Source organism: Populus trichocarpa, chromosome 10 (assembly GCF_000002775.5).
Source record: "Populus trichocarpa isolate Nisqually-1 chromosome 10, P.trichocarpa_v4.1, whole genome shotgun sequence".
NCBI lineage: Eukaryota > Viridiplantae > Streptophyta > Magnoliopsida > Malpighiales > Salicaceae > Populus > Populus trichocarpa.
The window spans coordinates 13,708,004-13,777,305 of record NC_037294.2 but is presented as its reverse complement, the minus strand read 5'-3'; the positions used below and the strand labels follow the sequence as shown (position 1 = coordinate 13,777,305).

General features: G+C 34.2%; 9 protein-coding genes across 15 annotated transcripts in view; 6 read left to right on the top strand and 3 right to left on the bottom strand.

Moving 5' to 3' along the window:
* The window catches only part of LOC7459816 (putative lipid phosphate phosphatase 3, chloroplastic), a 3,923-nt gene extending 1,659 nt beyond the window's left edge, over window positions 1-2,264 (top strand). For both annotated transcript variants that reach the window (XM_002315881.3, XM_024609666.2), the window contains exons 4-9: window positions 110-197; window positions 312-421; window positions 784-874; window positions 1,286-1,474; window positions 1,565-1,624; window positions 1,943-2,264. In XM_002315881.3, coding sequence (XP_002315917.1) covers window positions 110-197; window positions 312-421; window positions 784-874; window positions 1,286-1,474; window positions 1,565-1,624; window positions 1,943-2,121 — 717 coding nt within the window. In that variant the 3' untranslated portion in view covers window positions 2,122-2,264. The remainder of the gene's footprint in view (window positions 1-109; window positions 198-311; window positions 422-783; window positions 875-1,285; window positions 1,475-1,564; window positions 1,625-1,942) is intronic.
* Window positions 2,265-6,815: 4,551 nt separating this feature from the next.
* On the top strand, window positions 6,816-11,716 carry LOC7459815 (lipid phosphate phosphatase 2). 3 transcript variants are annotated; one of them, XM_002315880.4, is made up of 9 exons: window positions 6,859-6,984; window positions 7,119-7,148; window positions 7,853-8,118; window positions 8,222-8,309; window positions 8,417-8,526; window positions 8,652-8,745; window positions 9,712-9,900; window positions 9,992-10,051; window positions 11,291-11,716. In XM_002315880.4, exons 3-9 carry the CDS (start codon window positions 7,903-7,905, stop codon window positions 11,476-11,478), a joined length of 945 nt encoding a protein of 314 aa, XP_002315916.2. In that variant the 5' UTR covers window positions 6,859-6,984; window positions 7,119-7,148; window positions 7,853-7,902; the 3' UTR covers window positions 11,479-11,716. The 3 variants fall into 3 exon arrangements, with proteins under 3 accessions (XP_024467104.2, XP_024467105.1, XP_002315916.2); XM_024611336.2 differs by lacking the exon at window positions 7,119-7,148 and having other exon boundaries at window positions 6,816-6,984; XM_024611337.2 differs by lacking the exons at window positions 7,119-7,148; window positions 11,291-11,716 and adding an exon at window positions 10,844-11,284 and having other exon boundaries at window positions 6,816-6,984.
* A 705-nt stretch (window positions 11,717-12,421) lies between these two features.
* Window positions 12,422-12,814, top strand: LOC7459814 (uncharacterized). Its single transcript, XM_002315879.4, has one exon. The coding sequence runs from the start codon at window positions 12,422-12,424 to the stop codon at window positions 12,812-12,814; it is 393 nt and encodes a 130-aa protein (XP_002315915.4).
* A 4,227-nt stretch (window positions 12,815-17,041) lies between these two features.
* On the top strand, window positions 17,042-21,194 carry LOC7475560 (amino-acid permease BAT1 homolog). The gene is made up of 8 exons (XM_002315878.4): window positions 17,042-17,375; window positions 17,494-17,754; window positions 18,625-18,643; window positions 18,733-18,952; window positions 19,038-19,219; window positions 19,542-19,831; window positions 19,930-20,059; window positions 20,511-21,194. Exons 1-8 carry the CDS (start codon window positions 17,269-17,271, stop codon window positions 20,856-20,858), a joined length of 1,557 nt encoding a protein of 518 aa, XP_002315914.3. The 5' UTR covers window positions 17,042-17,268; the 3' UTR covers window positions 20,859-21,194.
* A 1,606-nt stretch (window positions 21,195-22,800) lies between these two features.
* On the bottom strand, window positions 22,801-24,602 carry LOC7459813 (uncharacterized). The gene is made up of 5 exons (XM_052456479.1): window positions 24,230-24,602; window positions 24,068-24,144; window positions 23,555-23,609; window positions 23,294-23,390; window positions 22,801-23,188 (listed from the first exon to the last, which is right to left on the bottom strand). Exons 1-5 carry the CDS (start codon window positions 24,600-24,602, stop codon window positions 22,801-22,803), a joined length of 990 nt encoding a protein of 329 aa, XP_052312439.1.
* A 1,914-nt stretch (window positions 24,603-26,516) lies between these two features.
* LOC7459812 (uncharacterized) lies at window positions 26,517-31,138 on the top strand. 4 transcript variants are annotated; one of them, XR_002984017.2, is made up of 7 exons: window positions 26,517-26,679; window positions 26,776-26,845; window positions 26,950-27,029; window positions 27,140-27,267; window positions 29,335-29,536; window positions 29,674-29,836; window positions 30,326-30,473. XR_002984017.2 is itself a non-coding variant. In XM_024609681.2 (7 exons), exons 1-6 carry the CDS (start codon window positions 26,677-26,679, stop codon window positions 30,060-30,062), a joined length of 549 nt encoding a protein of 182 aa, XP_024465449.2. In that variant the 5' UTR covers window positions 26,517-26,676; the 3' UTR covers window positions 30,063-30,067; window positions 30,326-30,473. The 4 variants fall into 4 exon arrangements, 3 of the variants coding, with proteins under 3 accessions (XP_024465449.2, XP_052311991.1, XP_006378465.1); XM_024609681.2 differs by lacking the exon at window positions 29,674-29,836 and adding an exon at window positions 29,997-30,067; XM_052456031.1 differs by lacking the exon at window positions 29,674-29,836 and adding an exon at window positions 30,900-31,138 and having other exon boundaries at window positions 26,518-26,679; window positions 30,326-30,529.
* A 7,937-nt stretch (window positions 31,139-39,075) lies between these two features.
* On the top strand, window positions 39,076-42,015 carry LOC7475559 (zinc finger CCCH domain-containing protein 15). The gene is made up of 2 exons (XM_024610113.2): window positions 39,076-40,178; window positions 41,286-42,015. Exons 1-2 carry the CDS (start codon window positions 39,729-39,731, stop codon window positions 41,634-41,636), a joined length of 801 nt encoding a protein of 266 aa, XP_024465881.2. The 5' UTR covers window positions 39,076-39,728; the 3' UTR covers window positions 41,637-42,015.
* Window positions 42,016-57,311: 15,296 nt separating this feature from the next.
* On the bottom strand, window positions 57,312-59,821 carry LOC7475557 (rust resistance kinase Lr10). Its single transcript, XM_024609669.2, has 3 exons — window positions 59,005-59,821; window positions 58,809-58,865; window positions 57,312-58,718 (listed from the first exon to the last, which is right to left on the bottom strand). The coding sequence occupies exons 1-3, from the start codon at window positions 59,675-59,677 to the stop codon at window positions 57,607-57,609; spliced, it is 1,842 nt and encodes a 613-aa protein (XP_024465437.2). The 5' UTR covers window positions 59,678-59,821; the 3' UTR covers window positions 57,312-57,606.
* A 1,083-nt stretch (window positions 59,822-60,904) lies between these two features.
* On the bottom strand, window positions 60,905-66,343 carry LOC7459809 (alpha-galactosidase). Its single transcript, XM_024609256.2, has 15 exons — window positions 66,093-66,343; window positions 64,183-64,241; window positions 63,987-64,043; window positions 63,838-63,872; window positions 63,369-63,472; window positions 62,875-62,950; window positions 62,655-62,713; window positions 62,499-62,564; window positions 62,316-62,399; window positions 62,130-62,194; window positions 61,941-62,023; window positions 61,764-61,854; window positions 61,624-61,673; window positions 61,251-61,391; window positions 60,905-61,164 (listed from the first exon to the last, which is right to left on the bottom strand). Exons 1-15 carry the CDS (start codon window positions 66,251-66,253, stop codon window positions 61,078-61,080), a joined length of 1,218 nt encoding a protein of 405 aa, XP_024465024.1. The 5' UTR covers window positions 66,254-66,343; the 3' UTR covers window positions 60,905-61,077.
* Window positions 66,344-69,302: the final 2,959 nt, after the last annotated feature.

Sequence of the window (69,302 nt, the reverse complement as noted above, 5' to 3'; positions counted from 1 at the left end):
TGAACATCCCAAGCCAAATTTAGATTGCATAGTTTCTCAATATTTCTGATTGTGTGTTGCGGACAATGAGTATATAATTCATCGGGGTCTTTACCGTTTTGATATTCAGTTGTATGCAGTTTTGTTGCCCGTTGCTGTTTTCCTTTTAGTTTATATTAGAAGAAAAGACGTCTATGATCTGCATCACAGCATCTTAGGTAATTCCATTTGCACTATGCTTTTTGTGTTTGACCTGTACTTTTTTGTTTCTTCCATGTTTGTCATGTTGTATGTTAAATATTAATGAATATTCTCTACGCAATCAAGATCAGGCCTCTTATTTTCTGTGCTGATTACTGCTGTCATCACGGATGCAATAAAAAATGCTGTTGGCAGGCCTCGACCAGACTTCTTTTGGCGTTGCTTTCCTGACGGGAAGGATGTATGTCTCTGTTTTCCCTTCCTTGAACTCTTCGATGCATTTTTTTAACATACAAGTTTTTGGTCGTTGTAATAATTATGTCTAATTATCTTTTTCATAAGAGCTGTACATCCTAACAATTTTCTCTCCCTTTTTTTTTAAAGCAATACCTTGACAGCAGTTGAGCTGGTTTTGACCATTTCAATAAGCCGGCCTTAATTTTTTCTTGAATATTTCTTTTTCCTCGAACTTGATATGTCCCCAGCTAGTGGCTGCATTCTGATATAGACCTTAATATTAATTATCTGTGTCGTGTTTACTTGGCACTGTTTACTATTTTCAATCCTTATAACTTCTTTATTTATTTATTTTGCGTTGTTCAGCTCTATGATAGGTGGGGAAATGTAATATGTCATGGTAAAGGAAGTGACGTTAAGGAAGGACATAAAAGTTTCCCAAGTGGTCATACTTCATGTAAGCTACAGTTCCATCTACATCCTGCAATGCTTATCCGTCTTGTTTTGGCTAATTTGTGCTGTGATCTGTACATCAACCATGAGACGATAATATGATATATAAGTTCAAAATTGTATTTCGATCAACATGACCAATTAACTTTCATGATGCTATTATTTGACCACTTTCCATTTAGCATTTCCTATGTCTGGGGTAATTTTCAAAGACAAACAATTAACTCAACTGTGCAAAATACGAGAAATTAAGTACTTTCAAGTTCTCGCTGAATAAGGCGTAGGTTACATTTCAGGCACAGAATACTTGTTTTTTCATAGCAGCATTCCAAGTAGTAAGTGTTTCGAAGGAGATATTTGAATGTCATGTCAGGACTCATTAATTCGACTGATAAAAATTAGTACTGCAACGCAGGGTCCTTTGCTGGATTAGGTTTTCTCTCACTCTACTTATCTGGAAAAATCAAGGCATTTGATCGGAAAGGGCATGTGGCAAAACTATGCATTGTTTTTCTTCCTCTACTTGCTGCGTCTCTTGTCGCCATCTCTCGAATTGATGATTACTGGCATCATTGGCAAGATGTGTTCGCTGGAGGCCTTCTAGGTCTGTTTTTCTGCTATCAATGACTGGTAGAGAAAGGTAGATAAATATGCATTTCAAAATTTAACTTGATTAGCTTTTATATGGTAGCAGGGCTGGTTGTGGCAACATTCTGCTATGCACAGTTTTTCCCACCCCCTTACACCGATGAAGGTAAGATTTCTATTGCCTTTATTTCCCTAACTCGTTTACTCTTGCGCTTCATGTTTTCTAGGCTTCTGGATAAGATGTTTCATAAAAAGACCAGTAGTATCTTTCACTTAAACATCTTGTCGCGCGCGCAGTACATCTTGAGCCATTGTTAATTATTTCATTAGACATTAGAAGTTCATCCTATCTCAAGCAGTGCTGGATCTTCCTGTTAATGGATTTTTCATGACAAGATCTATCAGAATAAGAGCGACTCTCTGTTTGCACTTTTGTTTCTTTGATGAATTGTTCTAAGCCGTCCCTGTACTTTCTTGACTTCAGGATGGGGACCTTATGCATATTTCCAGGCTTTGGAGGAGTCACGTTCCAATACAAATGCAGGGCAGTCTATGAATGCACTTGATTTGCAGCCCGTGAATGCCCATGTCGTGAGTCAACAAGGCAGGCAAAACGGAGATGACTTTGCCTCCTTGGAGGAATTGGAATCCGGAAGGATGTGAATGTACAGCTTCTGATCTACTTCTGTCCATATTTTGTGTGAGTTGTTTTATTATTATTTTTCTCTTTTTCGGTAAATAGAATGTAGAATGATGATTTACAATTTATTATTGTAGTTAAATGAATGGTAGTGATTTGTTAATAATACCTTCAACGCCATGGATGATCTAAAGATGAAAAGTTTATGAACAAATTTTTTTTTAATATAATTTACGGTTAAATAGTGTCTAAAGTTTTTTGAAATAGTGTCTGTATAGACTAAACTCTTTCTCTCAGGTGAATCTTCTTTGATATTGATCTAAAATTCCAGTCTTAAAATATCAAGTAATGAAGCAAATTTAATCAACCACGAGATCAATTCCTTGAGATTAACCAACTTAACAGGTCCATCCCATCAACGGTAATCAAGTTGACGATATTAGCCAGATATTCTAACAACCCTAAGGGATGATATACATGTTATTTTAGCCCGAGTTTAATCAGCTGTTGGCTTCTGTTTGTAATTCATTTTTACATATAATTGAATCGACGTTCCAATCAGTTATGGGTTTTTAGGATAATTCTCCCCCGTATGCAACCCGATTACAATTCTACGATTGAAGCAGCCACAACTGACAGGTGTCATGGTGATAGATATTATTTTTTAAAATATTTTTAATATTAAAATAATTTAAAAACATAAGAAAACTGATTATGTTTTAAAAAATAATGCAAAACTCTGGTTGAACAGGACAAAACACCCCTTTAGTTTTTTTCTTTACCTTCTCGTCGGACACAAAGAGTTTTTTTTTTTGAGTTTAACGTGGGTGTTCGGACCAGCTTGCGTGCACTTCGACTAATCTCACAGGCCCTGAAGTTAACGACCATGTAAGCCTCCAGTGGCCATCATATGAGCAACCACAGGGCTCGAACCTGAGACCACAGAGGGAGCAAACCTCTTGATCCCAAGCTTTTACCACTGAGCCACCACCTAGATGGTTAAAAAACAGCTTATTATTATTATTATTATTATTATTATTATTATTATTATTACCTTCGGTTATATATTTTATTGGTCATTAACCTCGGAATGGAAGGGAGAAAGCTTCTTTTTTTCTTTAAGTACGTAGGATGAGAAAGTAGTGCCTTGCAAGTATCGTATTTGAGGAACAGATCTTCGTACTCAAATTGATTTTTAAAAGGCAAAGACTCTTAACTGCACTACATGTTATCTTCATGTCACCGTAAAGAAACATCGAGCGTGATTCAACGCCATGGAGGTGGCGTAATTCAACGCCATGGAGTTGTTATCTGGTGGAGTATAGGCATAAAATCATCATGTGTTACGTGTCATGTTGAATTTCAATTATATCAGCTTTTTTATTCAGTTCAATACTTCCACTTTCACCTTTAAGACACGTCGACTCTTCTATGACGGGGCTTCTTTGATTCGACATCATTCTTGACTTATTGGTGATCAATAGGAAGACGATACGTGGTATAAAAATAATTATCTAAATACAAAATAGAAAAAAAATTAATTAGGGATATTTTTAATAAAATTGGGGGGAAATAAAAGGAATTGAAAAAATAAATATTAAAAAGTGTTGAGATTTTCCCCTTAAACAAAATTGAAAGAAAAAGGAAAAAAAAATCCTTTCGATGTTTAAAATATATTTTACAAATATTTTAATGTTGAGATTTGCCTGCCACATGTCATCATCCTATGAGTTAATGTTAAATCTCTTAACGGAATGGAATCGAACCATCGGAGCTCCATCAGAAAAGGGTCAATATGTCAGAAAAGTTGAAGCAAACTAGGTTAAAAACTCAAAATAACTGAAATTCAAGAGTAGAGAGATCGCAGGATGGTTTTCCTTGCCTTGAAGTATATGTGTGTGCATGCATGCATGCATGTATGTATGTATATGCAGTTGATCAACTGTTCTCAAGTCACCTTTGTTTATAAACACTTATTTTTTTTAACCGTCGATGCCATGCGGCCGCCCCGTCTTTTTCTTGGCGGCAGTGAATCTCGAGAGTAAAAGAGGATAGGGTCTTTTATGTCATGGACAAGCAAAGAATACAAGGATAATTGACAAATTATCAGAGCAGGATCTTAATTGAGCTTTGAATAAAGCTCAATTAAGCTTTATAATTCTATTTAATTTATTTTTGACAAAGTTATCTCAATTTTATTATCAAGTTGTAGATTTGATTTGCCAGCTCAGATAAACTCAAGTTATTTTTTTTTTAATTTTATCGTTTGATATTTCATTTTTTTTTTCATTTTGCTTTCCATGTAATGATTATGTTCTTATTATTTTTTTGCTCATCTTAATAAATAAGATCATTTAAATATTTTAAAAATATTGAAAAAAATATATTTTTATGATATTAATAGACATTTCTTTTGCATTAAATCACGATTAATTGTTTTTATCTTTACTTGTTTTTATTATTATTTTTAATTATATTATCAGATTAATTGAGTTTATTAAACTCGGTTGAATTAATTACTTGAATTTTATATTTTTATTAATTTTTTAAAAACTCAGGCATTGCCTTAATATCTTTTTCACGTTAGAATAAAAATAGCGGGTCACCTATCTACTAACTTACTAAATACAAAATACAGGTCCCCTCAGCTTTAAGCTAGATGAAATAAAATATATAGAGAAACCCATTCTCAAAAACCAAGTAAGAAAACCCGTAAAAAGAAACCATAATTGTACGCCAATGTCAATGTCAAAATTGTTTTTTTTGTTTATTTAGTTAAAATTAATTTTATTTTATCAGGCTTTATTTTTTCAACCGAGCTTAATCCTCCGTCGTGGGACTCTGCATGGTACCCCGTACGAGCATTTAACAAAAAAAATAAAAAATAAAAAATAAAAAAATCAACCGACATTTGAAAATACACTCAATCGTCACACTCTAAATAGTGGGAACACTTATTTGAAATCCACACATTAACAAACATGTTACAGTCTATAACCTTATCTTGTCTTGGATTTGATGGATCCAATACAACTTTGAAATTGTTGGAAAACGCAACGGTGGATTATGATTTTAAGGCAAGAAATCCACAAACAAAGCATGCTTTTGAAGCATAATTATCTATTGCAGCTAACGTAAGAAGAAAAAGGCAGCTGGGAAGAAAACTTTAATTGCTGATTTCAGGATTTTTTTTTGTTCAGTCCTTTTCTCCCCTCCTTTTTGTTGCAATTTGTATCAGGGGAAAGTGGCCAAGTCATTTGTTGTACGGGAAGGCACCCAGCAGACTCGATTAATGCACAATGTGTGAGCATCCCCCACATTTGTCACCCACTTAGAGGACCGAAAGTTCGAAATCGATTTGATGATTTAGCCTGCCTGAGGAGTGGGTGCAATGGAAGAGACCTGGACCGCGTGAGCCCGTGGAATTGATTCTCAATTCTTTAATCTCCTGGCAAATCACGAGAAAAAAGTTATTTAAAATAGATTTCACTTACATAATCTTTATTGAAAATCAGAAATAAATTTAACTTTCCTTTGAGGTCCCTGTGCTCTGTCCAAATAAATAGAACGAAGTAATTCTTTCTCTGTGTAAAGTCGTAAATTTACCACGAGCCCGTTTATTTTTTTATATTTTAAGAGTATTTTTTTTAAATTAAAATTATTTTATTTTTTTCTCCACTTGAAATTTTTTTTTGTGTTTTTATTTCATAACAAAAAAAAAACACTTAAAAAAAAAAACTATCTAATTTTTAAACCAAGCAGCCAAGCAAGGGCGTTTTTAGAGGTAGAAAAGGAAAAGAAGGGTGAGTAACTATAATTCTTGATAGTTCATCAGAAAAATTGATGTGAGTTGGTGAAAGTTTCTAAATAAGGAAAAAAGGGACAGGTGAGATAAGAAGAGCAGCAAAAGTTCAGTTGCCAGTAAAATAAAAATTTTACTACAAAAGTATGCCCTCCAGCTCACTAATTGATTGTATCAATTTAACTAAGGTTATTTTATCCATGCCCGAAATTTTAATTAATTCTCATTTTTTAAATGCATGGATGATCGATGAATGAAATTAACTAATTTGGATGAAAAATGGATGGAAGGTAGTTCTCTCTCCGTCCCCACAAAAAAATCTTTTTTATATAGACGTCCCCAAATTCATGTCTGGTTAAAAAACTGAGTACTAAGATTTATTACTTTACTTTTTTAAAAAATAAATTGAATTCACTTGTTTTTTATCTATATATATATATTAAAAATATAGTAAATAAATTTGATATACTATTTAAAATATTTTCCTAGTAGGTGTGGAAAGTTCAATATAATTCTCTTCACGAGGTGCGAGAAATATTAAAAATATTAGATAAATTAAATAGTAAATCTACTAGTGCAATCCATTAATGAAGGACAGCATCGGGGAGGTGTTTTTGTAATTAACTAAAAAAAGAAAGAAAGCGAAGTTAGTAACCTGACGGCAGAAATTGTACCAGCTTCATTAATTTGAACGGATACACTCCGGTGGTGGTCCCTAGTATATATATAAAAAAAATCCAAAATTATGACGGGGAATGCGGCTAAATAAGGGAAACGAGAGGATTTTAGGTGAACAGAAACTTTCCCTGTCCATTCCATTCGCACCACTCCACTGCACTGCCGACCGCTGTCTCTGCCCCCTATATATATATTTGTCTCTTTCAAAATTACCCTTTCGTTTCTTTTCTTTTCTTTTTATATGAATTATTATTATAATCAAGCAAGTAGAAGTTAAGACTGCAGCACAAATAAAGTAAAGATTAGATGACAGCGGATACGCGCATTTTCTTTTTCTTTAAAAAGCTCGCCCTTTCTTTCTTCATCTCTCTCTCTTCAACATTCAAAAATTCCGATTCTCTCTCAGGTCAGTTCCATCTTCTAATTAATTTGAATCTGCAACAGCTTTCTTTTATCTCTCTCTCTATTCTCGTTTGCATTTTCCGTTCAACTCAGTAGTGAAGTTGATGCTTGTAATTCCTGTCTCCGTGTTGTTTTCAGCTCTTTGGTTCCTGAGAAACCGAAGGAAAGGTAAGGACAGGACAGGAAAGGAAAGGATATTGTGTTTTGTAGCGTCTGTTTGCTAATAAATAATCGAAGAAAAGGCTAAAGGCTTGACTTGATGACTGTTAGGCTTATTATTATGGACTCTCTCTTTTTTTTTCTTGTATCTTCTTTTATTTTGGAATAAAACTGTTATTTTTCTTTACTTAGCAAACAATCAAACGCAGCGTTTGAGTCAAAAACCTGCTTGAAGAAACACTAGATCGCTTGCTTCGGGTAAATTTGAGCTTAGCCTAAAAATTGCGTGTTAATTTAGCAACTTATGTAAATTTTGAAGGCATTTAGGTCATAACAGAGACAATCCATGATTTGGAGCGGAATTAGCTATGCCTGCTTACAGATTTGTACTTGTTTCAGAGATGTGTTGAGGCCTTTGTGCTGTGGCAATGTAGCTTGAGATTGCTTTACTGCCATGACACTAATAAAAACAATGTTAGGATGAAACTATTCTGTTTCATTTTAGGCCTTCAGATCACTTCGTTTTCTTATGGCATTCATATCTTTAGAAGATTGTGGCACTGTACGGGATGCAGCTCTAGTGACTAATGCTGTTGATTACCATACTATGATTAGTGATCTCTTTCATTAACTGTGTTAATAATTTGTCTCTTACAAAGATAAAATATTTTCCCATTTATTTCCCCTAGTAATGCTTACCATTTTTTCTGTAGTTTGATTTCTCTAGTGGTCTTGGTTCTTGTATCCGGATCAATAGTTGAAAATGCCGGATATCCAGTTGGGTGCTCACACTGTAAAATCCCATGGAATCCAAATTGCGAGGACACATATGCATGACTGGTTAATTCTATTGCTTCTCGTGGTTATTGAGGTCGTTTTGAACGTTATAGAACCATTTCACCGCTTTGTTGGAAAGGATATGCTGACAGACCTGTCATACCCACTGCAGGACAATACTGTTCCTATTTGGGCTGTTCCAGTATGTTTCAGCTTTAACAAATATATTTTACAAAAGAGAAATTATTTTTCGATATTCAGTTATATGACAATTTTGTTAAAGATTGCTCTCCCTCTCATAACAGATTGTTGCAATATTGCTGCCCATGGCTATCATTCTCGTGTATTATTTCATAAGAAGGAATGTCTACGATATGCACCATGCCATTCTGGGTATCTCTTGTTCTCTCTTTGAGTTTTTTCTTTTTGAAAATCTTGCATCTGTTGTTTCTATATTACTATTCTGATTGCCAACACCAGATGGATTAATGAATATCCAGGCCTTCTGTTTTCTGTGCTTATCACTGGAGTTATAACTGATGCAATTAAAGATGCTGTTGGTCGACCTCGTCCAGACTTCTTTTGGCGATGTTTCCCTGATGGAAAAGGGGTATGCTGTCCCATTAATTAACTTGATATTTTTCTTAATATTTTGTTGGTCCAAAGTTTCTGCAAGCAAGTTCTTGCTTTTGTTTGTATTTGTACTCAGTCAACATGCATGTGTTGCATGTCCAGGTGTTTCACCCTGTCACAAGCGATGTTATGTGTACTGGAGTGAAGAGTGTCATCAAGGAAGGTCATAAAAGCTTCCCAAGTGGACATACTTCTTGTAAGTAGGTCCAATACTTTGAGGGCTATGATTTTCAAATTATGGAATCTACCACCTATCCTTTTTGTTCCAAGTCATATGCTCTTGAGAATGGTGTTTTCCTATGATCTCTTTGCTTCCAACTGCGAACACTTCGTGGTGCTGTCTATTCTATTTCTACCGCAACATTTAAACTCCCATGCCTGAGATGTACTGTATAGATTCAAGTGTTGCTTGCGTTTAAATTCCCTATAGGTTAAGGTTCCGTTTAATTTGCTAGCATACAATGATGAATTGATGAATGCACAATAAAGTGTGGAGATTGATATTTAGCCTGCATTCTGTTGTTTGCTAGAAAACTGAGTGAATTTCTACTAAAAACATTTGCTGTCAAAATGAATTATTATTCCGATGTTTGGCTCTGTTCTACAAAATAAGCAGGAAAATGTTTTAGCATTCATCTATTCAAGTTCTTCAACATATTCCTTATTACTGTGTTATCATTTTTTTGGTGGTAGTAATGGTCTGTTCATGTTATGCTGCCAAGTGTTACGCTTGCTTTTACTTCCTCAGGGCTGAAGTACCAATATGTAAGCTTGGGACATGTAAACCACCACCCTTTAAGCTCTGAAAATTATCTTATTTAGTATAACATAGTTATGAAGCAATGTTCTCTGCATTTCATCAAATGAAATTGTTTGGAGACAAAAATACATATTCTTTTGCCTACCATTTTGGGCTGTTTGGAACACAAGTGAAGAATTCCTTATTTGCATGAATTCAGTCCATCAAATGTGTTCCATTATGAATAATTAGGTGCCAACATCTGCTTTTTGGATTATGGGTACATTTATTTTGTGTGTTTGTGCGTACATGCATCTTTATGTTTGGAAGCTACTTGCAAAAATTCTACCGTTTTAAGATAGCAACTGCTTAGCATAACGAAAAATAACTCTGCTAAGGGAAATTTTACCTGTTGATATGCAGGGTCCTTTGCAGGTCTTGGGTTCCTGGCCTTGTACTTGTCTGGGAAAGTCAGAGTGTTTGACCGCAGGGGCCATGTTGCAAAGCTTTGTATTGTTTTCCTTCCATTGCTTGTTGCTGCTTTGGTAGCAGTTTCTCGGGTTGATGACTACTGGCATCATTGGCAAGATGTATTTGCTGGGGCCCTTATAGGTCTGTTCATCTAGGATTTTATTGGTATTGCTTCAATTCCCAACTTGTTATAGTGAAACCTTTATCATTTCTTTGTTACCTTTTTGTGCAGGGCTAACAGTTGCTTCATTTTGCTACTTGCAATTCTTCCCACCCCCATATGATGTCGATGGTATATTATTCTTTATTCCTCTTCACAATGCTTCTTTACAATCTGTTGTCTTCATTCTCTACAACCATTTTCTTTATATATTTGGAGTTACGATTTCATCATTTAAGAATTGACACCCAGCAATGCATTTTATAGACATGCTAAGAACTTGTGGCAAGGTTTGTGCTTTGATTTACTTGAAAAAAAGAGAGTACAGTAACAAGGCTGTTGGGTTCTTAGATGTTGGCTGTGTCCTGTAATTTTGGTCATGGAAATTTGTAATATGCACTATCTAGCCTATAGAGATTAGAATGTTAAGGTCGAGGCTTTCTTTTTGGATGTTTCTGTGTAAGTTGAAGAAAGACATCCAGAGCCTCATAGTTTTAGTAAGAGATCTGAACCTTTTCTTCCCCTATGTTTGGTTAAAATTTTGTTTATAGCAACCAGGCATCATTCCTTGCGTATATATTTAGTGCCTGAGGTCTCTCAACAAATCTGGTCTCTAATTTTCAGGATGTCTGAAATATTAGAGTTTTGTCTGAATTCAAACCAGAAGCAGCAATTGCATTAATTTGTCATGAAACAGATGCTTTATAGGCCTGGATTTATAAAATCCTGAATTCCTAACTATCGTCCTTTCTAAAGGTGTTAGAGAGTCTTTTTCCTTGCTGTATATTAGAGTGGCAGTACCTGCCATGTGCTTTTTTCCCCTTCGATTCGACATCTTGTTTCTTGCGATCTATCACAAAGTATGTGCCTGTGCACATGCATTATGTTGTTTAATAGCAAGATCGTTTCCTCTTTGCTTTCCAGTGCTCTTATTGCGAGATTCAGCTATCAACTCTCATGATGTATTTGGAAGCCCTTGTCCATCTTCAGAGAAATAAAGAGACTTGCTCGTGACTGTACAGTAAAATAAAGAGAAAAACAGGAATACTATTCACTTTTTAATAAGAGGCTGAAATGTTGAAAGCATTCCTTTGTTTCCTGTATCCAGCACAACTTCAAACAACTCACCTGATGAAATCATGATACAAAATCACGTCTGTTTCTCATAACTTTGAATCTGGTTGTACAGTGAAGACTTGCTGGTGGTGACAACACTCATTGTTTAGACTCTTGTTGTCTACTGCCTTACTGGGTCACAGCAAGAGCCTATTTGAATGTTCGCGCAGCATCAAAAGTGCATGCTATACATTTTGTATTAGTAGTTGAAACTGTCTGGCAGGAATTTCTCATGTCATTTATTGAATGTGGCAGGCTGGGGACCTCACGCATATTTCCAGATGTTGGCAGAGTCTCGAAATGGAGCTGAGTCATCCAATAACATCAACTGTTTCAACGCGCAGCAATCAGAACTTGAGAGTGTATATATTGATTCTCAACGTGGAACTGAAACTTCAAGAGTCAATACTCGGGACACTAGGCCAATGCTGGAGGGAGCATAGAGTGAGAGGAGGCACTAGCTTCAGACTTTGATTGTAAAGTAAGTAGGGATAGCACCCGTCCGAAAGAGTGTCAGGTTCAATGTTTCAGTGTTAGAGCTTTGGCTTTCCATATCTTAAACTAGTTTGTTTGATTCTGATTTTGGTTCAACTCTCAGCAACACCCCCTTGTTTCGTTGAACGGCATCGTTTAGATGTACATGGCTTGTGTCATGTTCGGCAAGAGAATTCCTTTATTTTTTCCCTGTCTGTTAGCGTAGCAACTTTTGTGAAGCGTGGGCCTCGTGTTTCTCAAAATAATACTGATATGAGAGAGAGAAACAAGGCATTTATATGAAACGAAAGATGGGTCGTGGAAGCATACAGGAGAAACTGAAATCACCCTGCTAGTTTCTTTCGAGTGCATTAGCGTTTTACATGAGGTGGATGCTAGAGAGAGCGTTCAAGGTCAGCGCGAAGCCCTTGGTCTCATTCTTGGGGGAGGTCAAGAAAAGGAGTCTCGAGCTGAGCCCCCAAACAATGGAATGCAAGGTCAAGAAACATCAATTATATTTTTTGTTTATTAATTTACTAAAAAGATCTCCAACATAATCAAATTAGTAGCATATTAATTAGACCCTAAAAAGAAAGGCATTGAACAAGACAATGCCACGGTGCGTCCAAATTAGGCTAGAATACATTATATTGATCCATATTTCTCTCTTTTTGAAAGAGGAATATATTTGTTTTTTTCATCCTTCAGATTTTGCTAGGTCAGAAATTCTGTATTTGACCAGACATGGAACATAAAGAACGCAGCTCGCATGAACTGTACATCCCTGGCTGCGTTTACTTGGAAAATATAGATAAATAGAAGAAATAAGCCTCTTTATAAAGCCTCTCTCACAATATCTTCCCCTTGCAAATCTCTCTCTCTTTCATTCTTTATCATATAGTAGCAGAAAAAATGGAGATCATTTCTAGTGCATGCTATGAGAACGTGAAGAGGTACTGGAGAAGGAACAGATACCAAAGACTCAATGGTGCAAGTAAAAGAAAGCTGAAAATCGCAAGGCTTGGTTCAGGGCGGCGCTGGAAACTAAGAGCAGTCCCTAAGTTGCACATGGAAATTGCTTCACCAATAAAACTTCTGGAAAAGTTTCATGATGCTTATATCGATATGATGCTTCGGTTGGCAACCAACATAGGCAGCTTGAACAACAAAGGCTTCTTTAGGGGGAAGAAGGTTGCCAAAGATCAACATATTTCAATGGTATCTTCTGGTGATGAAGTTGACAGCAGGCTGCTTCTGGAAATTTACAAGAAATTGGCTGCTTCTCGTGACATGAGTGATTTTTGAAGCAATAAGTTTGCGCCCCTATTTTTTTTTAAAAAAATGTTCTATTTTCCTTGTGTCCACTCGTTATTATATACTTGTAGTTTAATTGTACATATTGATACCTTTACTTTGAAACCCTCATCCCAATTAAGCGAACTAATTCAAAATAAATATCCTTTTACTTTTAGTCTCCCATTTATCCTGATGATTTGGGAGGCAAGAAATTGACAAGATATCATGTGCTTAGAGAATCTCGTATAGTTTAAGAAATTGACAAGATTCTCTAAGCACATGATATCTTGTCAATTTCTTAAACTCTCTCTCTCTCTATATATAGTTTAGCATCTGTTTTCCTGCGACAAGAAAGAGGCAACTTGTTTTGGGGGTTAATTACAGATAGAGTCTTCACTGACCATGTCTCGAACATTGACGTTACAATTATTTCCCTTTTAACATTTGAGTGATGTTTTTATTAATTGGTTGGAGATAACATTTTATTAATTATAAGTTAAAAAAATGGAGGGTGGAAGCACTCCAAGTCTCCAATGCATCGAAGAAACGAGCCCCATGCCACCAGCACCAACCATCCAGGCAAACAAGAGTAAAAACCCATTGTTATTAATTATTAATGATATTTCAATAAAATTAAAGAAATTGTGGTAAAAAATAGGTCGAAGCATTTTGGACGAAATTCTCGATCGAGGAAATCAACTGGTGATGCGCATTTCCTCTACAGAGATGTGAATGCATGAGGCCCGTTTGGACAGAGATTTGACATTTTAAGAAAAGTTCGAAAGGAAAACAGGATACCCACCTGCTTTTTTCTTCCCCCTCACAGCTGGTACAAAATCATGTTTCACATCACGTCATAATGTGGACCGGATATTGTATATTTGTATCTAATATTTTTAAATTCTGGTTTGGACCGGATTGTTTAACATTAGATCGGAGCTGTTTTTTTTTTTCTCTCTCTCTCTAACAATTTGGGTTAAAAGGTAAGCTTTTAAAATGATTTACGGTTCGAACAATTCCAAAATCAATGGAAAAAAGTTACTGTGGCATGCTATGAGTGGACCGTGAAGAAAAAAAGCCGTCTTAACTGGTATGATATTTCGGGGATATTTTGTGGAAAGGTATTTATATATTTTATTGAATTTGAATAAAATTCAATCATTAACACAATTAAAATATTTTAGGGATAACCATTTAGGTGGTGACCCAATGATAAAAGCTTGAGATCAAGATATTTGCTCTCTCTGTGATCTCAGATTCGAACCCTGTGGTTGCTTATATGATAGCCACTGGAGGCTTACATGGTCGTTAACTTCAGGGCCCGTAGAATTAGTCGAGGTGCGCGCAAGCTGATCCGGACACCCACGTTAAACTAAAAAAAAAAATTCGAGTATATTTTGTGGAAAGGTATTCATATGTTTAACTTTAGATAGTCAGTTAAAGACATTTTTATCAAGGGGCTCGTCATATGTGGCCCGTCTTGATTTTTTTTGTAAAAAAATCATCTATGAACATGATCGGCAGACGGTAGGACTCCAACTTGGGATCGCATGCCTCATTTTTGAATTTTCAAGAGTACCGGTCATTACTTATTTTAGATATTTTGTGAAAAAATCTTAAACGTGCAGCTCAAAACTACGACCAACTTGGCCCAAGTTTCCGCTTTGAGCTATCAATATTAATCAACGATTCCTGCCTGACACGTGTCTAAACTTCCTGCTCTTCCATGCCGTCTTAGAATTTTTATCTATAGCGAATACCTGGCCCGTTTTCACATTTTCCCGCTAGCACTGCACTGCCATTTTGTACGATACTTAGAAGTTCCTCGATGATTTTATTTATATAATCTTTTTGACCCATGCGCTGATATGAGTTGTAATTTTTTTTTCCAAAAAAACTCTAGATATAAATGTTATTTTTTTAAAATTAAAGTATAAATAAAAAAATTCAGTAAGTATTTAATCAAATAAATTATATAAATAAATACAAAGAAAGTCGTTAATATAAAAAAAACTAGAAAAACTTATAGATGTAAGTCAATATATTTAATATCGTAATACGGGTTATTTACCCGGCTGTATCTAATGAATTTATTTATAAAAATTAATCCATAACAAAATCGATGCATACATAAATTTTTTTGAAAAAAACTGAAGGAAAATTTTTTTTATATAGAATTGCACATATTAAAAATATTATAAAAAATAAATGTTTTTACTTTTAAAATTAAATTCAATCTATATAAAACATTAAAAAAATTTATAAATAAATCACATTAACCTGGTAACAAAAATTATAACACAAAAAATTATAATTACATGATTGACGATGAGAATCAAGATAAAAAATAAATCAGAGTCTATAAAAAAAAAACATAGTAAATTAAAAAGAAAAAAAATTTAATAAAATGAAAATTTAACAAATTTAACACCCAGAGAATTGGTTTCCGTGGTAACCCATCAGGAGAAGGCTATTTCAATTTTCAGATTAAAATTTTAAATTCAAGTAGCGTTACCGTTTTTTTTAATGAAATGATAAATGTATATGTCCAAATCAGCTCCATCTGTGAATTATTAATTAATGTATCATTAACTTTTAATTTCAATTACCTTTGGATATACAATTATATATCAGAAATGAAAGAGATACTATCTCTTGACATTTGTATATTTAATCTATTTTACTGTCTTTTTTTAAGAAAATAATTAATAAATAAAAAAACATAGTAATCACATGTGTTAACTAAAGATAGATATTTTAGCACAAGTTTGTTTGCAAACGTGCTAAATCTCTTGGCATTGTAGATTTTCTTTTGAGTAAATTTCAATATTTCTTTTTGAACCGGAGTAAATCTTGATTTCTTCCCCTGATATTTGTTTTGTTCAGTTTTTCCCCCGAATTTAGTTTTTATATTAATCCCCCCCTGAATTTTTAAAATTATCTTAATTATATCCTTTATTCAGACTCCTTGGAGAGGAGGGGAGTCGGCAGTTATTTCGTCAATTATTTTAATAGGAGTTGAGAAAAAGAATGTGATTGAGATGTATTTGAATACTTAGGGGTGAAGATCGATACAAAAATTAGTTTCGAAGAAAAAATGTTGAGAAAACATAAATTCGTGGGTGAATAAATAAAATTCACACCTTCAATTTTAAGAAGAATTGAGCACGAGATTTTGCGTGTCGACTAATGGCGCCATTGCAGGATTTCTGGGCACAGTCCAAGGTTCAAGTTCCCACTCTCTCCGTAAATGGCAGACCTTTCAAAGCAAGGGAAACTAAGAAACGAAACTAAGAAAACGACGGTGCCATGCCGCTTCTGACTAATCGAAATACGTTGAAAAAAAATAAAAAAGACAATTCAATTATTATTTTATTTTATTTTTCTGGGTGCATGCACCTAATAAAATCATGGATGATGATGATCTGCTAGACATGAGAAAGTTCATCCATTTGACATCTTAACCTCCGGACAAGGAAAGCCTTGCGAATCAGAATCCAAGATTCACCTCCATTGTTTTTGGCTAAAATGATTCTATTTCTTTAATTAGCACATTTAACAAGCGATGTGTACAAAAACTATACTCAGCATCACGTACATAACACCAATCAAAAGAAGACAGTGAGATGGCGAGGCAAAAAGCGTTGAAACAGAATATTATATTCGGAGAATCTAAACTAGCCCTTAATTTATTAAATTATTACCAGCTAAGTCTCAAACCTCATGATTTAATGAATCTTGTCCAAAGACATCAAAAGAAGACAGTGAGATGACAATGCACATTTACTGTTAGTAATAATTAATAGATCCTATCTAATTTGCACGAGCTCGTTAATTAAATATTTCCATTCACAGCATCGAAATAACTCTAACATGCCTTGAAGCACAATTTTAGCTACAGAGTAAAATTTCCTTCTATAAAGGCTAGTGAAGCGAAGGGGAAAAAACAAGATCTTTTAATGGATGGAGCCATGGAGGGTTGATGACACTCAAATTTAAAAGATATTGTCAATGTTGATTATGTTCGGAGAGAAATTGATAAGTAAAGAAGTTTGGAATCAAACTGATGAGGAGGTAATATGTGAGGGGCTAGATTTAAGTTTGACCGTTAAATTTTGGTGGGAAACGAAAGCCTGGGACGTAACCGTCATTTCCAACTGGGGAGACGTGCTCCAAGTATAGCTGAAAGCTGCGATCCAAAATAGAAGTCATCGGTCTACGATCCAGAATGGTAGTGGAGACACTGATTTTTAGTTTTAACTATATTTAACAATAAAAATATTGCTTGAATCGAAGACAGAGCGAGCAAACATAAAATATAGACACACTGTAGACTCCAAGAAAGGAAGACGGAGAGTTTCTGGGAGTGAGATTGGTCAGTTTGGTTGCAAAACCAATCAATCTCTTCATCTCTCTTCATCCTCCCCCCTCCCCCTCTCTGATCTTTCTTTGCAAGTTTAAATATGGGTCTTCCGACACATACAGCTCAAAACGGCAACGGTTCCCTTGATACAGGCAATGCCCGTCTCAAAGAGCTTGGCTACAAACAAGAGCTTAAGCGTGACCTCTCGTAAATCTCTCAAGAACCCTTTTCGTTTTTCTCGTTTTATGTTTTAAAGCTTTCTTGCCAACCCTGTCCTTCTGATAAACTTATAATGAATCGGTCCGATATGGTTAAAAAATTGCAGGGTGTTTTCGAATTTTGCGTTTTCGTTTTCGATCATATCAGTGTTGACTGGTATAACCACGCTTTACAATACTGGACTCAATTTTGGAGGGCCAGTTTCATTGCAATATGGATGGTTCATAGCTGGTGGGTTCACCATGATTGTTGGGTTATCCATGGCTGAAATTTGCTCTTCTTATCCAACTTCTGGTGGTCTCTACTACTGGAGTGCAAAGCTTGCTGGTCCTAATTGGGCACCCTTTGCATCTTGGATAACAGGCTGGTAATCTTTCTTGTTTACTATTGTTTTTTTGGTTCTTAATTTATCTTGCTAGGTTCAAATTTGATTGTGGTTTGGAATTCTGTGGTTTTGCATTCACAATTTATTTGCCTTTATTTCTCATGACCTTATTGTTGCAATCACCAAGATGGTTAATCCTCTGGGTGTGAAACTTTTTAGGCTGTGCAAAATTCCCTTCAGGGACAGTTTCAGAATCTTTTCTATTTGTAACTGTAGGCACCACATATAGGCTAGTGTTTTTTACATTATAGGCCGCAGAGACGAAGTTTCTTGAAATTGTACGCTGAGCTTCACTCGTTATACTGCAATTTGAATTGGTTTATCAGTCATTGCAGCCTTGGAGTCAGAGTAATATTGTGATGATCCCGAAAGGATCACAATATTATGATGTTCTGAAATATAGTAGATGGCTTCTGAGTGATTGTAATTTGAAAATTTTTTGCCACCGAAGAAAGAAAGAAATGGTAATGAACTAAAATGTAGGTTTCACAATGGCCTTCATCTTGGTGAAAGTAAACGTAAGTAAAACACCTGCAAGATACAAACATACACCACACTTGAAACTTCAGTCAACGAACCGTAGTCAGTGCTCTTATTCTGTCTCGGGCAGATTCTTCAGTAAAGTGTGGAATGAGAAGAATGAGAATTGGATATCTAGAATTCACTTGTTTTCAGTTTTCACCAGCTTATTCTTTTGAGTTCAAAACCTCAAATCACTGATATTATTATGTGACCTGCTTTGGTCTTGTGAGGAAAGTTAGATACGTAGCTTTTACAACCGACCACTTTTACAAAGTTGGTCTTCCCTTAGGACGTGTTCTGATGCAGTAAATTGTCTCTCTTTTTTTTCAGGTTCAACATTGTTGGTCAGGTACAGCTAAGAATTTGCACTCGACTTTGATTGCCTTCAATATCCACTGTTATAAGCTCTAACCACTTAAAGTACACTCTTATTTTCAGTGGGCTGTTACAACCAGTGTAGATTTCTCACTTGCACAGCTGATTCAGGTTATCATTCTCCTTAGCACAGGTGGAAAAAATGGTGGTGGATATCAAGCATCAAAATATGTAGTTATTGCTATACATGGAGGAATTTTACTCCTGCATGCTGCGCTAAATAGTCTTCCCATATCGGTCTTATCTTTCTTCGGGCAGCTGGCTGCTGCCTGGAATCTTGTAGGTACGAAGAATTATGGCTACAGTTTCTCTTTTCCCTCTTAAGCCAACCACTTCTTAAAATTTTTACTGAATCTCTACACTTTTAGGTGTTCTTGTTCTTATGATTCTCATTCCCCTTGTTGCAACGGAGAGGGCTAGTGCCAAGTTTGTGTTTACACACTTCAACACTGATAATACGGATGGAATCAATAGCAAAGCTTACATTTTCGTTCTGGGACTTCTGATGAGTCAGTATACCCTCACTGGGTATGATGCATCTGCTCATATGGTATGTTGCATTGTTCTTTGAATTAGGTGGAGTCTAATTCCTATGAACTACAGTCCTGGAAATTTCAGATTTTACATTACTTCTCCACATATAAGTTTGATTGTTTATAAACGCAACAGTGAAACCATAAACATTCAGTTTGTTGAAATCAATTAACCCCTTTTTCAAAAACATTACGAGTTCACATGATTATTTATTTGCATAATAGCTAGTGCATTGGTTTATTGTCTTCCCTTCTCCCTTTTCTTATGATTTATGGATAATTGGAGGAATGAAACTATATAATCTCTTCTTTTTTTTCCCCTTAAACTGTTATTTCTAGACAGAGGAAACTAAGAATGCTGATAAGAATGGACCAAAAGGAATAATTAGCGCCATCGGGATATCGGTTATATTTGGATGGTTTTACATAATTGGTATCACCTTTGCGGTTACCAACATCTCTTCTCTCTTGAGTGAAGATAATGATGCTGGTGGTTATGCCATTGCTGAAATATTTTACCAAGCTTTTAAGGGAAGATATGGCAATGGGGTTGGGGGCATTATTTGTCTGGGAGTGGTTGCTGTTGCCATATTTTTCTGTGGCATGAGTTCAGTTACAAGCAACTCTAGGTAATCTCACTTGTTTGATATCCCATGTTATCTGAAACTTCTGATGAGTTTACAATTCTTACTTGGTTTCTGACTAATCTTTGAATATTCATTCTCAGGATGGTTTATGCGTTTTCTAGAGATGGAGCCATGCCACTCTCATCACTTTGGCACAAAGTGAACAATCAGGAGGTTCCCATAAATGCCGTTTGGCTCTCTGCGGTCATATCTTTCTGCATGGCATTGACGGTATTCCATTTTCATTATTTTCAGTTTGCTGTATTTGTTGTGCTTTCTAAACTTCATGCCAAAAGATTTCCTCATTGCAATCGTCCTACAGAGTTTGTGCTAGTTCCCAGTAATAATATATCCCTGTTCTGTTTTCTGCAAATTCAATATATCTGGCTTTCCTAATATAAATGTGCCTAAGAAATTTTATTCAAGAGCTGGCATCATATTTGCATTGTACACCACATTTAGGGATGACTGTCTTATTTACTTGCACTTTTAATTGCCAATGAATCTAAGACATTGTTAAATGACAAACTTTTTGGTTGAGTAGAGTTAAGCATGCCAGTTTTGCTGTTTGCCAAGGCACACTTTTGCATTTAGCCCCTAATGTCCACATGCATTCAACTTAACTTCTTTCTATAACTGCTAACTGTGCGCCTCCCCCTTGTTTGCTCTTTATCTTCTGCAGTATCTCGGAAGCGAGGTGGCTTTTCAGGCCATGGTATCTATAGCTACTATTGGACTGTACATTGCTTACGCCCTACCCATATTCTTCCGGGTGACTTTGGCACGCAAGTCCTTTATTCCGGGACCATTCAATTTGGGTCGCTATGGTGTCCTGGTTGGTTGGATTGCAGTCCTTTGGGTAGCAACCATCTCAATCCTCTTCTCATTGCCTGTAACCTACCCCATCACTAACGAGACACTCAATTACACTCCCGTCGCTGTTGGTGGTTTGTTAATCCTTACCATTTCTTCTTGGATCTTGTGGGCTCGTCATTGGTTCAAAGGTCCTATAACCAATGTAGAAAGCTAAATATGCAGAGTGATATTTTCATTTCTTAGAAATATTATTTTTTATCTTGCATGTATATACTACGTGTCAAAGAAAGATACGTTTGAAGGAATGACATTGAACTGGTTCTAACGAGGATACTCATCCTATCATGAAGGAAGAAACCTTGATCAGATTTCCAAGGGAATAAGATTTCGCAGTTGACAGCAGATTAGCAAGTTGATGAAGATTCAGAAAGTCCATTTGAACACTGCTCAAACGAGTTAGAACATGGTTAAATTTACTTCCCATATAATTGTCTGATCAATCCGGTGCACTTACAGAAGAAATCAAGAAATTGTGGCAAACAATTAATAATGTGTTTGTTATTTGTATTCTGCTTCTTTTTTTTTTTTTTTAATGTCAAAGAAAGATGAATACAGTTGTTATAAGATCAAATGTATGGCGATGTATTTAATTGCAAGAGTCTACCATTAGAAAAAAGTAAGGAAATTGAATCAGAAGCAGTTTATTTCTATTCTTGATTGGATTCTAGATTCTAGATAATAAAGAAAGGTTATATTACCCACTGTCAGCTCCACTGCAATGGACTTTCCTGAGCTAAGTGAATGGCTATTGAAAAGAAAACAGGGGAAGCATGAAAAAGGAAAAGGATATATGCACATACACTATAAATTTAATTCGATGACAGGTTGTGTTGGAAGCTATGGTGCCTACAACATCTAAGGTCTACTGATAGAATTATTATTTTTCGCAAAACGTACCTGCATCCATTAGTCCTCCCGTTCTTGGTATCTGATTATGTGTTTGAGAATATGGTTAAGTTCTAAGCTTTAAAACTTCGAGATAATTGTCCAGAGCTGTTTTGATAAGAACAAGCAATAGAATGTTGAATTTTATCCAGAAAAGAGAAAATCAAGTTGTCTGATCATGAAATTTGTTTTGTGTCATCTTCGAGAGTGAAATATATTATAATTGTTTTATATACACTCTCTTTCAAGAAGATTGTCTCTTGATCTAAATTCAAAGTCTCTTCATTGTTTAACATTAGTATATGATCTCCAGGTTCACCCAGGACTAGAATTAGAAAAACAAAGCAAATGATCAAGAAAACGTTTCATGTTTCTCATGTCCTGGCTTAAAGCTGCCAATGTTTAAGCTACATGGATTTTTCTTTTTGATTTTCCGGTAGGTATCTACAGATAATAAACTGACTCATAGCATGCCTTGTTTTTGCTCTAGATTTTTTCAATTTTATGCCACTATTCTCTGCCTCTGGTGGGAACTGCTTCAATTCTTTAGTTTTATGTATTATTGAAGAAGCTACAGGCAGTACAGAAAGTAGACTGGCCTATATTTCAATCATGAAAAAATAGGTTGCACTTGGCTATAGATAGAACTACAATGCGTTCTCTATGCTTATCAGATCACATCATATATGCAGCTTATTCATCCCAAGCATCAGAAGCAAAATATAATACTTGCAAAATATACTCTATAGCAGCACAATTGCTCTTATTTTTTATTTTTAACCTCTTCATAGATAAGCTTTTGAAAGGAAACTTAAAAGGAGTTCAATTATTTTCATACACGAGGACTCCTCAGACTAAGTTGAAACAGGTGTTTAGTCTCGTTGAGACTCCGAGGTCTTTACTACGGAAAGTAAACTGTCTTCTAGCTGCAATAACAGTGAAATTTTCGATATGGTTGGAAGCTTCAAACTATCTTCAACCGCGATTGTTGGCCTTTATCCACTTCCCAATGTTAAGTTCCTACAAGCACTGAATTTGAATTTTTGTGAGTTACGGGATGCATTGTTTGCCAAGAACAAAACAAAAAACCAATAACACCATTTGATGTAAAAGAACATTCATACATGTAAGAAAAATATTTTACTGCTTTCTATCAGTTGTTAGATTGGTCCAGTGAAAAAGTTGTGGTTCACGAATATTTACACATACCCTCATGGTTGTGGGCTGTCGTTCTCAAGTAAAATTTCTGAGAGTGAATCAAGGTAGCGAGCAACCTCATCTGGGCATGGTTCATCAGTTAAACCTTTGGAGTTGACAGGTTCTTCCTCAAGCAAATTCAGCATATCAGTAAAATTTGACGGGGACTGACTTTGATTTAATGAACAGGAAGGAGGACCTGTGACTGCTGTGGCATCCAGCTCTTGAATCACTTCATTCAAGTTTTTCATAAACTCATCCGTATTGATTAGGTTGTCTGGATTGGGATTTGAAACTTTGGGATCCAGATTTCGGTTCTCGTCAGTGGAGATTGTTGGGATTGCATCATGCACATTTCCTGAAGTAGGATTTGGAGGTGTTATACAATCCATCTTTCGATTCCTACCAGTGGAGATAGTTGCTAACTTGATTGATTTGGCAACTTTCTCTATGGTGAAATGTTCTCCCCCATAACCCTGTTTCCCTCCTTTTGATGTTCAAGCAGACATCAGTGGAGCCTTGTTCCTGTTTCCTGAAAGGCGGGAAAAAAAGACATCTTGATTAACACCATCTGGAGGCGCCTTCAAGATCTCAGATTTTTCTCCTGAAATTTAAAGGAAACAGCACATTTAAAATTCTCGTGGTAAGAGAAAAACACTTCGGAGACTATATGCTGCGTTCCATTTTTAATCATGCTGATGGTATGTGAAATCTTCCTGATTTGTTGAATCAATTACACATAATTAACTGCAATATTATCCATATTACCTTCAATTTCGTAGTCAGAACCTTGATTTCGTACTTGACCCCTCACTGGCCCTGTCTTGAGAAGTAAAACTCCAGTTCGGCTATTAAAAGGAAAGGGGATGGTTCGTTCAATGGGGATGAATCGGCGATGGCATGGTCATAAATACGCCGTATTTGAGCTTTGTATTTCCGAAATGAAAAACATGTGAGGCCGACAGCATTATGCTAAAAAGCTGGGAGTGTTGTATATTGAAACATTAAAGGAAAAGGTGCTTATAAGAAAATGAAGCACAGACAAGTTCAGCATTTTTTTCTCATCACATAGATGCTAATCTTTCTAAGTTGTTCCTATAAATTTCATAGATTGCCTTCTCAAAATGAGAAATAATTTCAAACCGAATATTCAACCTGGTGAAAAGAAGTTACGAAGAAAAAACCTCATGAAGAAGATTAATATTACGGAATAACCATTGCAGTCTCAAAAATATGAATCAAGCTTAGTGCTAAAAGTTTAAAAGATACTTATTTAATTACCTGCAGACGGCTGGAAACCTGGCGTTGCGACAAACAGGGCACATCCATCTTCTCTAGTATTTTTTCCGGACGAGCTTCTGTATCCAAAAGCAAAAATGAAATACATGTTAGTGCTTCATGTATGGTGAAGTAGACTAAAATCTATGAGAAGGTAAAATTTACTCTTATCCCCTAAAGCACTGATGGCTGACATAAATTTCAACTGAAGGTCCTGATTCCATATGAGACGGGGTCTTTTTTCTGTGGAGCTGTCAGTATTAATATAGTTCTTGAACCTTTCTGTCCCTTCACCCTTGTTGCCTTCAATTTCTTTTTGTTTCTCCAGATTAATTTTTGTACCACTGGAAATTATTTCTGAGTTAGCTTCAACTCTTCTTTCCTTGTTTCGACGCCCTTCATCACCATCAGTCGGCCTCTTTGATCCACTTTGCTGTTGGCTTCTAGTGATTACTGACTCGTCTTGTTCTTGGATTTCTGCTAGCACTGACATTTCAATGGCCGTACTTTCTGCATCTTTAGTGAAATTTTCCTTCATCACGGCAACTTGTTCACTCCATTTTTCCTCCCTCGTGTCTTCAACTGAGTCATTGGCTGGTTATAGTTATTGATACGATGCAAGACTTGAGCATCAACTTGCTTATCTTTATTATCTTCAGAATTATTAGCATTAGGGATGATCATTTGCTGATCATTAATATTGCCATTCAAGATTATTTCCCCTTCAATTTTCATACCCTTACCCTTAGGATCAGCCTTCATCTGTAGACGACTGGCACCATCTTCCTCGACTTCCACTTCAAGACCAGCAATCGTCTGTTGACGATTGGTGGCATCCAAGTCTTCAAAGCCAACAACTTGACCGTTTCCCTTTGAACTAGGCGCAGTATCGTTTTGATAGCCAGCTGCTCCATCCAAGACAATTCCGTCGGGAACTTCAGTCTCTCCACCTTCATCTTTTACTACTATGCCTTGAGATATCTTTCTAAAATTCACCTTCACTCGACATATCGTTGTCTTCTCAAAAACATATTGCCACAGGTATTTGAGATCATACAAAGATATCGGTTTATCAAGACACAAAGATGCCCCTGCTTTCATCGCCTTGCATGCAGTACTGCTCACACTTCTTTCTGAGGATATTGCTGCATGGCATTAACAAAGTTAGAGAGGAGAAAAAAAAAGCTAATTCATGAGAAGAATATTTAATTTGAGGACTCTAAATAACTAAACGAAAAATGTATTAACAATCTTTTTAAACAATTAATTTTCTTCTCGTGCACGTCTATTATTTAACTATATATTGAATATTTCTCATTATTATTTTATTTTTAAATTTTAGTATGCAAGAATAAACTCAAATATTTATTGAACTAATAAATTAAATATTTGAAATTCGAATTTAAATTATTTTATATAAATTTTGGTAATAATTAAAATAGTTAATTTTCCTATTTTCAAAGTATATAAAATATTTATAATTTTACTAAAATAAAAATTAAGAAAGTGAAACTAAATTGTCATTCAATATATGATAGTTAATATTTATAGGATATAAATCCCATATATATAATTTAATGAGTTTTAATGTAGTTATATATATTTTAAAAATTTTAATGTTTTTTGTTTGATTTGCTAATCTAAAAATATTTTTAGAGTTTTGATTATCAAAATAAAGTGTCAATAAATCCGAATGTTTTAAAAAAATAAAAGAAAAATTAATTTAGTCTAACCCGAATAAAAAACTCATTGATTTATTTGAAAAAAATAGTTAAAATAATGTTGTTTTGATATATATATATATATAAAATTGAAATTCACTCTCACGACCTGTGACTGAGACTTTGTCCTATGTTAACTTTTAAATTGAATTTAAAACTATAATAATAACTATTTTTATTTTTATATGTCTTAGTTGACAAATTTAAAATTTAAAATTTAAAATTTTTCATAAAAATACTTTAAAAGTGAAAAATAATAAGAATTGTATCTAAAGACATATATCATCTCTATAATTTATATTTTAAAAATATAAAAATTTACTTCATAATTATTTAAAAATATATGTATTTTTATATTTTTATCTTAATTGTTTTAATCAAACACATTTTTATCTTCTCTTTTACCTTTTAATATTATAAAAATAACCACACTCTATCTTGTACTTTTAAGAAAAAGAAAAGACTATCAGCAACAATGGAAATCATTTTTTTATTTTAATCGAAAGGAGATGTATAAAGTTGACAATAAAAAAAAAATAGCAGAAAAATATTCTTAACACAAAACAAAAGTAAAGGTGCGTGCATAAAGCAATTATGCTACGGAACGGTTAATGAGTTTTGTTAATGTTGAATGAATATAAATAGGCCAGTCCAATTCTGTTGAGTAGAGCCCATTAAGATTGCAGGCAGCCCGAATTAAATTGACCAAACCCAGCCCAAATTATATCCAGTAAACCGCCTAAGCACGCGGCTGTCACCAAGTCAAATTTCCTTGTCCATCCATCCTCTTCATCGTCACTCCCTGTAAAACCAATCAAATCAAACCAAAACTAAAATCCTAACTTGGCCGTTGGGCAGGAAAGAGCTTTTTGATTTTGAGTATTACTACTAATGGCGCGTCTCTCTCGTTCCAAATTCTGATTTTAAAGCTTAAACGAATAGCTAGGGTTTCTTTAGCTCTAATAATTTTTCATTTGTTTGAAATTGCAGGCTGATTCCGTTGAAGATCTTGATTCTCTATTTGATTACCGTCGCGTGCAGCCTATCGCAATCCTTGACGGTTTCTTCTAAATACTCTCTACCTTCGTTTCTTTCTTTAATTCCCTATTTGGTTGATTAGTGGTAGAAAGAAAGCTGAATTTGGCTTGGGTTTTTCTATGGCAGAGGACGACGACGACGACGAATATGATAAGCCACCAGTTCCTTCTCCTAAAAAAAGGAAGATTTCCAAGCATAACGTGGAGGTTTTTTTCCTTCTCATCTCTTCTTTTTTCCACATTGTTAGTTATGTGTGTTTTGATTAGAGAAATTGAGTGAAGATGGTGTGCCTTTCTATTCTTTATATATATATTAGATTGTTGGCGGTGATCGTGAAGCAAGCCAAGTGACTAATGACGATGAGGATTGGCTACTTCCTCCTCCTAAGGACTCCAGTGAGTCCCCGAAGCAGATTGATGAGGACTCAACTATTAAAGAGCTGAGGTATGAGGTTCATTGTTTATTTAAAGAGTTTGATTTGTTTGTTTAATTTTAAATGTTAAATATATTTCCTTGTTGATTTATAATCTTTCCCGTGTTTGATTTCTGCGCACACTAATGCCACTGTGACTTGTAAAGCGTGTTAAATAGATCCTTCTAATTTAAATAATTCCATGTTTAAGAGTTATGAGTTCTGGTTCATGATTGTTTGTTGTTAGCTATTAAAGGGAAAAAAAATTGCTGAACAATTTATGACAACTCAAGATCATTTAGAGATTAGATCTGGAGAGGCATTTAGTGGCACTGAGTTAGGGAGAGCTCACTTTAATTGATTGGTGAATACGCACATAACATACACACGGGTGCATGATAAGCATGCCGTGAATGCTACTTTGATACCAAGGTTTAGTTCTCAGTGTTTTCTGGTGGCAATGTTATTTCTATCTTCTGAGAGCATACTGCATTTAGATTTACTTAATTTGCATTCACAAGGTATGTGCAATTGACTTTTATGGCATTGTGAGAGAATGCCAAAGAGAATACATTTGCAATGAAGATCAATATTATGAAATTGAGAAAATCGAATCTTGCCTGTTCTTGACTTTTTTCCGGTTTATTAATTTTCAATTAAGTCTTTGTGTAGTTAATTAAGATTTACTACGTGAGAAATTAATGATAAAAATTATTTTTTTTATAGCAATTGCAACTTCTATTGGCATTAAATTTAATCCCTTTGTTCAATCTGTTGGCATGCTATACTATCGTTTATATTAGTTCTGAACTGAGCGTGATCATCTCCTCGATGGAGATGTGCAACAGCATTTTTTTTCATTTATCTGGGTTTGGCCATTCAGTTCATTTCATTCGTTGCTGATGGTTTTTCAGATGAAACTCACTATTTCAATTTTCTAATGTTTAAAACCAAGACAACCAAAATTCATATAAAAAGAAGGAAATAACCATACTGAACTAATTGTTTTTTTTCTTTTTCTTTTTGTTATCTAACATGATTTCCTGGAATGGTGATGACTAATAATAATTCAAATATAATCTCTGGTCTGCAACAGCAACCTTTACTAACAACTAAAATTGAGCTCCTCTTCTCACAGCTTGTAATAGCTCAAATTTTAGGTTATAGAACCAAGTATTCAATTCTCTCTGTTTGTTCTAGTGACAAGGACCTTGTTCATAAGGGTGGGAAAACAAGGAAGATTTTGAAAAACTTACTGTTAGAAAAGGCAATCAATTTCAGCCATTAGCGATGCCAGTTATTAGGCCTCTGACTTCATGTGGAAAAAAAGGCCACTGGTATAGCAGCAGCCCAATTTTAGTGATGCCCTGCTAAACACTTTTGGCTTCCTTTGAGTTCATATTTTTCATGCACTCCTACTACATTATTGATCTCCAACAACTCACGTGAAAGGCTGTCTTTAAATTTTCAGAACATTGTACCATGTACTCATCCTGAGCAATTTGAAACTTCCTCTATTTATTTACACATCACAATTTCAAACTTATTTGTAATGGAATAAGATTTTCATGTATCCTGTCATCTTTTTGTCTTTTTTTTTATGTAACTACAATATTTGAAATCACGCCTTTAGTGGTCTTTAAATTATTCCAATGGCTGTTATTTCAAGCATATCACCTGTTCTTTTATGGAAAGCCCATTCCACAGACAAGTTTTTGCCCTTCCTCTTTTCTTTCATTCTTTTCAAAATTTTACATTTTTCTTAGCTCCCTTATTGGCACCCGCCTCACTTTTCCACCAAATTTGTTGATTTTTATAATTTCACCTAGATCAAGATTGATGCTTGAAATATTTACTTCAAAAGCTAATATCAAGCCATCAAGGCAGTTGTTTTGTGAAGATTTGAGGTAAATATCTCCTCTTTTTTTTTTTACTATTGTGAAATTTAAGCAATACGCAAATTAAGCTTCCTCATGCTCATGGCCCTATAATCTCCTCAGTTGATAACTTGATATGTTGTGAAAGTGTTTTGTTATCTTCTAGTGTTCCCATTTTATATGAACCTTTGGTTTAGAATTTTATTTCAACCATACATGTAGGTTAAGGAAGCAGGAGCTAAAAGCTTTGACAAGTAAAGAGTGTTTGTTTCAATATCTGGAGTCACCAAACAGACAAAGTGATTCAGTGCAGGCTGATCTGGAGTCTGGGGCTGAGCAACCATCAAAGCCTCATCATGAAAGAGCTAAAATAGTTATTTCAATTCAAGACAAGGATGAAGTCAAACAATTTCGTGTGTACAAGGTATATATATCTAAAGTTTAGGCTTTGTTTATAAAAATGATTGTTTCATGTAGCCACGATAAAATTATTCATGTCAACCCCAGAATAAAATGGAGAGTGCATGATAAGATTATTAACTTCTCTAAATTTGATGGTAGGAAATAACAGGAAAAAAAAAACATTTATGGACATCCCCTTGTGGGAAGTTGTCAAGTAAATCTACAGTGCATGACACCTGGAAGATTTAAAGGCAAATATGCAACTAGAGTTGCCATGAACCTCAAAAGAAAACCAGTGATGAACAGCAGTCTCACTGTTCAGGTGAAACATAAGATGCTAGTGTTGGAAGGGGTAAACTTTGTAGCGTATTAGCATTTTCTATTAGTGCCTTGCTTGCTGAGTGTTATATGTGCAAAGTCATCTTTGCTTTGGATATTCCTCTGCCCCGTTTCTAATGAATGGCATTGAATTTCTTTTGTAGCTTGAAGTTTGGGTTAGGATATTGTCATCTCAAACACATTTCTCATGCAAAGACGTTCAATTTTAAATAAGGTTTTTAACAGATCATTTGGAAAGTCATCACTGGTCATTTTACATAGACTTTGTTTTGTGTAAGATGTTGGCCTCAATTATTCATTAATTTAGGAGTGCAAGTGCCCTTGATGATGAAGTCATCTTAATTATCATTCTGGATATTTTAACAAAATCCTTTACTGTGTACTTTGTTATGTATGCCTTTTGCATGTTACAAGTGGTGAAACATATATAATCAACTGTATAAACTATGTTTGAAGTTCACTATTTTGACAGGATGAAAAGTTTGAGCGGCTCTTCAAACGGTATGCTGATAAAGTTAAGCTTGGAATTGAGAGCCTAGTTTTTATGTTTGATGGGGACAAAATCAATCTGACGGCCACCCCTGATAGTCTTGGAATGGACGATGAGGACATTATTGAAGTGCTTGCAAAGAAAAGCTGACTAACATGCCCTCTAATGAAATTTTGATATGTAATTGTGAGTTATCAATACTTTTGTTTGGGTTAAAGCATCGAATTTTTACGTTTGTGAATACCAAAACACTCATTTTTGGGGTTTGTTGGGATGATACAGCAAACTCTACTGTATGCTTGTATTAAAATTGATTAGAACTATTAGAGAGAAAATTGGTGTTTCTAATAGTAGCGAGGCTTGTAACTGCTACAATCGAGGTTGTAAATGACTTGCTAGATTGAGTTTGTAGATGTTCAATGAATGCATGATTGCTTTCCTATGCTCCTTTTCCTCTCTCTCTCTCTCTTAGAATATGGTGCTTTCCTTGCCTGCAGCATATCCTTGCTTGTCTGTGCACTATATTGCAGCTTATTGTTTCTTCGCTTTAATGCAGGCGCGTTACCTTCTGGCAGTTCAATTGTTCAGAATTCTTTCTATAAAATGTTTCAAAGGTTCAGTTTGTTTACGTTGGTTGACTGTGTGTTATGGGTAATAAGCCATAAATTTTTTTTTCTTCTAGTTTTCATAATGCATTGTTTTTTTTTTTGTATTATTCCTTTTCTAAAAAAAAAAAAAGTTAAGTGTGAATGGCATCCATAAATATTTCAGGTGTAAAATACGTGTAATTTAGTCCGAACTATGTTATTTCTCAACCAAAACTACTTTTTTTTTTTTATATATATAAACAAGTTATGTGCTAAACATATCTTGTTATAATTTTATTTTTTATTTAATATTTAAAATTAGTGTGTAATATATTTAAAATTAATATTTAAAAATGAAAAACCACATTCTGAAAAATCCCCGTTCGTCCATAAAAAACTTGACGCAATTCTCTCTCAGTTTTTTTTGTTTCTCTCAGTTTTTTTTTATTTAAGGCTTTGTTTAGCATTAACAATATTTATTTTAAAAAAATTTAGTTTTAAATTATTTTTAAATTTTTTTGATATGTTAATGTTAAAAATAAATTTTAAAAAATAAAAAATATATTATTTTAATATATTTTTAAAACAAAAAATACTTTAAAAACCATCCCTCTTAATTAAGGTTAAATTGAATTTTATGCCTTTTCATTTTGACTGTAATCAAACAAAAACTGTATGCCTAATAAATTCAATAAAATTACTGTCTCCATTCACAATTCAGTGTTTGCGATTCTCTAACTGATTAAAAAAATATAAGAGGGTGTTCACAAATCTTTCATTTAATTTGGTAAAGGAAACAGATGAATAAAACCATAGTTATTAAACCCGGACCGGACTGGTGGGTCGACCCGGGAACCGGCCGACCCGGTGGCTGGACCGGTTCGGGTTAGGAGAAAGACCGGTAAATGCAAAAAAGGCAAGACCCGGTCGACCCGCCATGACCCGGGCAAACCCGGATGAGACCCTGCGTTTGTAATGCATAAACTGCCATTTGTAAAATTAAAACTCAATCCATGAACACCAATCAACCTAACATTTAAATCCCGCAAAAACTAACAGATCTGAGTTAAACTCAGGAACAAAACACATAAAACTTAATATAACGAGCTCTGCAAGTTACTAATGACTCAGGGGAAGAGTGGGAGAGAAGAGAAGGAGGGAAATGAAGGCAAGGAGAGGAAGTGATCGAGCAGTGGTTGCTGAGGACATGGTGATTGCCAGTGAAGGTGAGATCTGATAAAGAGAGCGGTTTTTTTTCCTTTCAGATAGATAGAGAGAGGGGGGGGTTGAAGAGACAGGGAGTGAAGATTCAAGATTGAAGAGACAATAATAGTCGAAGCTACGTTTTTATTTTAATCCATTAAAATAATTATTTTAGTTTTTTTATTTAAAAAAATTATAAATGCATAAAGTTTATTTTACAGTTTATAATAATAAGAAATAAAGTAAACAGAAGAGTTTTTTCACTTTTAATGTAAAAAAGTTATATTTTTTAAATATAAAATAAAAAAAAATTTATTTTAAATACTTTAACTTAAAAAAATAATATAATATTTTTTTTCAATTTGAAACCCTTACATAATATACTTTATGTTTACAAAAAAAAAAATTATGTTTTTTCAATGTGGGATAAATTTTTTTTTTGTTTAAATACTTCAACTTAAAAGCATTATATAATATCTTTTCAATGTATGATAAAAAACTTTTTAAAATATTCTTTTAAATTTTATTATTTACAACATGTATAACATATATTCATATTGATTTTTTTTTTAAAAAAATTTCATATGAAATTTTTAATTTTTTTTAATTTCTCCGGGTTGATCTGAGTTGACCCATAAAACCCGGTACCCGGTACCCGGTCCTTTGACCGGGTCAACTCCAGACCGGTTTCATAACTATGAATAAAACCAAATAAAGAGTTGGGTCAGAGGACAACGAAACCACGTGTCGATTTCCACGTCAGCAAAAAGTTCACCTCTTGTGCTCACACGTCAGCTGAAAAAGGTAACGAAGAACAATAGGGGAAAAGCGAGCTGGACTGGACGAGACTAGTCTCCATTCTTCCAGAGAAACTAGCACGACAGAAAAGCCCCTCCTTCCTCCTTTTTCCCCCCCTCTTATAAGCTTCGATCTTCACCTTTTGCTTGAATGCTGTTTACAGATAATCACCACAATAGCATAGAATTCATGGTGCTTCCTTTTTCAGTAGTTAACAACATTAAAAAGGATGACTACATGTGACTAGAGAAAATGATCCTAGATTGCTGTTCGAAATTAACCTCTTGACTTTTTTGTTAATTAACTTTTGCAGTTGTGGTCTAAAAATATGCAAGACCTTGGGGTTTGTGAAGACTTATTTTCCATGATGATTTTAACATACCGGATGTTGATAAAAGAATTTGCAACTTTGAAGAGCTGTTTGGGGGCGATCTAGATCCAATCGGAGCATTTCTTGATGAGAATGATTTGCCATGCTCTTCTGTTGAGAAGGATATGCCTCTCGAGAAATCCAACAACAGAGATGGAAGAGCAAGGAAGGTATGGTTTTGACACTTTGATTTATGAGAAGAAAATCCCAGTTGTTAAATACAAGTGCTCACTGTGGTTAACACAGTTGGGAAAGTAAACCATACAGAAAATATTTGTTGCGGAAATAAGAAGAATTTGCACACGATTAAAACCGAGTTACTGACATTTTCTTCAAAAGTGTGAGCAGTGTGGAGAGCAGATTCTTGCCTTTAGATTTCAGATAGTATCCTATATCCTTTAAATTTCGGAGAAATAACAGTTCAAATGTCTTAAATCTTTATGTGAGTGAAGGGATCAATTCTGAACTATGAACATTGGAAGTCCCTAATGTTGAAGCATACATCACTAATGTTGAAGCATCATGCCCGAGAAAATGCAATGATGAGGTACAAAGAGAAGAAAAGGGCTCGAATGTAAGTATATACACTTCTGTTTATTTTTAGAATGCTTCTGCCAGGATTTTAGAATAAGTATCATGGATTTTATTTCCGAGGATCCCAGTCAAAAACTCCTGTTTCTTGGTTCATCAGCAACAATATCTTTCCAGTTAGTCGTATATTTTCTATGGACAATGACTTAATGTAACTTCTGGTACATGGCCACCTTCATTAAACTAGAGAACAATGCTATCAAATTAGTATCAAGGTCTGAAGGTCATGAGTCAGAATGGTCCAAATGATCAAATCTTATTGCCAGTACCAATATCAAATTGAAAAGGGCATAAGCAAGAGATCTAGTTCATGGCACTAGGATACCCAGTGATTGCATGCTAGCACTGAAGAAATGTTGCAAATGCCGTATTCCGCCCTTCTAGTATCTTATTAATGATAATAATAGAAAAAAAGGGCACATCTATTAAGATTGAATTTAAGCCCTTTTTGTGTGGTGCTCGGATTCTTTGACATCTTTGGTGTTAATTTTATCTATTTATTTAGGTTATTTCTTGTATACATTGATTAGCACCCGGGGAACAATCATTCATAATCACAGGAAAGCTATTTGGACTGCCCTTTACTTTCCTCAAGATGAACATTAATTTCAAATGACCAATCAGTAAGGTGACCGTTGCTTTATATTGTTCAAACACACTGAATGGGCGCGTTAGGGGTGTTTTAATTAAATCATCCAGTCCGTGGGACAAAGATAATGGAGCCTTGGTCTGATTTCATTGGCAGCGACCACTGAGTGCCTTTTCGCACACATAAACCTTGTATTTGGGACTGAACCTGTGTTTAATTTATTTATAATCTGCAGGCTAAATTCACGAGTAAATAATGCCAGAGGGCTGTGGCTCTGCTGTGGTCGATGTAAAAATCTTAGGTGAGATAAATTTATTTATTTGAAGAAATAAACTAGAACTGGTGTTGAAAAATACGTGTTCATGAGCATGGCGATGGGGATCGTCTCATAGCATCTGGTAAAAATAGTGGCTTGAAAATCGTTCAATTTTCCATGAATAAATGATATGGGTCCAAATTTATACACGCAGAGATTATATGGATATACAGTTTGATTACATATCATCCAAATTGGAGTGAATCTCCTGCCTCCTAGCTTAACATCTCTCGTTCTGGTCATGTATGGAATTTGATTCTAAATTTCTTTGAGCCATGCTAGGTAATCAACTTATACCTACAGGCTAGAACAGCACATTTTATTTTCAAGTTGTTCGTTTGAAAACAATTGTGGAATTGATAGATGTCGAGTCTTCTTCCATTTCCACAGTCAGTTTCTTAAGAGAGAAAAAAAATGAGAAATGAAAGGTTTTGCTGTGATTTAGAAAGGCCAACTGGCCAAGCGGATGGTAGTTGGAAGCTGCAATCAACTCTAGCAAGCGAAATGCCTAACGAGGTCCACTCGGAGGTTTGAACTGTAAAATTAGGTCTGGCTGGTCTTCTTGCCCTTCAGCCCACACTTAGCTAGACGAAATCTTCTTTCTTGTGCATGGTTAAGATCGAAAGCCAAGGTCTGCCGAGTTACCCTGTTTCTTTTTTAACTGCTGCAATACCTTTATGCATATGGGTGGGTGGAAAGTTATTGAATATTGATAAGAACAGCCCTACTCACTTGGTCAGCTGCAATTGTCTAGAACATTCCGGTCAATCCAAGATGGGATCTCTCGATATATATTTCAACTATTACCCATCGAACATTTTAATTAAAAATACTCTGAACCAAAGTCATACAATAGAAATAACTCATATGGCATAGTTGGTGTTCCAGCTTATACGATCCATCAAATATTATTTTCTAATAAATGAAATATATATAGTTCAAGCCCATCTACTGTTAATCCTAGCCCTCGAACAATATTTCATATCAAGGATTGCACTAGCTCTAGGGATCAAAGGGCGGTTTCCACAGCTTGAACATGGTAGTTATAAACAATAGTTGCAGCAGCAGCCTCCATCACACTAAAGACTATCTCCTTCCCTGGACAAATCCTAGGTCCTGCATTGAAGCCGAAGAACTTGGACGATCTTTCATATTTAAGCTCTCCTTTCTCATTGATCTATCCTTCCATTTGCGTATCCTGACATAACAACAAAAATATTTGGATTTACGTGGTGATCACATGGAAGGATGTTAGCTCTAACTGGAGTCCTTCTCTGGAAAGGAACAGGTAGGTACTATAGCCTTTAGTGTTTTCACACAAGGTAGCATGGAGGTAAACCAGCTTATTTTTGGATTCTTTTTGTTTTTCTGTTTTAAAATTGGTTTTTAAAAAAAATTAATTTTTTTTTTATTTTTTTTCTTTGTTTTAAATTAATTTTTTTTGGGTGTTTTTAGATCATTTTAATGCGTTGATATCAAAAATAATTTTTTAAAAATAAAAAATATTATTTTGGTATATTTTCAAGTAAAAAACACTAGAAATTATTGTTAAGCTCTTAATCGAATTTTAAAACTATAATACTAACCATTTTTAATTTTACATTGACCCAAATCAACCGGGTCAACCCTTGTTCATAGAATTAGATAAACTTGTCTTTTCTATTTTAGTGGAATAAAAACTTCTTTACTAGAACAGTATTGGATAAGATAAAAATTGATTCCAATTTTTATAGGGATTTCTCTGATCATATTTGAGAGTGTCGAAGCTTCTGTTTTTAAATGTTTTTTAAAATATTTGTCTTGAAAAAATATCAAATTAATATTTTTTTAGTGTTTTTTTTATGATTTTAATATGTTTTTGTTAAAATAAAAAATATAAAAAAATCATTTTAATATAATTTCAAAAAAAAGAAAGCAAATTTCACCAAAAAAAATTAAAAATACCAAACAATCAATCACGGAGCAAAAAGGGAAAGCGGAGCTGTGATGTTAGAAGGCCAAACCTTACCTAGATTGACAAACGGTCATAGATGAATAGTTTTGGATTCTGATGACCAAAACAAACAAAATAATCAGAAGAATTGGATTGCATAATATCAACTGCCAGCTACTATTAAGAAATATATAATTATTTTATTTTATTTATTAAAGATAATTTAGCCTATATATAATTTTTTTTTGTATTTAGATTAAAAAAACATTTCAAAATATTGTAATTAATAAAAATCCTAGTTTTTTTATATTTATAGTTATTTTCTATTAATTTAAATTCTTTTAACAGTTACGGTAGTGTTTAGAAATGCCGGCCAACCCGTGTTTCTAAAAAAATTAATTTGTTTTTGTTAAAAATTATTTTTTTTATATTATGAATCGTTTTGATACACTGATTTTAAAAATAATTTTTAAAAAATAAAAAAATATTATTTTAATATATTTCAATATAAAATACATTTTAAAAAATAACAATACCTACACTCCCATACAAACCCTACGTAAAATAGAAGTAATCAGAAGGAACGTTGCCAGACTGTAATGAAGAGCGTGTTTGGCAGTGTGGTAGTGGTTGCTTTTCAAATAGCTTTTCATGCCGAAATACATGTCAATGATGTTTTTTCATTTTTTAAAAATTATTTTTGACATCATCACATCAAAACGATCCAAAAAGTACAAACCGCAGCCAATTTTAGTAAAAAAAAAATTAAAATTTTATCAAATGCAGGTTCAACCGCAGAGCCAAACATGCTCAAAATCAGAAGAGGAACACATGTATGTGTCATGTCTTATCACAAAGGCTAAGGTTATACTGGGAAAACTAAAGGAAAAAAGAAATTAATTAATAGCGTAGCTACCTTAACAACCACGACATTAACAAGGAGGGTTCCAACCTCCCAACTTTCATTTGTGGGATAGCTTTGGGATTTTATATATATATATATTACCAACCGCTTTGATTTTGCATTAGATTTTGATGAATTATTGGATAAAAGAGGTAATTATAGTAGTGGTAAAGAAGCAAGGTCTTCTTTTAACTTAAAAAAAACATGATGATTTTTTTTTCCGTCTGCCTGTAAGGCGACTAGACAAATTGAATTCGCTGCCGCACCGCCACCCTTCCCTTCAATTAACTTCAAAACCAAGCGATTTTATAATCGAATGCCATCTCTAACCGCAACGTCACCTGCTTGCTATCTTAAGTTAGCTGTTTAAATCACCTTTTTGTTACACTGTAACCAAACTCAAAATCATGAAAATAAAAACATAAAATTTGATTTTATGGTTATCAGATTATGTTGCAACTTACGAATTAGCCCTTTATTCCTACTTAGTTTGCCACCTTTCTTGCTTGATGGGTGGACCCACCCTAAAATTCAGAGAGGCTACTGCGGGTGGTCCATCGGTTATTTTTATTTAAGGTTGTTAAATAAAATTATTTTTATTTATATTGTTAAATTAATAATAATATAATAACACCAATTATAAGACTCGATTAGACTCGATTAGCCCGGTGAGTTGCCTTGAGGTATGGACAACTTGTGCCCTTCATCAAACTAAATTAAAAAAAAAAGAAGAAGAAAGATTGGCTTATTCTAACCTGTTTAAAGATTTGGGTCAATTCCTAACTCGATTGAGGTTAAATTAAATCAAAATATAATAAAAAAATTTATTTATTTTTATTTTTTTAAAAATCAAAACAATATTATTTTGATTTAAAATAAAAATTATCCCAGGTCACTCAAATTGATATTATTAATTCATAGGTCATGTCTTAAATTAATAGAATCAAGTTTTAAAATATATAATAATAATTAATTTTATTCTTGTGAGAATCAACTTTAAATATTCATCCAGCAGATATAACATTATCCTGTTTGGGAGTATGATTGTGGTTATTTTTTAAATTGTTTTTTACTTGTAAATGCATCAAAATAATATTTTTTTTATTTTTTAAAAATTATTTTTATCATCAACACATTAAAATGATTTGAAAACATCAAAAAAAATATTAATTTAAAATAAAAAAACAAAATTTAAATTTAAAAAAAACTTTTAAAATAAAAAAAAAAACAAACATGATGAGAGTGGCTAGCAACCTGCAACGAGCAAGTATACTGGTAAAGTAGCAACAGAAGGGAGCATAATTTAAGTTGAAATAACTAAAACACCCTTAAGAAATTACAAGGAGAGCCGTCCTTTTCCGCTGGCAAAATGGTAAAAAGAGAGGCAAATTCTGTTAGAAAGAAAGGAATGTTTGTTAGATGGGGAACGATTTTAAGAAAGAAATTTGCATCCTCTCTTTCCCTCCAATCTTCTCTCTCTATAAAATAAAACCCTCCTTTCTCTCGCTCTTCATCCGGGTGCTTCTCCCCTCCCTTCTCTCCCCCGTTCAGATTCGCATTCTTTTTATTAATTTTCCGATCATTGTTTAAGCATGTTTCATTGTTGATGATTTTCATTTCTTGAATAACAAGTTTCTGTAATTCTTTTTTTTTTTCTTCTATGATAATTAATTGTATCATGTTCTTTTGTTTTGTGGGTTTCGGTCATAATAGTATCGCAGAAATTTCCACCTGCCCTGTTTTTCGTTGATGATTGATTAAGTTCTATTGGTGAAGAATTATAGTAGGAAATAATAGAAATAGTAGTAGTAATTTCAATTGACCATTGAGTATAATTTAAAAAAATTTCTTCGTGTTTAATTTCTAATTAAAACTGGGAATATTTCTCAACGAGAGTTTTATATTTATATAGAGAGAGGGAATTCATTCAGAAAGGAAACGCAAAAAGACACCTCCTCCACTTTAAACAGCGAAATCGCCACCACCCGTACCGCAACAAAGTTCCAGGACTACCGTCTAAACGACGTTGCTTACAACTCCGATATCTTCCCCCTCTCTCAAGCCTCCCACTCAGTAGACAACTCTCGCTTCATAATGCGACACCAGGACCTAATAAACCGAAGCGCACTCTGCCTCGCGCGCCTCCGTGAAGTAACCGTCGAAATGGAGTGTCTCCGCCAAGACAACGCCGATCTTCGATCTATCAATCGCGAGCTCAACAATCAACTCAGCGTCCTTATCCAAGCCTCACTCCACAAACACTACAACGACTCTACAAGGACGCCGTTTGACATTGATATTGGTTTCCACAATTTGTGCAACATCAGCAGCGGAGGAGGTGGAGGTCATGACATGTGCGAAGAGGATGAAAGTCCGACGAGCGTCATGGAGGCAGGGGGCGATGACCGGGAGAGGATTTCGCTGCCTAAGAGTATTTCAGTGAGGTCTAATAGCTACTCGAAGAGGAACCAGGAGCAGGCGGCTAGTGCTAGCGTGACTAGGGCCATCACTCGGCTGAGAACACCGAGTCCACTCAATACCGCGGTAATTACTAATTATTCCTTATTAGATCTGTCTATTCGACAATGATTAATATCGTCTAGTAATTGTTCGCTGCATTCTTTTTGCTTTTTTTTTTTTCAAATAGTTTTCTTTAATTAATTTGCTTATTTGCAATTAACTTTTTTTTTCAGAAATAATTTATAGATTTATTAGGACACGTGTCAACTGATGAGATTAAAATGAGAGAGTGAATCCATTGATGTAATTTAGCATAATGATATCAAGGACATGTGAGTGTTAAAATCTTGATGAGTTGATGTGGCTAATTGGGCTAATTGGATGCTGGGCTTCAGTGCTAGTACTTATTTTGTTTCTATAAATCTTGAGTTGGGCTTGAAATGAAATGGAAATTTAGCCTGGTGGGAGATATAGATCATCATTCGTGAAAAGGTTTATGAAATCCATTGTGAGATGGGTAAAGGTTTGGGAGCTAGCGTAGAGATTGAGTGCAATTGGTTGGCTTCTGTGTGATGAACCCACCATAACACAATAATCCACCCCTTCTTTGGCACGCAAGAGAAGTGAAGTGGTTAGTAGTAAGTACATTTCAGAGGCGAGGAGCCATTTCATACTGTAGATGGTTGAAAAAGAAATGGAGGTAGAGAATGCTTTCAGATTTTAACCAAATGTTTAGGGGTGTTTAAAAGTGTGGTAGTGATTATTTTTTAAAGTGTATTTTATTTAAAAATGTATTATAATAATTTTTTTATATTTTAAAAATTATTTTTAATATCAACATATTAATTATAATATAAAAATCAAAACAATGAATGAAATTTTAAATGCTATGCAGAGATTTTGTTTGCAGTTTGGTATTTTTTATAGGAATGGCACGGTATGTAGTTGCTCGGGCTCCACATGTTTGAATGAAGACCTCATTAGTTATCATCGCGCAGTCTTGGTGATGAGATTGAGAGTATGCTCAAAAGTTTATGGCTTGGCATCTGATAAATCATTTGTCATCATAATAGTCCATTGCTTCCATATTAGCAAGCGTGCATTTAAATGGAATTCTCTGTAATTCTGTGTTGTCATTAACAACTTGCACGATCTTTTAACTCAAGTTGCATGATGATGATATTACAACAGAAGGTTTATGTGCGTAGAGGCAAGAAACAGGAGGAGCCACTTGAGCTGGAAGTGTATAACCAAGGCATGTTCAAAACAGAGTTGTGCAACAAATGGCAGGAGACAGGGGCTTGCCTATACGGCAACCATTGTCAGTTTGCTCATGGAATTGAGGAGCTCCGCCCAGTCATCCGTCACCCTCGCTACAAGACTGAGGTCTGCAAAATGGTCCTTGCTGGTGGTATCTGTCCTTATGGCCATCGCTGTCACTTCCGCCATGCCCTCACGGAGCAGGACAGGTTCCTTAGCCACATCAAGCCAGGGAAATCAAGCCTGACAGGTAAAATAATGATGTTGATGAGAGAAGTATAATTGGGTTTAATGTAGAGAGATGTTTATAATCTTGTAAGAGAGTGGCAAATAACAATTATACTTTTAATCTGGTAAAGTATAAATATATAATAATATATCAGTTCAAAACTGGACATGTGTAAGCTAAAAATAATTACTAGTAGATATGATGAGGTAGAAAAACAGTTGCGAGTGATTTTGTGCCCAGAAGGGGGAGATCAGACAGAAAGGGGCTGGAAAGAGAATATTTCTCTTATTCTTTTCTTTTTTATTGTTAATCCAATATTGCTCTTATTATTATATACGTCCCACTTTGATTTCAAACCAAGAAACTAGTTGTAATGATGCATTTTGATTCTTGGAAAAGGAAGTAATTTCTGATTGGAGTAATCGTTCACAATTACTGCTTTCATTCTCTCATTTCCTCGTCATCATTTAGCCGTGGTAAATCATAAATGTAATATATGTTCTTCGTGTGACTTTGCTTATGATGAACTTTGGTTTGGCTCCTTATTCTGTTCACATTTTCAGATGAGAACAGAATTCCAAGGATTGCAAACTGAAATTAAAATTTGAGTTTTGGTATGCGAATGCAATGATTCTATTTACAGTGTGATGCAACTTCTTGATTAAGGTTAGTTTGGGGTTATTTTATTACCGGTAATGTTGAGTGTTGACCATGTTGTATCTCACGACAAATGCTCAAAAGTTTGAACCAAATCATACACAATGAAAAGCTCAAATATCAGACATTGGATCACACTGGAGTAGTTCAGTAGTTATACACATGCGAAGATACATACATACATAACTTACTGTTCCACCTTAGGCCATCTTCTTTTGATCCTAGCCCAGATAAACCAAATATAATAATTCTAATATTTGGATTTACATGGTGACCGCCAGGGAGGATATCAGGTTTGACTAGGGTCCTATGCTGGAAGGGGATTGGCGAGTATAACCTGAATTAGCACTTCACACAAAGCAGCATGGAGATAAACCAGCTCACTCAACTCTTCTTTGCTTCTTAGTTCCCACTTTTTACCTTCCTTCACTGGAAAATTATTGACAAGCTCTTCCCTGATTTTAATTCCAACGCGCGGGTTCTTTGAAAGAAGCAAGAAGAACCAAGAGAGAGTTACACTGGTTGTCTCATATGCTGCAAACTTGAAACCAATAATACTGTCTCTTACAACTTCATCAGAGTGTTTTGTTTCAACAACTTCATGTTCGGTCAGGAAAAACATCGTAATGAGTCAAAGCTCTCTTCATCTTTCTTTGTCGTCGCTGATCTTTTATTCGGTTCTTCTGATCTCTTGGCCAACATATATATATTTTGTTACAATTTGATGTACAGTACTTTCCTTGAAAACTCCTAGTTTCTTCTCATTCCCAATCCCTAGCCATCGTTGCAACTTCCATAATCTTCCTGCAATATGTGCCTTGAGAGCATTGCTTCTCCAGCATCACCTATGCCCCCTATGAATGGATTTTCTAGAAAATTAACGGAGAGAGTATTGCTAGGGTTATATCCAGTAGCTATTGTACAAGCAGCATCATATATATGTCTCTTAAATGAATCTTGCAAATCGACCACCGAACCCTGTTCAGCTACATGTTCAAGAAATGGTATGAGGCCTTTATTTACATTATCAAGCAGGACCTTCGTGTAGAGTTTTCGAAACTGCAGGTGCATGAATGATTCTTCTATGGCAAGTCCATTCCTTAAAATCTATGTTGAAAAGCATATTTCCCAGAATACTGCTTGGACTCGGTCGGATCGTTTGGGATAATTCCAAAAGTTTTTTGTTGTTGTTGTGCACATTTGCAGGATCACTTGTCACCAACATATCCATGTTGGCAAACCAGATACCTTTGAGTGACAAGGTACCTTTGCTTCTCTCAAGAATTTCAGCAACTTTTTTGTGCAGCTGGTGGAGGTTGAGAAGTAATGTCGGTGACATGCAAGGGAAAGGCCAGTTTATTGGGAGACCATTGTTTCTTCTATGCAAAGCAAACGAGGAAGATAAATCAAACAAAAACAATATTTGCCAAGATTGATTCATGATAGGTAATTGCCATCTTGTTTTTGAGCCAGATATTGGTGCACGCTTGTATTATAGGGAAAAGCTTAAACTTAAGAAATATATATACTGCTAACAGTTAAAGGCGGTCATGAAGTGTGGCAAAACATTAAAATTATTATATTTTTTCTATAATAAAAAAAAACTTCAGAGGGATCAGTCATTTACATAGCATAAGAGAGCTTTCACTGTAAATATACACAGTAAAAGTTTTTTTTTTTGCATTTGATCCCTCGATCTTTCTTCCTTTTTATTTGGTCTTAATATTGTGTGGATCCAGGTCTGGTCTTTGTGATTTTTTTATACTTATGAGTGTTGACCTTATAGTATTGGAGGAATATTTTGTGCTTGGTTAATGTTAGGTTTTAATCGAATTTAATTTTATTGATATAAAAAAATTATAAATTCGGGAATGAAATTGAAGATTAAACAAATATTTAGTTCATTTTGTTTGCTAACATCGTTAAATCATTTGCATAGTCAACAAAAAAATAATTCTCACTCAACTTTCTTTTAATTCTTGGATATTTTAAAATATTTTTTACATCAAAAAAATATTTAGCACAGCACAAGACACCAATATAGTAACATTAAATTGATCTCAACAACCGAAGATAATAAGGAATAATATTTAATTTATTACCCATATATAACTGAAATATAAGATAATTAAATCATTGGTCCACTTAAGATGGAAACCTTAATTAACCATGACTAGACTGTTAACATCAAACCCAAAGGGCATCCAAACTTCAAACACAAAAAGGAGTTAAAAGGGCTAATTCCCACATTAGCAGCTTGCAATCTTCCATCTTCTGCATGGTCGATCAAAAAGGCCAAAGCCCACCTATTTAAATCATGTTATTAATCTATGTTTTCTCACGGAGTTAAAAAAAAAAAAAAAAAAAAAAAAAAAAACAGTTTCCCCTTTGCCTTAACCTAGGGGAAAAGACAAAAGGAAAGTGAAAGGAAGAGGACGTTTAATATATAATACATATTGCTAAAGTCACATGGCCAGCTCCACCGACCTGGAAATTAATGGGTGGATAGGATTAATGGGTGGATAGGTTCCTCTCTTATCTCTGGTCAATAATTAGCCCATTTAACACCCCCATCCCCCACGAGAGAAAGAGATGGAATCAGATGGATGGATGGATCAGAGAAGAGGGGAAAGAGATGGAGGACGAGGAAGTTTCTGGACATGGGTTGGTTTGCAAGAAAATAAGATTTTTGAACTCTCTGATATTGTTCATGGAAAACAGTTTTCTTGCCGACCCCACCCATGCCAATGATTTCCTCAGCTTCCTCTCTCTCCCTGTTTCCTTCTCTCAGTTGTGTACTAAACTCTGCAGGTCTGTTCTTCTTTTCTATGCTATCTGGTATGTAGTAATTAATATAGGGGTTAGTTCTTTTGTTTTTGTATTCTTTTTCCCTCTCCGATCTCTCTTTCTTTTTTTCTTCTTCATTTACATGAAGAATATAATATATAGCTAGCTAAAGTGGGATTTAAGATGACTTAAACAAATAATACTTCTCGATCGGTGGGAATTTGAAGGTGATTTTTGTAAGTACTCTCTCGCTATAGATTTGTGGGTGAAGATAGGAGAGGTCAGATGATAGTGCATGCCTTGATTTTGAGGTTGGGGACTAGGGTATGCTCATGCTCGAACAGGGAACAGTTGGTTGCGGGGAGTAAAAGGAGATTCAAGGATGCTTTTGTTTTACGTTGAGTAGGTAATAATTACAGACGAAAAGTAAATTTTTTGCCCTAAAAAAGTTTTTTTTTAATGTTTGCTTAAGAAAGGGCTAATAGAATTTGAATGAGAGTGGAAAGTGAATCTCGATAGCTATAGCCCCAGACTGCACGGAGGCAACATTGGGAAACCATAAACTTCAATACAAATGGATAAGATTTCTGTTATTTTGAATCCAGGGGTTCGAAGAAGTGTATTTGGATCCATGTTAATCCTTCCTTCCATTTTTGTTATGAAGGCTTGTGATTGTTTTTTACATTATTTTTTATTTAAAAATATATTAAAATAATATTTTTTATTTTTTAAATAATATTAAAATATCTGAAAATACTAAAAAATATATTAATTTAAAAAAATTAAAAAAAAAATTAAAATTTTTAAATGTGATTTTAAAATTCAAAAACAAATACGCTACTCAATAAAACTTCAATAAAAATACAAACAAAACTTGAGAGAAGAATGGCTATTTTTAAAATCACAGAGGTCAATATCACAAAAATCGAAATTATATTGACCTCCACGCGCCACCAAACCATTTGTTCGGTAATTGAAAACTTAAAGAGTAATCGAATCATGTATTTAAGATACACACACACACACACACACACTCTTTTCCAGATTTAACTGTGAAATTAAATCTATATTTGAGCGATGAAATCAGAATTAAATTTACATCTTCCTTTGAGATATAAGTGGTAGATTATTATAATAAGATGGGAACAAATGAAAGTTTCCAGGCCAAAATAAGGAACAACCAAATTGCAAGGGGGGCCGAGGAATTGAAAATTTGATAAAATGAATTTGAAATTTGGCATAAACATAGAATTTAAATGGCTAGAGGTTGAGAGGATCTCGGCAGGGCCAGGATGAGTTTCCGACCTGGCTGCAAATCAAGTTTTAGTTGAGCTACTACTTCTGTATCCACTGAATATTTTTTGTTATTATTAATATGAGTATTCGGATTAGCTTTTATGTACTTTGATTAATTTCATAGATCCTGAAATTAATGATCATATAAGTCTTCAGTAACCTTAAAATTTGTGAAACTCAAACTAGTAATCTCTAAAAAGTAAATTAGTAACCTTGAAATTTGTGAAACTCGAACTAGTAATCTCTAAAAAGTAAATTTAGAACCTGACCAATTAAACTATACATCTATTTCAACGAATTTTAACTATTTATAAAGAATGCTTCGGTCCAGAACTTCTACATATGTATGATCACAGTGATTGACCAAATATGTCCTAACTTCGCTTTAATGCTCTCGAGTCTGAAAACAACATTCAAGGTTCTTGAGATATTTTATCGAAGATCTTCATCTTTTTCTATTGGAAATGTTGTTTGGTCTTTTTTTTACTTTTTAAAAATATTCTTCCTTTTATTCTTGTTAATCTTATAACAAACTATTTTCTTGTGTGATTTTTGTGTTCAAAAGTTATTAATTATATGACCATTTCTATAGTTTAGACTTATTTATTTCAAATTTTAGAAATAAATACGGTACACGGATTAGTTTTTATGTTCTTACTTGAAACTAAAATATTTTTTATTGAGTGGGGAGAGAGTATGTATATTTAAAAAGATTTGTGAAAAAAATGTTTAGAAACATGCAAAAGAAATACATTATAAGCACGAATAAAATATTTGATTTCGTTCATCTCCTGCCATTAAGCATGCACAAATATAAACAAAAAATCTTGTCTTATCTGCTTTACCAGGCATAAATAAGTCTCATTCCCAGCACCTCATCTCCTATTACATAAGTATTGAATTGATTTTTATTCTTTGAAAACCCTTATTTATTTAGCATGCAATTTATTTATATTTTTAGTCTTTTTTTCATCTGAATGCATTATCCATCAATTATATCCTGAGCTTCTTGTTTTCCCCCTATATATAAATGCATTTATCATCAACTCATTTTCTTAGAAATTATATTATTCTAACTCCTAACTTATTTTCATTTTACTATATATCCATTTATAATATTTATTTAGTATGGAACTTAATAAAAAAAATTATATTATATGTAAAAATATATAAGCATGTGTGGTTAAGAATAATTTTTTACTTAAATAAGAATGTGTTACATGATCGAGTTAAGCTTTTTACTTAAGCAAAAGTTAAAAATTTTAACTTCTAATTTATTAATTATCACTTACACTATATTTTTTTTCAACAGATATTTTGAGTTATTTTATCAAATATATATTTTAAAAAAATATTTTAACTTGTTTTTATCGTAAATCATTTACAAGAAACACGTTTTGAATTAAAAGCAAAAGTAAAAAAATCATAAACATTACTGCTGCTATTAATGGTTGTGGTTATCATATCAGATCCCCCCCGCGGCAAGAAAACAAACATATTCGACATTTTGTCAGAGTTTCTTGAGAGAAAACTTAATATAAAAAGTGTTGCATAACAGTCCAAAAATCCAAAAATCTGTTGAGTGATATAAAATTATTATTGGAGCTTAACTTATTATCGACTAGCGCCGCCTTGAAGCTATCCATATTTGTGCCTTTCGGAGGAATTCCATAGTAATTAGCTTTCATGCTCACTCAGGTCGACGAAGGAAATATGCTGTTAGCTTTTTGACTTGTTTGCCTGGACGAGTGATCATGAGTTATCTTCCACCTTGAAAGCCATTTTTTCTTCCTCCATTTAACACGAGGCCCCTGCTTTTTACGAAATACAGGGCCATTGCTCGTCACGTTTGGAAATAATATCCATTACATTTTTTTTTATCTTTCGACGGTGAATACTACTTTTGCTCCTAATAGTTTTTTTTTTTTTGCTTTTTTGCCGCATTGCTAGCTACCGGCGAAAATAGAACAGATCGAATTAGTCAAGTCATTCAACGTTGTTTTGAGAGAGAAAATTTGATTCCATTCACACCCAGGACCGACTCCTACGTAATCAGTGTTTCAGTCCTATTACTAAAAGAAAACTAACAATCACAGTAGCTCGTACTAATAACTACTATTAGGATTTTGTATGACTTATTATATAAAAATTAATTTTATTCTTTCTGAAAAAAGATTATTGGAATGGATGACTGCTTGATGAGCGTTAGTATTGAGTTTTTCTTTTTCACCATATAGATTATTTAATACCCTTTTTATTGTTTAAGACCCTTTATTTCGCTATAAAATGACCTCTTTATGACAGAATTTGTAGAAAATAATTGTCAAACATGATCAATGTATTTCCGAAAACAAGACATTGTTTCCACAGAGTGAGTGGAACACGGCACTGGGCTCTGTATTAGATTTTAAATTAATTAAAGCCGTTGCCGTAATTGGACTGCAAGCCCAAAACACATAGTTTATTAATTCGGCCTCATTAACCTCCCAAAAGTCAATAAAACAAGCGGAACAACCAATCAAGAGAGCAAATATCACCAAAAAATGGTCTGTACAAATCACCCACAGACAAGGAAAAAGAATAAAAGGGACCCTCGATGAACACAAGAAGGATTAGCCAATTGTTTTTGAATCTAGTGCAAATGATAATATAATGTTACTTAGCTCTTACACATCTTGTCAAAAGAAATATCACAGGGCCTTTATCCAAATACAAATTCACATGGCCCTCATTTTCTTCTCCACTTCCACACCAAACCCCACTAGCCACAGTGAAGGATCTTTCTTTCTTAAAGAAACACCATCCATACGGGATCCAATGCTCATAGTCGAGCTCGAGGAGGAGGCATGCGTGTACTCGCATTTAATTCCTTTTTTGTCCAATTTTGTATTTTTTTTTTCCTGGTCTTGGTAAAAGCTATTGTTCTTGCGTGAAACAAACTTTCGAGGCCTCACGCGCCGCTCTTTGTCCACCAATTGCTAGACAGTGAAAAAACACATTACTCCTTTTGGATTTCTAATGGGACATTGAGCCGTAGATGAGGCCGTCGAGTATCAAATGATTGATCCCTTTTAAACTAGCCTGTGGGCTGGGGTTTATGCAATTTGTACACGCGTTTCCAGGAATTTCTGAGAAATTGTGGCTAACCAAGTTTTTTTGTGGAGGAAAGATTCGACGTCATTGAGAGAAAATATTTAATGCATTTTAAATGAATTTAATTCATGAAGAGCTTTCATAGATAACGTGTTCTATGTTATGTAAAAAAACTAAGGATATAACTCCGAATATACTGACAATTTTAAAGCCTGGTTGGCCTCGATTAATTTATTTAATACCATGGCATGTTCGACACGTTGGGTTTGCTCACTTCTCGAAGCTGGATAAAGTTACTCCGGGCAGCTTTAGTTGAAGAAAAAACGTCTTCGATACAAGTTGGATGCACAAGATTTTCAATAACCAGGACGCAGGACATCAAATTATATAATAAAATAGTGTTTTAACGCGTTTAACAGCTTAGCATTTTATTTAAAAAAGAAAATTAAAAGGTATGAAATAAAGTTGAATTATCACAAGAGCAGTGTAAACTGTAGAGGTGATTATCCATCTCCGAGACTCGATTGAAAAATGATTACAATAGCAATCATTCATGTAAAATTAAGAACTCCAGATGCTATGACTATGGAATTAAAGTTTCCACCATTTTTGTTAAGTTCACTAATAAATAATATTATTGTTTTTAGACATAGCTTGAAATTTTTATATTATTGCATGAAACATTATGGATCGTGCTGTTTTAATCTATCAAATGGAAGACTAAGATTTTATCGGATTTTTTTCCACTATTAAGCACCAACTAGGAAATTAAAAATCAAATGCTTCCCAATCTTTGGAAGAAAAAAAAGAGCCTATTGTTTGCAAAGTACTGGGAAGCAAATTAATATGGAAAAAGAGAACAGTGGAGCACTTAACATCTTCGTTTTCCTTGTTCATCCTTCCATTTACTCCTATTTCGATTTAATTTTAATACAAGAACCAGTGGAGAAGTAGCTTACATCATTGACGAATAAATGGCATCATCGTGACGTAAAACACAGTGTTTATGTCACTTTAATCATCAGTACAATGGACGGCCAAGATTCAGTTCGCCCATGTTGTATTGCACTGGAACTTTGGCACGTGCTATTATGGAGCTGGATCTTTTTTTAATGTCAAAAAATATTTAGGAATTATTAAAAATGTTTTAGTAAAAAAATTAAATCATATTGAAATTAATTTAACATGATTCATTCCATGTAATAGATTCAAATGCAATTTAGTAAAAATATAATTTAACTTACCATAAATATTCAAAATAAGATGAGAGATGGGAGGAGATATGCTTTTTATAATGATGTTATAATATTCCATGATTTTTTTTTGTCATAGTCTTTTTTTTTTTTAGTTTAACGTGGGTGTTCAGGTTAGCTTGCACGCACCTCGATTAATCCCACGGGCCCTGAAGTTAACGACCATGTAAGCCTCCAGTAGCTATCATATGAGCAACCACAGGGTTCGAACCTGAGACCACAGAAAGAACAAATCTCTTGATTCCAAGTTCTTACCACTGGGCCACTACCTAGATGGTTGTCATAGTCCTCCCTTCATTGATGTAGTGATGGTATCTCCGTACGTAATTCTTTTTGGCATAATCCTCTCCTCATAATAATGTGATTATATCTTTATGATTCGCTTTTACTCTAATTAATTTGTTTATCTATAATCCCATGTATAGTAGTAAGCTGCTATAATGCTGTAAATATCTCTATTTAAAATAAATATAATATGAAAGAACAGACGGTTTAACTTTTCTACAAATTGGACAATATCTATCTCATTATGAACACAATTTTTGAAAATTAGAGAGAGGATAGGAAAAGGTGATTAAAGGCGAATCTCACCGCTGACTTACAATTAAGCTTTATATCTTTGCTCTTTTGTTTTTCATGTGATGGACAAAATCTATAGTAAAGTGATTGAGTGACTCAAGCTTTCTATACCCGTTTGCTTCTAATTCCACTATCAAACTTAAAAGTAGTGTGTCTCCTCCACGTCTAGCCAGTGGGTATATCTGTCCTGCCAAAAAGACTAGACAAGCTACTTGTGCAATTATTTCTTCAAATTTAAGGTTACAGACCCCACTTCATTCTCACAAAGCGTTACATCTCTTTCTTTGTTTTTTGTTTTCTTTTAGTTTTTAAATACTGTTAAGAAAAATTGCTTTTCAAATTGTTTTTCCATCCTCTATTAAAATTGTTTTCGTTTCTTGAAATATCAAGGAAATCAAAATGATCCCTAGCCTTGACGATAAGATGGATTGTGAAGTCATGCACGACAAGGACTTGGATCGATGAGTGCCAAATAATTAAACACACGTATATATAACCATATATTTCGTTTTTTGTTGTAGGTGATTTAGGCTATAATTATATCAAGATTATAATATGTATAATATTGATGCGTTGCATGGACTAAATGTAAAAACATGATTTATATAGATATAGCTAGGGTTAATTAAGGGTTATATATATATTCTCTTGATTTTGTGACTGTCACGGCTGTCTTAGCAAGTTTCTTTCCATGTTGTTTGATACTGCATGCATATATAGTCGAACGCTAAGCCCTAGCTAATTTATAGTCACATAATTAATTAATTAAGAGTTCCAGCTTCTTAATTATACCACATATGCGAAAATAATCAATGCATCAAATACTCTTATTTGAACACTAACTTAATGATTGGACACAATTATTTTAAACAAACATCTATGCAAAAAAAAATGTGCCTTGATGACATGATAGTTATCGAATAGACCAACCCAAACTAATTATAACTACAGTTGAAAGTCAAGATCATAAATAACTAATAACTCTGGTCACGATCTTGTTCAAGGTCGTGCAAATTAAACTAGCCACAGCAAGCAATAGTAAATATTAATTATTTCTTCATAGTGTGTTTATACGGAATAAGCCTAGGATTATGAATTAATATTGAGATTTCATTTTCCTTGGCAGAAAAAAACAAAAACACAAGTTCAACCTGCATCGTGCTTTTCATGAACTGATGAACAGTACTCATTACTCAATCATCCTGCTATATTGCACCGCCCAAGTTTCAAGCAAGTAGGCACATAATAGTTGATTATATATTTTCTTATTTTTCTCATTTGTCTGCGTCCAATTTTCATGCACATTGTTCTAGGTAATGACTAGCCAAAAATTTAAAATTGGCCATGGAAAACAGCATACACCACATCCACCCAGCTCTCAATAATAAGGTACGTAGTTAAACTAAAAAGTTGGCAATGAAGACGACTTTTTTCTTGAGCTAAGTGACTAGCCATGCCATTCTATAATTAAAATGCAGTGGAACGGAGCCACGTTCACATGCACAGACAAATAAACCCCATCAACATCGATTTTTTTCTCCTCCATGAGAATAATATGAAAACTCCAAGAGCCTTGGAAATCGAGTTAGTGGAGTTATTTGCATCCCCCCACAAACATGCCCTTAATAAGTTTAGACCAATCGTTCAACATAACCTTTTTTATACATTAAAAATAAAAAACAAGAAGAAGAAGAAGAAAGGGAAAGAAACAAGCAAAATAAAATCACATTCTATCAGGAAACAAAATTAAAAAGCGCCACTCACATTAGACCAAAAGCTACAATCTCGCCTTTATATATGACCCATCATGTCACTCATGCCCTTTATCCACACTCGTTCTAGACTTTCTTTTGCAAGTAGCTAGCTAGCACTAAGCTTTTGCCCACATTTAAGCTTGGATATTCATTCATTCTAGCTACTTGGTAATGTCAATCATGATCGGTGGTAACCGGAGGGAGTCCGCCAACTATGGTGGTGGCTACAAAGGAAGTGGTGGGTGGTCGTGGTGGCATCAAGGAGTAGAAGAGTTCTTTGGTAAATATGGGTGAAACATATGGCAAAAGAACACACAAACAAGGCTTTGCAATTGCACTCTCCTGAGTTTCTAGCCTAGTAAAGGGCAGAATTGGGAGAGTGCATGATTGCATCGCGGGGAATTGAGGGTAGCGGTCCGATTTACCTTAACTTTAGGTCTTTTATTTTTCATCATATTCCTTGTTTTACCTTATGCTCTCTGTGTTTATTACGTCTTCGCCTCTGGTTGTTCTTTTTTGTTTCTTTTCCTTTTTCTTGTTACTTCATGTTATATTAGACATGGGATGTAAGAGATGCATACAAGGTAGCTACCTTGTTAAGGTGAGTCTTGCTAGTCTGGTCTTGAATTAGCTAGGGGCCTGTATGGAAATGTTGGTAATGCTGCTAGGCATGCATCACTTACACCTATCATGTTCTATTTGCTTCGCTATGTATTGGGGATAAAAGAAAGACTTTGGTTTGCTACTTTTTTTTGTTGTTTAATTATATTTCTCCCCAAGCATCTCTGTCTTGCTTTGATTATTGATCTGTACCGGCCAGAGACTTGGGTGAAATTCCAAGTTTTTATTATTTTTTTTACTTTATTGCTTTTCTGTGTTTGCTTGATCGCTTTAATTATGATCTTTCACTGGTAAAGCAACATGCATTGAATTTTGAGTTCCAAGAAATATTAGATAAATAGAATTGCCGTTCGGACGGTCCCTTCCAACTTCACAACACGGCATCGTATTTTTCACGCTGCGTCTGGCAAGTCAGCTGAAGAATTACGAGTATTTTTTATATATTTATAAATCAAAAGAATTTAACGAGCTGATAGGCATGCCCTAATGGGCACTCGAACTCTTTTTTTAGGGGAGAGAAAGGCGCCACATGTTCACACAATCTCGTCAAATTCTATTTACCTTGGTATTTAAGTGGAGTTTTAGATTTCCTTCCTGTTTAGAACTAGCTGACAGCATGCTATATCAGTTTAGTGTGAGTTTTAAGTTTGGTCCCTACAAGATTACAGACACTGTGGTTAGAAAGCACAAAATTGCAGAAAAGCTGGGGAAATATTGTGAATGGAGTCCTGTCGATATTTAAGGTCATTTTTAGGTGCATTAGCCAGCTTTCAGTTCTTTTTGATCCAAAAAAGAGAGAGAAATGACTTCTGGTGTAAGCATTAAAACTCCATAATGGTACTTAACACACATGTCAAAGAAGCCACGATTTGGCTTCAAGTCTTCTTGAGAGATTGAATGTCATGATGTTGTCTTTACCATTTAATTTATCAATAAGCACTGACATAAAAGCAGAAATATGTTTGAAGATACGTGCACTTGAGTACGCCTGAATTTCCTCCTTTAAAGAAAAGAAAAGAAAAGAAAAGCCTTGCCAAAGCAATAATGAATCCAAAAAGGGGAAATTTTATCTTTTCGAGTGATCATATAAAAAGAAGTCCTACTGTATGATCTGTATCTTTTTCTTCAGTAAAAGCGCATCAGAATCTTTTCTTGGTTCCACTATATCCCTTGCTGAGATGTTTTGTCATTACTTCGTGATATCCAAATGATCAAGTCAAAGCAAGCACACATTTGGAGCTCAATAATTAATTGATGAGATTAAGGAATAGTAGTTTAAGCATGGAACAATTTTTTCTTAAGTGCTTAAAAGATTTTAGAATTAATTATTGTTGATTTTGTAAGCAATAATTGCTGCAGAAAGGTAATTTCCAAGGTCCATTTCATGATCCAGACAAGGAAATCTGAAGGAACTTGTGTTTTCTTTCCCTATTGGTGGAAGCTTTGCTATTAGATCTCTAGGCATGATATAATTTGCTTGTAAGAAAAATAAAACAAGACATTAGTAATAAACGAGTTGAGAATATTGAATTTTCAAATTTTAAAGACACATTTTATATATATCCTTATTTAAAAAAAAATATAGTGTTATTTAACGAATAAATTAATTCAAAAATATCTTTTATTTTTAAATATATAAAAAAATTTAATACTAATGGCTCAATTTTTTTGAACTTTAATTTTACTCATCAGCAATGGTAAATAGTGGAGTCCATTTTTCTTGTTCCTTTTCATATTAATCTACTCACAAGGGGAGACTTTTGGAGAGATGAGTGCTTACCATCCAACCAGACAATTAGTTACACAGCTTGATGGGTTTTTTTAGACTTGTTAATTGGGCTTGGAAGATTGAATGAAGTTCAGTAAGCCCAGTTAAACTCGGAGGCAAAGCCCAAGCTTGTTCTCATGTGAATCTACATAGTGGCTATTGGCACGGCTTCTCCCTCTTTTGTCACAACTCTATTAACTTTTTCTTCCTTGAATGAATTAAATATCCTTTTTTCTATTTTCTAATTTATAACAAGATTAATCAATCAAAAACCCATCCACCCATTCGTGTTAAAATAGTTGATTTTATATGTAAGTATGTTAAATAATATTCCATCAAATTGCTTTTATATCTTTTAATAAGATTATTTATAATAATTATTCATGTCTGTGTTCATATTAAAAAAAAACATTATATAGATTTATGGAGAAGTTATAAGAAAAATTATTTAAAAGATTGAGACCATTAATAGAATAGAATGACATGCTTTATGTTAAAATAATTCATATTTATTAAAAATTAAACACATATTTATTGTGAAAACTTTACAAAGGTCGTTTACAAATACACATATTTTGGATGGCAAGATATTTTTTGTGGAGAAGCTATAGAAGTTTATACTAAATGAATTAAGACCATTAACATAATGATGTATTTTATTAAAAAGTATAAATGAAAATAACTTTTATTTATTAAAATTAAACATTTACTTGTTGAGAAAACCTTGAAATGATTGCTTTTAATTAAAAAACACTTATTTTGGTTGAAAATGTATATTTATGGAGAAATTATAGGAAAATATATTCAATTTATTGAAATTATTAATGGAATTATTTGTCTTATTAAAAAGATAAATACAAAAACTTATTTTAATTTATTAAAGATTTTAAAGATTTTGTTTAAAAAAAACACTTATTTTGGTTGAAAATATATTTCTTATGGACCTTGTTAAAATGTATAAATAAAATTATTATTATTTTACTAAAAAGTAAATACGTGTTTGTTGAAAAAACCCTAAAAGGGGCGTTTCAAAAAAAAAAACGTATATTTTGATTAAAAATGTACCTTTTAAAATTTTATATGGTTGAAAAAAAATATGTTTTCATTCGAAAAAAAAAAAAAAACTACTAGAATGATTTTAGAACTTCTTAAAGACCCACAATTTAAATGTTATAATAGATATCATTAACATTAACATGTCCAGGACGTTGGACTCATTACTACTCAAAGGTCAGATATCTGAGCAATGCAGATTGGAGAAAAGGAGGACTACAGCGTGGGCGAGCGCTCAAACACTTTCAAATATGTAGATAAATAAGATGAAAGACGCCAAATTGTCATCTTCACAGTAAAAAAAAGAGGGGACTTCAAATCACCTCTCTTCATCAAAAAATAAAGACAAACTATGGAGTATAAGCGATCAAGGGAAGATGAAGAACAGATGCTATTATATTGTTTCTTTCTGCAGAGCATGTAATGTGTAGCTAGCTGAATGGCTAAGATTGCAAACTTCGTTAAAATCCAGATAAGGGAAGCCAAAAAAGAAAAAAATATTTTTTTTTTCAAGCTCGTTTACTTGGAAAACTGTTTTAAGAAAAAATGTGCGTAGAGGTTGAATGGCACAATAAATATGAAAAGACCAGGTCTTGAAACTAAAACGATAACTAAAGCCAGCAAGACAGGGACGTCGATTATTATTATTCAATCACAATCAGCTGTCTAGGCGATCCAATTCATTGACAATTAAGCTTTCAGCTTAGCACGCAATTGTTGATAGGCTTGATAAATCAGGAAAACACATGGCGATGAAGATTGCCTGGTAGAAAAGTATAAAGCACACAGCAATTTTACGAATGGTTGGCAGAAAAGCTATAGAGTACCGAAACAAACATAGGGTACTGGCAGCAGGCATGAGCATGGTTAATCCGAATACTAGCCTGTTTTTTGTTTTTCAGAATTAAGCCATAACATATGCATCTGTTTTCTACGATCATATAACAATTTCCTGAACTCTACTCTACCTCACTAAAGCTCGGTGTTAACATATTGAGTACTGGGCAGAGAGTCTGTGACATGTAACTACTGCAACTATACAAAGAAACAGTCTAACACATAAGCTGAGCTATTTTCACTGCAGACCGTTTCGACATCAGAACTTCTGTCAATTTCTTTCTTTTCTTCCTGTAATTTTATTTTTCTTGTAATCAATGTCAATCTACAAGCTTTGTTCCACTGTGTCAGATATTAGCAATTCTGTTGAAGAATCTGATTGAGGTTCTTTGGAAATAGATTGAGGAAATGATAAGGCATTGGGAGGTAATTGCAGATCATCGACATTGGCTTCAAGCATTTCCACAACTTTGGTCATTGATGGACGATCTGATGCTGCCTTTTGGATGCACCACAACCCAACCAAACAAAGCTTTCTTGGTATAGCAGCCTCAATTTCAGTAACATTTTCAAGCTGTAAATCTGCCCTCTCAATCAGATGGTCATAAACCCATGACAGGAAATATAGTTCACTTGAACAATTTCCCTTTGAATTAGAGTTCCTTCTTCCAGCCATTTCCAATAATAACATCCCAAAACTATAAACATCTGATTTGCAAGAAACAGCTCCAAGGTTCCTCGAAATCATTTCAGGAGCAATGTACCCTATAGTTCCTCTGGTAGTACTAATGGACACAAAATCCTTTTCCTCGGGATAAAATTTTGAGAGGCCAAAATCTGAAACTTTTGGGATGAAATTATTATCTAGCAGGACATTCTGAGGCTTAATATCTGAATGAAGAATACATACATTGCATCCCCCATGAAGATGCTCAATCCCTCTAGCTGTCCCTAAGGCTATTTGAAGGAGTTTCTCCCAGCCAACTAGATGACGTTCGGCTTCTCTCGAAAATAAAAGCTTATCAAGAGATCCATTAGCCATGTATTCAAAGACTAGAGCTCGGTGACACCCCTCAGAACAAAATCCCATCAGCCATACTATATTGACTTGATGAATTCTACCAATTATGGAGACTTCATTAATGAAGTCTTCATCGTTGCATTTGGGATTGTCAAGCATTTTAACAGCAACTGAAAACCCATCACGAAGTTGTCCTTTATATACAGTCCCAAATCCACCTTGGCCTAATTTATTTTCGAAGTTGTTTGTAATTGCAATAATGTCAGAGTAAGAGTACCTCCTTGGCATCGAGTGTTGCTGACGGCGCAGAAATCTCTGCTCGTTGTCAATCGCCTTCTTTGTTGTCATATACTTGTGGATAAGGAATCCAAATATACCTATCGGAGCGATGATGAATCTTCCAACTAAATATATTGCTGGAATCAAATTGAATTTTTTTAATTTTGAGAGAACCAATACAACAATAAGCTCATAGAGTATTAGGAGTTCCAATGAGAAAGATATACCTGACAAAACATTCCAAGTCATCGAGAAAGCTGCAAACCAAGGGGGATGATAATTACCTGCACAGGCACATAAGCAATGAAAAGTTAAGCATTTTCCAACATCATTGAATAAATGATCAGAAAGAATCTTCAAAACAAAATAATGATAATTAAAGCAGATAAAGAAAGAAAAGAAGATTGTTAGGATTTGACTGACCTGATTTGTAACAATCATAGCTAAATGATGAATCCCAGCACTCAATAGACCATTCAAGATCAAACCCTGTTTGCATCAATTGCAAGATACTGTCGAAGGAAGGAAACAAGACAGTCTGATAAACTGTAGGAACTCTTGAAATGAACGAGCAAGGTCCTTGGAGATTAGAAATTATGTAGTTATCATAACTAACATAAAAACTAGACCCGTTTCCACTCAAACAAGGAAGTAGTCTATAAGCTTGATCACTCAAATTATTTGAACACTTGATAAAACTTGTATAAGTGTTAGAGACTAATCTATAGTGATGATCATCTCTAACCTCATCAACCGACACTGATTTGTAAGGAAGGCTGCAGCTACCACTAGCTAAGTTAAAATCAACAACGCGGAGTCTATTATCATCGTAGGAAATTTGCTTAACATAATACTTCCCTGAGTGGAATTCTAATATGGTCTTGTTGTTCTCGCAAGAAAGTTGAAAAACTGTTTCACCACAGCCAGGTGGATCGGTCTTTAGGCGAAAGGGGTAGTCGATGATTTCGATGTCTCCACATGAAGAACGGGAGCAACCATGTGGGATGAATCTTGCTTCAACTTCAGTTGAGAGTATAAAGATTAGCACAGAAAACAGGGTAGTTGAGGGTACCGGTGATTCTTGCCTTCTGATCATGGTTTCTTTTTCTACAGGAAAGACGTAGATCTTGATAATAAATTGAGAGAGAGGACCGGGCTAGGATATGATAGCACTTTAGCAGCAATTTTTTTTTTGTTTTGAGAAATCAGCAAGGAACTTGACTGGTTACGTTTATCAAGGGGTCATCGATTCAATTCAATAGTCAATGGCGAAATGATACACAATGATCAGCACGTCGAAAGTGAATTTTACTTCACGTAAACCAATAGAATTAAAATTAGATTATTGACATGCACTGTAGATAAAATAATTATTTTTTTAATTTAAAACATTAAAAAATAAAAAACCCTTATGTACGCTAAATAAATTATTTTTAAAATATTAAAATGTTTATTAATAATTTTTTTAAAAAATATCAAGGTAATGATATGTTGGTTTAACCAGCACGAATCATGGTTAATTCATAAACCAAGTGATTGAGAATACTTTTATTATTCGTACGAGAATTTTATTGCCATATCTGTAATTGCAAAGAATAAACAACAGGCCATAAAATAGGAACAAGAGGACTGTAGTTAAAAAAAAGAGGGGGACATGGGTTATTTTTTTCTTTTTCTTTCGAATTATCAGCTAGAACCCAATTCGGATTCTTTACAGATTATTAGATTCGTGGATCAATGAATCAAAAGAAAAGGAAATTATGATGCGTGGAGCATTTCGTGCTGGTTTCTACTTTTCTACTGCCTAGCTTTATGTTGGGCAAGTAGACTATGGATATAGATAGTGCTTTACTTTCAATTGTTTTATAAAGTATTTTTTTTATTTGAAAATATATTAAAATAATATTTTTTAAAATTTTATTTTGACCTCAATATATCAAAACAATTAAATAATAAAAAAATGATTTTAAAAATTAATTTTTTTTAGAAAACAAGGCCACACCGAGTAATCATAGACTATACAGAGGAAACTGGATTTCCCTTTTCTGTTCTATTAGTATTTATCCGTACTGCAATGGATTGGAGGGTAGAAGCGAGTGCATTTATCTTTCCTTAGTCTAATCACGATGGACGAAGCCTTCTTTCCACTGGGTAACTATCACCCCTCGATCAAGATCTGAAACTTTGTTTCATTTGTAAAAAGACCAAGCCCACTCCAACCTTTCTGTACTGATTAGAACCTTGAAACTGGGTACTGCAATTGTTTCAATCACCTCGAACTTTTTTTCTACGTACCCTCTTCTGTTTCCTCATATCAAGTATATTTATAAAACCAACAGTTTGGTTCCATGTATATTCAATCACATCCTTCACTTGGATCATTCTATTTTCATATTTCTTTGCACTTTTATTTTTTTTATATGTATATATATGAATATTTTCTTTCTGACATATTTTATATGAAGCAATACATTCCATTTATGTGTAACATGCTTGCTACTGTGGTGTGAGGACGAACATTTTGCATGCGTGGGATTCAACAGTTACTGTAAGTTGATGCCGGACTGAAGTCATTGTTGAATGCTGCAAATTGAAGTTCCCTGGTATTAGTTTTCTTTTTGCCAACAAAAATCAATGAAAATTTGAGAAAGGGATTCTTAGAGTCAGACCGCCCAGAGGTCTCGAGCATTGACTACTGCTGATGATTTGAGTCCAATGTCCTTGAAATCTGCAGTTATAGCAGCCCTTGATGATCCTCTGTTCCACAAGACCGCTGCTATCCTCTTCCCACTTAAAGGACCAGCCCATACCTGTACAGACATCCCCGTATTAGGGGTATTTAAGATGATACTAGGGGTGTTTAGTAGGGCGTTAAATTTTATTCTTGTAAGCTCTAAGCTTGTTTTCTTTCCTTTCAGGGGGTTAATTATTAAAGGGATACCAAGGGTCCATTTGAAAAGGTTATTACTTTTGAAAAGCTATAAAATATAGTTTTTAAAAATAATATATGAAAATCGCAGTGTATGAATCATAAAGCACTACCTCCAAATCTCCAGTTTTCTTTACTTTCTTTCCTTGGAGTCCAAGCTTATCTGTCAGTGGAAGAATAGCAGTGAAGCAAAAGCTCATACGCTTGATTAATAAATGGAATGGATTTGAATAGAGAAACAACCAAAACCTACCCTGATTAACTGCAATAACCTCTTTATTGCTTAGCAACTCAAACGTGTCGTTGTCCATGGAGCGGATATCGCACCCAAGAAGAAGAGGGGCCTAATTATTCACCATTAAGAATCTTTTAACTGCTCGGCTACAGAAACAATGACACTAACAATCATTTTTCTTTTCTTTTCCAATACCTTCATCAAAGCCCAAATACTAAAGTGAGAGCGGTATTCTTCGGTTGACATGCCCCCATTGCCCACCTCAAGCATGTCTGGGTCTAAAACTCAGTCACAAATAAGAAAACAAAATGTTTGGTGCCATAACTCGTCAAGAAAAAAAACAATTTGGTTGTTGACTGATAGTAAGAGAGCAACAAGCCTCACCATTCCATCCACCAGGTCCAGCATAGGATGCCCAATCATCATTTTGATCAGCACGGGATATCATGCTGTCAAAAGAGTGGCCATTTTATAATTTCTACCTAAAATTCACCAAATCTATCTCCCTCGCTGGGATATTGTGAATGCTCATTTCCACTTTGGATCTCATATATAAGATGCTCTCCTTACCTATCCCACGTATCTTTGATGTCTCCAGTCGTCCTCCAACTATTTCCAATTCCAGCTGCCCAGGTTGCTGGATTGTCCTGACCCCTGCATACCAATGTATTATGGTTCCGTTGTTAAAAGGGTAATTATGGAGATTTCTCAGGGAAATGAACAAGGCACAGATTGCTAGGAACAGTAATATACCATTCACAAAGAGAGAAGAAGATAGGTCGGCCTGTGCTTAATAGTGCCTTGCTCATCTTTGAATACCTGTCATCAAGAAGTGAATAGGTAGAGACCACTTATTTTAATTTTGAAAGATCATTTTTTCCATCAGATTTCAGAACTTGTACCACGTACCTTTCTTGCGGGCTCACCCCATTATTATGACAATTATCATATTTCAGATAATCAATTCCCTTGAGAAAATAGCCACACAAAAAAAAAAAAACAGTCATGGCGATATATTTACGAGGTTTGACGGACGCACACTAGGCAGAAGCCAAAGTCTTTTAACTTTCCTGAAGGAAAAGGTTTTGTATCATGAAGAAGAAAACGACTGAAGGAAAAACAAAATTACCCATGAAGCAAAGGTTTTCGCATCCTGTTCCTCGTAACCAAGTGATCCTGGCATTGTCTTGGCACAAGTCAGGGTCCTGCAAAAATAAACATTTCTTTAGTGCGCTATAAACACTACAACATTTATCGCTGTGTTCTGGAATGCTCTCATGATTCGGAGTCTTAAATGCGAGGATACAGCTTCAAACTTGGGGCTTCCTAGTGGAAGAAAGTTAAGATATCCTAGTGACTTGGGGCAGATCTGTATATCTAGGTCTTTAGAGAAACACTGGTTTTACATCAAGCCGTAAACTAGACGACCTGATTCAGTAGGTCAAATAATATTTTCCGCTGTAGCCGATCGGACCCATCAATACACGTGCACTCATTTGATCTGCTTGTTTTAGCAGAAGTATCAGGTCACCACAAAGTATGGCCTTACTGCACAGTGCACAACCGTGATTTCTTGACCAAACTTCAGAAAATGTGAAAGAAGGAAAACAATATCACAAGTACCCAGCATCGCCATAAATTCCGATCTTTAGCCCTTTGCTGTGGACATAATCTGCTAGAGCCTTCATACCAGACGGAAAAATAGACTTCTTTGGCACTAAGTTCCCCTGCACATAATAGGTGCAGATAAAAATTTTTCAAATTCTTATAACAAAATATAAAGACATTATTTCACTGAAGACTTATATTCTCTGATGCTTTATGAAAAAAAAAACTTCACAAGCAACAGAGAGAATCCCTCCTTCACGGATAAATTTATGCTGCCGCACTAAGAACTAATGAAGAAGGATACTGGCAAAAGGGATTGTGTTTATATTGTAATCCCACAAAACGCAAAGGTTTATCAGTAAGTACGTTGTAGAATATAAACAACCAAACAACTCAGTAAAATAACAATTACGGAAAAAAAAAATTCAGTAAGAAATGTAAACAATAGCAAGCGACTTGAAATATTTTCCTAAAAATGTTGTACCTTGGAATCTCTTTTCAGTTCTGCCCAACAATCATCTGCCGAAATCAAAATTTTAAAGGACAGGAACATATTAGTTCACCAATTAATAAGAGAAAATCAGTAGCTGTCTAATGCTTTCAGCCTCTATGTTGAAAAGGAAGATTTTTAACCTAGATTAATATACTTGTATCCAAGAGCTGCTATTCCACTCGAAACCATTGCATCAGCTGTACGAAAAAAGGACAAAATTCAGCCAAAATCACCAATGACAACTTACGTTATACCAAGACCAAAACTTAGAAGCTAGTATTTCATGACCAAAAGAAAAATAAAAACATAGTGTGCTGTAAGACATCACGATTGTACCTGTCTCACGAATCAGTTCTTCGTTAAGCTTGCAGGGAAAGTGATTGTAACTGTTCCATCTGCACCAACCTTAATTCATTAGATACAACACAAAGTTTGTTCTAGAAAATATTGGCTCAGAAAAATGGAAGTCAGGTTCCATCTAAGTGGACTATTTGATTGAATTTTTACATGTCCGAGTTAAAACTAGATAAATGGTCAGCGCTATGCTGCAGAACAAGTAAATTTTTTATCAATGTAAAAAAAGATATTCATGTTATATCAATATTTTAAAATGAGTAAGAAAAATCTAAGATTTTGATAATTGAAAGGGGTCGCACGTGTTATCAGACCAGTGGATAGAAAAGTAAATAGAAACAAAACACCATGAATAGAGCATAAAAGAGTCAAAGGAAAAAAAAATTAGAAATCATAAGAATAAAAATTGAATCTAAAACATCAAAACATAATAAATAAAAAATCAAGCATGCAGAATTTTTCAACGTGTTTTCTTACATATATAAAAAAATATCAGATATAAATTGAAAATTTATGCACACATCTAACTAAACAAATCAATAATTATCGTGTCAAGAAATGAAAAAAAAATCATCAACAATAAACAAAAACAAAACTGAAAAAAACTAAAAGACAAATGTAGATCAAGATATTTAACATTGCAGCAGGTAATTTACCCGATTATGTTTAATGAATTTATTAATCAAAATAAATTTGTAATAGAAACCAACACACAATAAAATTTATTGAATACAATAAAAGAAAAACAATATCATGGAAGACTGCACAAATTAAAGATTTTATGAAAAAATCAATATTTTTTTTTTAAAATTTAATCTATATAAAAAATTTAAAAAAAATCATAGGGAATCATATCAACCTCTTTAAAAATCAAACAAACCTAATATTATTAAAAAATATCCACAATCTAAAAAATGCTGAATAAGCGAAAAAAATCACACATATGAGGTATTAATTAAAACATAAACAAAAGAATTATTTTAAAAAAATACATAGAAAATAAGGCATTAATTAAAAAAATCATTTAAAAAAAAAGATTAGGTCAAGCGCTGCTAGGCCTGACCGTTCAAACAACGGCTCACGCGCGAGCCTTTATTATTTCTTTAAAAGTTAATGGGTCATGTTGTATACCCCCAATCATTTAAAAAAAAAGACACGTCACCTGAAATCTGGCCGCTATGATGGTTGGGAAAATGGGTCCTAGATTCTTTTTACAAACAAACTCATTTTCAACTCATTTTTTACCTTGTTAAACTAATTCATAGCCTTTAAAAACATAAAAAAATCGACACAAAATCCAAAATCAACTCTAAACCCAAAATCTTTCCAAGCTTATATCTTGTTTTTTAGACACTTTCAAGGTCAAAAAAGGTCAACTCTCAACTCTCCTCATTATATATATAGAACCATTTAATACAAAAATTAATCATTTTAATGATCATAATCATCACCAACTATCATTTTTTCTCTCTACGATGGAATTCAACGATTTCCTCTCTCTCCTCTCACAAAAAAAGAATTGAAAAATAAGAAAAATAAAGTTCGGTATCAAAATTAATTTTTTAAAAATTAAAAGGATTGGTTACCTAATAGATAAAAACTATAGGGGACTAAAATGAGCTTTTATAACAAATTTCAAACCCGCCACCTATTCTACCCATCCTTTTCAGTCCAGTTTCTTGTATTTCAATCCAACCCTTCCTCCAAAAATATATGCAATTGGGTGCTAATTTAAGCTAATTTTTTTATAAAAAAATGGTTAAATCACGCAAACTAAAAGTTGGAAAATTAAAATAAAAAATGCTCTAATCCACATTATTTTGTGAGGAGATAACCATCTTTTTTAGCATACTGAATAAATTTATTCGAAACTTGTAAATGAATAAGCTCACCCCATCTGAGGAGTATGACCAAGACCATTATCCAACAAATTTCTTCTTATAGCTTCTGCTTCACCAAGTTCCCTCACACGAGCAGCATGGCTAACTGTCACCATCAAAGTGGTGCATAAAATGAACACGAGAAAGGGAAAAGATAGCCGAGAAGGTGCCATGAGAGTGATTATTTAGTTGTATCAAAGCAAAGTATAAACATGGCATTCATGAGTGTGGAGAGAGATATATAGTGATGCTGAGTTGACAGCTATCAAAAATCTCCTGAAGGAAAGCCAGCTGTCATTGAGAAAGGAACTACCTAAACTCCAGATTAAGAATCAGAGTTGGCTTTCAATAGGTAATCCCAACGTTAACAATATGTTACGAGTCTTATCTTTTGGACCAGAATCTTGTCTTATGGGAAGATTAGAAGAACTGTAAAAAACATACAATTTGCATAAATAGACCCGATTCCTGGCTTTGTCTTCTGGAAGATTGTTTTCAACTCTATTAAAAATCGGCTAAGGCAAACATTGTAAAGATCCTCATCACAAGAATTCCTTATGCGTAATATCAAACCACCCACATAAGATATGCTACCATCTAAATCAAGGTAATTTAACTTTGGCTAAATTAACATAAAAAAAAACACGGATTGTTGTTGTTCTGGCAAGAAAGTCTACAAAGTTAGATTCACCACAGCTGGCTGGATCGGTTTTTAGTCGAAAAGAGTAGTGGATGACTTCAACACTCCACTTATGAATAGAAAGATTAGCAGAGAAAACAGAGTAGTTGAGACTGACGGCCGTAACCATTTATGTCATTTGGTCATGGTTTCTTTCTACAAGAACGATGTGGAACATTAGGGAAATGAATTGAAAGGAAGGGTTATGTTTTGACATCGTTTGCACAAAAAAACCTAATGTTTATGGTTGTTACGGGGTCTTTGATGCTAGTGAACTAAGTCGATGGTTTTGAAGCATTTGCGTTTCCATAAAATCACTGCATGCCTATTAGAATGGACAACATTAATGGAAAACTATAATAAAAATGGGCATTCAAAGAAAATACCCAATAAAAAAAAACCCGTTGCCACTGGGCTGTTCAAACGATGCTACAGCTGGATAATTATCATAGTTGTTGGAATGGCGGAGGAAACTGCAAAACCTATGACCAAGTTAAATCTGTTTTACACTAATAATGATTTAAAGAGACATGGAGAAGAGATGATCGATGATGACAATATCATTATTGTTCATATTCTAGTAAGTATGTTTGTGGGAACAAGTACTTCCATTCATTGTTCCTTGGATTGAGATGAGGCCAGGCTGGTTCCAATTTTAGAAAACTAATTGTTGTTTTTGTACGTAGTGGAAGTAGCTTGACACCAATTTGGCAGCTTATTCAATAATGATATTGTTCTTTCTTCATGAATTTATCTCACAGACCCTGGTGATGGTAATTGAACAGCTTTCCTTCCTCCATCTTCTTCTTCTTTTAACTTCATTTAATTTCTTTGATGTTGTTATTAAAAATGATTGCCATCGATATTTTTCTGGTAGTTTTCAGAAGTTGTAGCTAGCCAGGAGTGATGTTCTGTAATAGGGTTATCTCATTTTCTACTACATGTTATCGCACCAACAGCCACTAGTTTATGATTTTAACAATGGTTTTGTGTGGTGTTGCAGCGGCAGCACTCCAATCCCTCAAGAGTCAGCCGGAAAATACACCACCAAGATGGTACCAGTCTGATGATCCCTGCGGAGATCCCTCGGTAGGAGTTGCTGCGACAATTCAAGGATCACTGCATTGTCAGTACTGAATTCCTCCTCATGATCAGTAGCTTATTATTATATCCATCATCTCTAATAATTGATCTACAGCAAGACCATTCTGATCACCAGTAAGAATTTTATACATTCAGGGTACGTTATCAACCATAAGCCTTAAAGGGAATGTAAGTGGTGACATTGGAGAACTGACCGAATTGAGATCCTTGTAACTTTTCTATTTCTAACTCACAGGAACAAGTTTTTTATAAGCGATTTAAAATGTAGTTCTGCCTTGGCAAGTTCCTAAGAATCATCGAAATATACATATTTTCACAAATGGTCCGATGCGTGCAAAAATCCATCTCAAAATCTTTATATTTAAGCTTTTGAGGTTATTTTGTTTCAGGGACCTGTCATTTAACCCAAACCTTACAGGATCTCTCACTCCACGGTTATGAGAACTGCAAAACTTGCACATCATGTGAGATGAAATATCCAATTTTCTAAATATCAAAGCAATTGCATTTTACGTGTCTTATATCCTTCTTCCTTGAAAATATCAAAGCAATTGCATTTTACGTGTCTTTCCTGCAACTTTTCAGAATACTTGCTTGTTGTGGTTTCAGTGATAGTATTCCAGATGAGCTAGGCAATCTTGCTGAGCTATCCATCGAGTAAGAGTTGTTAAACTTGCAACAATTATGAATACATGAATCAACAGAGATGCTATATCTTCGCTTCTTTCAAAACTAACCCTCTCTACGAGGATCTCAAAACAAAACAACTTACTTGGTGGAATCCCTCCTTCGCTAGGTAAACTCTCCAATCACTACTGGCTGGACCTTGCAGACAACCAGTAGACAGGAACCATCCCAATCTCCAAAATTGAACAACTTGTCAGTATCGGAATTACATAGTAAATCGGTTAATAATATATTCGTGATTGGTAGATATGTTCGAGTCTTGGAATTGCAAGGACCAAAGCAAATGAAGACTAGTTCACCAGGAAATTCACATTTTTATTTGTTTCAAAACTAAGAATTCCTCTTGCAATGGATATAGAACTAGCTAGATAGGCGATGGTGATACGCTTCCAGCTAAATTTTTTTAATGTCAAAATTTTTTTTTCAGATAATGATAACGTAAAACAACCTGGGATGATTTGAATAATACGCTACTCGATTTGATTTAAGGAAGCAAAATATGATTTTTAGAAACTAAGCCGAAGATGATGTTGAAGAATTCAAAGTGAAATTAATTACAAAACAAATCAAGAGATGTATTGATTTGACTGTTTATGATTTACTGTGTATAGTTTCATATCTCATTGTTGATTAGTTATCTTTTTCAAAAAAAAAAATTTGTTCATCAAACTATTTTTTTTCAATTGTTTTTTTAAGTACAAACTGATATCTAATTGCTTTTTATTTTTTTAAAAAGTATGAAATTAAAAGAT

Bases quoted from the DNA above. Each gene is read 5' to 3' on its own strand.
- LOC7459813 (XM_052456479.1), bottom strand. From the start codon at position 24,602: ATGAAGGAAAATTTCACTAAAGATGCAGAAAGTACGGCCATTGAAATG. The intron at 24,145-24,229 runs GTAAATTTTACC...TTTTGGATACAG, and splicing joins CAGTGCTTTAGGGGATAAGA to AAGCTCGTCCGGAAAAAATA. The intron at 23,189-23,293 runs GTCTGCTTGAAC...CTCCACTGGTAG, and splicing joins AGGAACAAGGCTCCACTGAT to GAATCGAAAGATGGATTGTA.
- LOC7475559 (XM_024610113.2), top strand. From the start codon at position 39,729: ATGCGACACCAGGACCTAATAAACCGAAGCGCACTCTGCCTCGCGCGC. The intron at 40,179-41,285 runs GTAATTACTAAT...ATATTACAACAG, and splicing joins CGAGTCCACTCAATACCGCG to AAGGTTTATGTGCGTAGAGG.
- LOC7459812 (XM_052456031.1), top strand. The intron at 26,846-26,949 runs GTTTCTTCTAAA...TTTCTATGGCAG, and splicing joins GCCTATCGCAATCCTTGACG to AGGACGACGACGACGACGAA. The intron at 27,268-29,334 runs GTATGAGGTTCA...CCATACATGTAG, and splicing joins TCAACTATTAAAGAGCTGAG to GTTAAGGAAGCAGGAGCTAA.
- LOC7459809 (XM_024609256.2), bottom strand. From the start codon at position 66,253: ATGGCACCTTCTCGGCTATCTTTTCCCTTTCTCGTGTTCATTTTATGC. The intron at 62,565-62,654 runs GTACGTGGTACA...TCTTGATGACAG, and splicing joins GGGGTGAGCCCGCAAGAAAG to GTATTCAAAGATGAGCAAGG. The intron at 62,024-62,129 runs GTGAGGCTTGTT...ACTGAGTTTTAG, and splicing joins TGGACCTGGTGGATGGAATG to ACCCAGACATGCTTGAGGTG.
- LOC7475560 (XM_002315878.4), top strand. From the start codon at position 17,269: ATGGGTCTTCCGACACATACAGCTCAAAACGGCAACGGTTCCCTTGAT. The intron at 18,953-19,037 runs GTACGAAGAATT...CTACACTTTTAG, and splicing joins TGCTGCCTGGAATCTTGTAG to GTGTTCTTGTTCTTATGATT. The intron at 19,220-19,541 runs GTATGTTGCATT...TGTTATTTCTAG, and splicing joins ATGATGCATCTGCTCATATG to ACAGAGGAAACTAAGAATGC.
- LOC7475557 (XM_024609669.2), bottom strand. From the start codon at position 59,677: ATGATCAGAAGGCAAGAATCACCGGTACCCTCAACTACCCTGTTTTCT. The intron at 58,866-59,004 runs GTCAGTCAAATC...GTGCCTGTGCAG, and splicing joins CTATGATTGTTACAAATCAG to GTAATTATCATCCCCCTTGG. The intron at 58,719-58,808 runs GTATATCTTTCT...ATTTGATTCCAG, and splicing joins GACTTGGAATGTTTTGTCAG to CAATATATTTAGTTGGAAGA.
- LOC7459814 (XM_002315879.4), top strand. From the start codon at position 12,422: ATGGAGATCATTTCTAGTGCATGCTATGAGAACGTGAAGAGGTACTGG.
- LOC7459815 (XM_024611336.2), top strand. From the start codon at position 7,903: ATGCCGGATATCCAGTTGGGTGCTCACACTGTAAAATCCCATGGAATC. The intron at 8,119-8,221 runs GTATGTTTCAGC...CTCTCATAACAG, and splicing joins TTCCTATTTGGGCTGTTCCA to ATTGTTGCAATATTGCTGCC. The intron at 8,527-8,651 runs GTATGCTGTCCC...TTGCATGTCCAG, and splicing joins GTTTCCCTGATGGAAAAGGG to GTGTTTCACCCTGTCACAAG.